Genomic DNA, 72,089 nt, shown 5'->3' with positions numbered 1-72,089 from the left:
AGTAGGAAGCATTATCACAACAAACCACTCTATAGTAGGGAGCATTATCACAACAAACCACACTCTATAGTAGGAGCATTATCACAACAAAACCACACTCTATAGTAGGGAGCATTATCACAACAAACCACACTCTATAGTAGGGAGCATTATCACAACAAACCACACTATAGTAGGGAGCATTATCACAACAAACCACACTCTATAGTAGGGAGCATTATCACAACAAACCACACTCTATAGTAGGAGCATTATCACAACAAACCACACTCTATAGTAGGAGCATTATCATAACAAACCACACTCTATAGTTTGAGCATTATCACAACAAACCACACTCTATAGTAGGAGCATTATCACAACAAACCACACTCTATAGTAGGAGCATTATCACAACAAACCACACTCTATAGTAGGGAGCATTATCACAACAAACCACACTCTATAGTAGGAGCATTATCACAACAAACCACACTCTATAGTAGGAGCATTATCACAACAAAACCACACTCTATAGTAGGGGGCATTATCACAGCAAACCACACTCTATAGTAGGGAGCATTATCACAACAAACCACACTCTATAGTAGGGAGCATTATCACAACAAACCACACTCTATAGTAGGGAGCATTATCACAACAAACCACTCTATAGTAGGGAGCATTATCACAACAAACCACACTCTATAGTAGGAGCATTATCACAACAAACCACACTCTATAGTAGGGAGCATTATCACAACAAACCACTCTATAGTAGGGAGCATTATCACAACAAACCACACTCTATAGTAGGGAGCATTATCACAACAAACCACACTATAGTAGGGAGCATTATCACAACAAACCACTCTATATTAGGGAGCATTATCACAACAAACCACACTCTATAGTCGGAGCATTATCACAGCAAACCACACTCTATAGTAGGGAGCATTATCACAACAGACCACACTCTATAGTAGGATCATTATCACAACAAACCACTCTATAGTAGGGAGCATTATCACAACAAACCACACTCTAAAGTAGGAGCATTATCACAACAAACCACACTCTATAGTAGGATCATTATCACAACAAACCACACTCTATAGTAGGAGCATTATCACAACAAACCACACTCTATAGTTTGAGCATTATCACAACAAACCACACTCTATAGTAGGGGGCATTATCACAACAAACCACACTCTATAGTAGGGAGCATTATCACAACAAAACCACACTCTATAGTAGGAGCATTATCACAACAAACCACTCTATAGTAAGGAGCATTATCACAACAAACCACACTCTATAGTAGGGAGCATTATCACAACAAACCACTCTATAGTAGGGAGCATTATCACAACAAACCACACTCTATAGTAGGAGCATTATCACAACAAAACCACACTCTATAGTAGGGAGCATTATCACAACAAACCACACTCTATAGTAGGGAGCATTATCACAACAAACCACACTATAGTAGGGAGCATTATCACAACAAACCACACTCTATAGTAGGGAGCATTATCACAACAAACCACACTCTATAGTAGGAGCATTATCACAACAAACCACACTCTATAGTAGGGAGCATTATCACAACAAACCACACTCTATAGTTTGAGCATTATCACAACAAACCACACTCTATAGTAGGGAGCATTATCACAACAAACCACACTCTATAGTAGGAGCATTATCACAACAAACCACTCTATACTAGTAGGGAGCATTATCACAACAAACCACACTCTATAGTAGGGAGCATTATCACAACAAACCACACTCTATAGTAGGATCATTATCACAACAATACACTCTATAGTAGGAGCATTATCACAGCAAACCACACTCTATAGTAGGGAGCATTATCACAACAAACCACACTCTATAGTAGGAGCATTATCACAACAAACCACACTCTATAGTAGGATCATTATCACAACAATACACTCTATAGTAGGGAGCATTATCACAACAAACCACACTCTATAGTAGGAGCATTATCACAACAAACCACACTCTATAGTACGGAGCATTATCACAACAAACCACACTCTATAGTAGGAGCATTATCACAGCAAACCACACTCTATAGTAGGGAGCATTATCACAACAAACCACACTCTATAGTAGGGATCATTATCACAACAAACCACACTCTATATTAGGAGCATTATCACAACAAACCACACACTATAGTACGATCATTATCACAACAAACCACTCTATAGTAGGGAGCATTATCACAACAAACCACACTCTATAGTAGGAGCATTATCACAACAAACCACACACTATAGTAGGAGCATTATCACAACAAACCACACTCTATAGTAGGGAGCATTATCACAACAAACCACACTCTATAGTAGGGAGCATTATCACAACAAACCACACTCTATAGTAGGAGCATTATCACAACAAACCACACTCTATAGTAGGAGCATTATCACAACAAACCACACTCTAAAGTAGGAGCATAATCACAACAAACCACACTCTATAGTAGGAGCATTATCACAACAAACCACTCTATAGTAGGAGCATTATCACAACAAACCACACTCTATAGTAGGAGCATTATCACAACAAACCACACTCTATAGTAGGAGCATTATCACAACAAACCACACTCTATAGTAGGATCATTATCACAACAAACCACACTCTAAAGTAGGAGCATTATCACAACAAACCACACTCTATAGTAGGAGCATTATCACAACAAACCACACTCTATAGTAGGAGCATTATCACAACAAAACCACACTCTATAGTAGGGGGCATTATCACAACAAACCACACTCTATAGTAGGGAGCATTATCACAACAAACCACGCTCTATAGTAGGAGCATTATCACAACAAACCACTCTATAGTAGGGAGCATTATCACAACAAACCACACTCTATAGTAGGGAGCATTATCACAACAAACCACACTCTATAGTAGTGAGCATTATCACAACAAACCACTCTATATTAGGGAGCATTATCACAACAAACCACACTCTATAGTACGGAGCATTATCACAACAAACCACACTCTATAGTAGGAGCATTATCACAACAAACCACACTCTATAGTAGGAGCATTATCACAGCAAACCACACTCTATAGTAGGGAGCATTATCACAACAAACCACACTCTATAGTAGGGAGCATTATCACAACAAACCACACTCTATAGTAGGATCATTATCACAACAAACCACACTCTATAGTAGGGAGCATTATCACAACAAACCACTCTATATTAGGGAGCATTATCACAACAAACCACACTCTATAGTAGGAGCATTATCACAACAAACCACACTCTATAGTAGGAGCATTATCACAACAAACCACACTCTATAGTAGGAGCATTATCACAACAAAACCACACTCTATAGTAGGGAGCATTATCACAACAAACCACACTCTATAGTAGGAGCATTATCACAACAAAACCACACTCTATAGTAGGAGCATTATCACAACAAACCACTCTATAGTTTGAGCATTATCACAACAAACCACACTCTATAGTAGGGAGCATTATCACAACAAACCACACTCTATAGTAGGAGCATTATCACAACAAACCACTCTATAGTAGGAGCATTATCACAACAAACCACACTCTATAGTAGGGAGCATTATCACAACAAACCACACTCTATAGTAGGGAGCATTATCACAACAAACCACACTCTATAGTAGGAGCATTATCACAGCAAACCACACTCTATAGTAGGAGCATTATCACAGCAAACCACACTCTATAGTAGGGAGCATTATCACAACAAACCACACTCTATAGTAGGGAGCATTATCACAACAAACCACACTCTATATTAGGGAGCATTATCACAACAAACCACACTCTATAGTAGGGAGCATTATCACAACAAACCACACTCTATAGTAGGAGCATTATCACAACAAACCACACTCTATAGTAGGAGCATTATCACAACAAAACCACACTCTATAGTAGGGAGCATTATCACAACAAACCACACTCTATAGTAGGAGCATTATCACAACAAACCACACTCTATAGTAGGAGCATTATCACAACAAAACCACACTCTATAGTAGGGAGCATTATCACAACAAACCACACTCTATAGTAGTGAGCATTATCACAACAAACCACTCTATATTAGGGAGCATTATCACAACAAACCACACTTTATAGTAGGAGCATTATCACAACAAACCACACTCTATAGTAGGAGCATTATCACAACAAACCACACTCTATAGTAGGAGCATTATCACAACAAAACCACACTCTATAGTAGGGAGCATTATCACAACAAACCACACTCTATAGTAGGAGCATTATCACAACAAACCACACTCTATAGTAGGAGCATTATCACAACAAAACCACACTCTATAGTAGGGAGCATTATCACAACAAACCACACTCTATAGTAGTGAGCATTATCACAACAAACCACTCTATATTAGGGAGCATTATCACAACAAACCACACTTTATAGTAGGAGCATTATCACAACAAACCACACTCTATAGTAGGAGCATTATCACAATAAACCACACTCTATATTAGGAGCATTATCACAACAAACCACACTCTATAGTAGGGAGCATTATCACAACAAACCACACTCTATAGTTTGAGCATTATCACAACAAACCACTCTCTATATTAGGAGCATTATCACAACAAACCACACTCTATAGTAGGATCATTATCACAACAAACCACACTCTATAGTAGGGAGCATTATCACAACAAACCACACTCTATAGTAGGAGCATTATCACAACAAACCACACTATAGTAGGAGCATTATCACAACAAACCACACTCTATAGTAGGAGCATTATCACAACAAACCACACTCTATAGTAGGAGCATTATCACAACAAACCACACTCTATAGTAGGGAGCATTATCACAACAAACCACACTCTATAGTACGGAGCATTATCACAACAAACCACACTCTATAGTAGGAGCATTATCACAACAAACCACACTATAGTAGGAGCATTATCACAGCAAACCACACTCTATAGTAGGGAGCATTATCACAACAAACCACACTCTATAGTAGGGAGCATTATCACAACAAACCACACTCTATAGTAGGAGCATTATCACAACAAAACCACACTCTATAGTAGGGAGCATTATCACAACAAACCACACTCTATAGTAGGGAGCATTATCACAACAAACCACACTCTATAGTAGGAGCATTATCACAACAAACCACACTCTATAGTAGGAGCATTATCACAACAAAACCACACTCTATAGTAGGAGCATTATCACAACAAATTGTGACACTCTATAGTAGGAGCATTATCACAACAAAACCACACTCTATAGTAGGGAGCATTATCACAACAAACCACACTCTATAGTAGAAGCATTATCACAACAAACCACACTCTATAGTAGGAGCATTATCACAACAAACCACACTCTATAGTACGGAGCATTATCACAACAAACAACACTCCATAGTAGGAGCATTATCACAACAAACCACACTCTATAGTAGGAGCATTATCACAACAAACCACACTCTATAGTAGGAGCATTATCACAATAAACCACACTCTATATTAGGAGCATTATCACAACAAACCACTCTATAGTAGGAGCATTATCACAACAAACCACACTCTATAGTAGGGAGCATTATCACAACAAACCACACTCTATAGTAGGAGCATTATCACAACAAACCACACTCTATAGTTTGAGCATTATCACAACAAACCACTCTATAGTAGGGAGCATTATCACAACAAACCACACTCTATAGTAGGAGCATTATCACAACAAACCACACTCTATAGTACGGAGCATTATCACAACAAACCACACTCTATAGTAGGAGCATTATCACAACAAACCACACACTATAGTAGGAGCATTATCACAGCAAACCACACTCTATAGTAGGGAGCATTATCACAACAAACCACACTCTATAGTAGGGAGCATTATCACAACAAACCACACTCTATAGTAGGAGCATTATCACAACAAACCACTCTATAGTAGGGAGCATTATCACAACAAACCACACTCTATATTAGGAGCATTATCACAACAAACCACACTCTATAGTAGGAGCATTATCACAACAAACCACACTCTATAGTAGTGAGCATTATCACAACAAACCACTCTATATTAGGGAGCATTATCACAACAAACCACACTCTATAGTACGGAGCATTATCACAACAAACCACACTCTATAGTAGGAGCATTATCACAACAAACCACACTCTATAGTAGGAGCATTATCACAGCAAACCACACTCTATAGTAGGGAGCATTATCACAACAAACCACACTCTATAGTAGGGAGCATTATCACAACAAACCACACTCTATAGTAGGATCATTATCACAACAAACCACACTCTATAGTAGGGAGCATTATCACAACAAACCACTCTATATTAGGGAGCATTATCACAACAAACCACACTCTATAGTAGGAGCATTATCACAACAAACCACACTCTATAGTAGGAGCATTATCACAACAAACCACACTCTATAGTAGGAGCATTATCACAACAAAACCACACTCTATAGTAGGGAGCATTATCACAACAAACCACACTCTATAGTAGGAGCATTATCACAACAAAACCACACTCTATAGTAGGAGCATTATCACAACAAACCACTCTATAGTTTGAGCATTATCACAACAAACCACACTCTATAGTAGGGAGCATTATCACAACAAACCACACTCTATAGTAGGAGCATTATCACAACAAACCACTCTATAGTAGGAGCATTATCACAACAAACCACACTCTATAGTAGGGAGCATTATCACAACAAACCACACTCTATAGTAGGGAGCATTATCACAACAAACCACACTCTATAGTAGGAGCATTATCACAGCAAACCACACTCTATAGTAGGAGCATTATCACAGCAAACCACACTCTATAGTAGGGAGCATTATCACAACAAACCACACTCTATAGTAGGGAGCATTATCACAACAAACCACACTCTATATTAGGGAGCATTATCACAACAAACCACACTCTATAGTAGGGAGCATTATCACAACAAACCACACTCTATAGTAGGAGCATTATCACAACAAACCACACTCTATAGTAGGAGCATTATCACAACAAAACCACACTCTATAGTAGGGAGCATTATCACAACAAACCACACTCTATAGTAGGAGCATTATCACAACAAACCACACTCTATAGTAGGAGCATTATCACAACAAAACCACACTCTATAGTAGGGAGCATTATCACAACAAACCACACTCTATAGTAGTGAGCATTATCACAACAAACCACTCTATATTAGGGAGCATTATCACAACAAACCACACTTTATAGTAGGAGCATTATCACAACAAACCACACTCTATAGTAGGAGCATTATCACAACAAACCACACTCTATAGTAGGAGCATTATCACAACAAAACCACACTCTATAGTAGGGAGCATTATCACAACAAACCACACTCTATAGTAGGAGCATTATCACAACAAACCACACTCTATAGTAGGAGCATTATCACAACAAAACCACACTCTATAGTAGGGAGCATTATCACAACAAACCACACTCTATAGTAGTGAGCATTATCACAACAAACCACTCTATATTAGGGAGCATTATCACAACAAACCACACTTTATAGTAGGAGCATTATCACAACAAACCACACTCTATAGTAGGAGCATTATCACAATAAACCACACTCTATATTAGGAGCATTATCACAACAAACCACACTCTATAGTAGGGAGCATTATCACAACAAACCACACTCTATAGTTTGAGCATTATCACAACAAACCACTCTCTATATTAGGAGCATTATCACAACAAAACACACTCTATAGTAGGATCATTATCACAACAAACCACACTCTATAGTAGGGAGCATTATCACAACAAACCACACTCTATAGTAGGAGCATTATCACAACAAACCACACTCTATAGTAGGAGCATTATCACAACAAACCACACTCTATAGTAGGAGCATTATCACAACAAACCACACTCTATAGTAGGAGCATTATCACAACAAACCACACTCTATAGTAGGGAGCATTATCACAACAAACCACACTCTATAGTACGGAGCATTATCACAACAAACCACACTCTATAGTAGGAGCATTATCACAACAAACCACACTATAGTAGGAGCATTATCACAGCAAACCACACTCTATAGTAGGGAGCATTATCACAACAAACCACACTCTATAGTAGGGAGCATTATCACAACAAACCACACTCTATAGTAGGAGCATTATCACAACAAAACCACACTCTATAGTAGGGAGCATTATCACAACAAACCACACTCTATAGTAGGGAGCATTATCACAACAAACCACACTCTATAGTAGGAGCATTATCACAACAAACCACACTCTATAGTAGGAGCATTATCACAACAAAACCACACTCTATAGTAGGAGCATTATCACAACAAATTGTGACACTCTATAGTAGGAGCATTATCACAACAAAACCACACTCTATAGTAGGGAGCATTATCACAACAAACCACACTCTATAGTAGAAGCATTATCACAACAAACCACACTCTATAGTAGGAGCATTATCACAACAAACCACACTCTATAGTACGGAGCATTATCACAACAAACAACACTCCATAGTAGGAGCATTATCACAACAAACCACACTCTATAGTAGGAGCATTATCACAACAAACCACACTCTATAGTAGGAGCATTATCACAATAAACCACACTCTATATTAGGAGCATTATCACAACAAACCACTCTATAGTAGGAGCATTATCACAACAAACCACACTCTATAGTAGGGAGCATTATCACAACAAACCACACTCTATAGTAGGAGCATTATCACAACAAACCACACTCTATAGTTTGAGCATTATCACAACAAACCACTCTATAGTAGGGAGCATTATCACAACAAACCACACTCTATAGTAGGAGCATTATCACAACAAACCACACTCTATAGTACGGAGCATTATCACAACAAACCACACTCTATAGTAGGAGCATTATCACAACAAACCACACACTATAGTAGGAGCATTATCACAGCAAACCACACTCTATAGTAGGGAGCATTATCACAACAAACCACACTCTATAGTAGGGAGCATTATCACAACAAACCACACTCTATAGTAGGAGCATTATCACAACAAACCACTCTATAGTAGGGAGCATTATCACAACAAACCACACTCTATATTAGGAGCATTATCACAACAAACCACTCTATAGTAGGAGCATTATCACAACAAACCACACTCTATAGTTTGAGCATTATCACAACAAACCACTCTATAGTAGGGAGCATTATCACAACAAACCACACTCTATAGTAGGAGCATTGTCACAACAAACCACTCTATAGTAGGGAGCATTATCACAACAAACCACACTCTATAGTAGGGAGCATTATCACAACAAACCACACTCTATAGTAGTGAGCATTATCACAACAAACCACTCTATATTAGGGAGCATTATCACAACAAACCACTCTCTATAGTACGGAGCATTATCACAACAAACCACACTCTATAGTAGGAGCATTATCACAACAAACCACACTCTATAGTAGGAGCATTATCACAGCAAACCACACTCTATAGTAGGGAGCATTATCACAACAAACCACACTCTATAGTAGGGAGCATTATCACAACAAACCACACTCTATAGTAGGATCATTATCACAACAAACCACTCTATAGTAGGAGCATTATCACAACAAACCACACTCTATAGTAGGAGCATTATCACAACAAACCACACTCTATAGTAGGAGCATTATCACAACAAACCACACTCTATAGTAGGAGCATTATCAAGATAAACCACACTCTATAGTAGGAGCATTATCACAACAAACCACTCTATAGTTTGAGCATTATCACAACAAACCACTCTATAGTAGGGAGCATTATCACAACAAACCACACTCTATAACCACACTCTATAGTAGGGAGCATTATCACAACAAACCACACTATAGTAGGGAGCATTATCACAACAAACCACTCTATATTAGGGAGCATTATCACAACAAATTGTGACACTCTATAGTAGGGAGCATTATCACAACAAACCACACTCTATAGTAGGATCATTATCACAACAAACCACTCTATTGTAGGGAGCATTATCACAACAAACCACACTCTATAGTAGGGAGCATTATCACAACAAACCACACTCTATAGTAGGGAGCATTATCACAACAAACCACTCTATATTAGGGAGCATTATCACAACAAACCACACTCTATAGTAGAGAGCATTATCACAACAAATTGTGACACTCTATAGTAGGAGCATTATCACAACAAATTGTGACACTCTATAGTAGGAGCATTATCACAACAAAACCACACTCTATAGTAGGGAGCATTATCACAACAAACCACACTCTATAGTAGGAGCATTATCACAACAAACCACACTCTATAGTAGGAGCATTATCACAACAAAACCACACTCTATAGTAGGGAGCATTATCACAACAAACCACACTCTATAGTAGGGAGCATTATCACAACAAACCACACTCTATAGTAGGAGCATTATCACAACAAACCACACTTTATAGTAGGAGCATTATCACAACAAACCACACTCTATAGTAGGAGCATTATCACAACAAACAACACTCCATAGTAGGAGCATTATCACAACAAACCACACTCTATAGTAGGAGCATTATCACAACAAACCACACTCTATAGTAGGAGCATTATCACAATAAACCACTCTATATTAGGAGCATTATCACAACAAACCACACTCTATAGTAGGGAGCATTATCACAACAAACCACACTCTATAGTTTGAGCATTATCACAACAAACCACTCTATAGTAGGGAGCATTATCACAACAAACCACACTCTATAGTAGGAGCATTATCACAACAAACCACTCTATAGTAGGGAGCATTATCACAACAAACCACACTCTATAGTAGGGAGCATTATCACAACAAACCACACTCTATAGTAGGGAGCATTATCACAACAAACCACACTCTATAGTAGGAGCATTATCACAACAAACCACACTCTATAGTAGGAGCATTATCACAACAAAACCACACTCTATAGTAGGGAGCATTATCACAACAAACCACACTCTATAGTAGGAGCATTATCACAACAAAACCACACTCTATAGTAGGGAGCATTATCACAACAAACCACACTCTATAGTAGGAGCATTATCACAACAAACCACACTATATAGTAGGAGCATTATCACAACAAAACCACACTCTATAGTAGGGGGCATTATCACAACAAACCACACTCTATAGTAGGGAGCATTATCACAACAAAACCACACTCTATAGTAGGAGCATTATCACAACAAACCACTCTATAGTAGGGAGCATTATCACAACAAACAACACTCCATAGTAGGAGCATTATCACAACAAACCACACTCTATAGTAGGAGCATTATCACAACAAACCACACTCTATAGTAGGAGCATTATCACAATAAACCACTCTATATTAGGAGCATTATCACAACAAACCACACTCTATAGTAGGAGCATTATCACAACAAACCACACTCTAAAGTAGGAGCATTATCACAACAAACCACACTCTATAGTAGGAGCATTATCACAACAAACCACTCTATAGTAGGAGCATTATCACAACAAACCACACTCTATAGTAGGAGCATTATCACAACAAACCACACTCTATAGTTTGAGCATTATCACAACAAACCACTCTATAGTAGGGAGCATTATCACAACAAACCACTCTATAGTAGGAGCATTATCACAACAAACCACACTCTATAGTACGGAGCATTATCACAACAAACCACACTCTATAGTAAGAGCATTATCACAACAAACCACACTCTATAGTAGGAGCATTATCACAACAAACCACACTCTATAGTAGGGAGCATTATCACAACAAACCACACTCTATAGTAGGGAGCATTATCACAGCAAACCACACTCTATAGTAGGGAGCATTATCACAACAAACCACACTCTATAGTAGGGAGCATTATCACAACAAACCACACTCTATAGTAGGATCATTATCACAACAAACCACTCTATAGTAGGGAGCATTATCACAACAAACCACACTCTATAGTAGGAGCATTATCACAACAAACCACTCTATAGTAGGAGCATTATCACAACAAACCACACTCTATAGTTTGAGCATTATCACAACAAACCACTCTATAGTAGGGAGCATTATCACAAAAAACCACACTCTATAGTAGGAGCATTATCACAACAAACCACTCTATAGTAGGGAGCATTATCACAACAAACCACACTCTATAGTAGGGAGCATTATCACAACAAACCACACTATAGTAGGGAGCATTATCACAACAAACCACACTCTATAGTACGGAGCATTATCACAACAAACCACACTCTATAGTAGGAGCATTATCACAACAAATCGTGACACTCTATAGTAGGAGCATTATCACAGCAAACCACACTCTATAGTAGGGAGCATTATCACAACAAACCACACTCTATAGTAGGGAGCATTATCACAACAAACCACACTCTATAGTAGGATCATTATCACAACAAACCACTCTATATTAGGGAGCATTATCACAACAAACCACACTCTATAGTACGGAGCATTATCACAACAAACCACACTCTATAGTAGGAGCATTATCACAACAAATCGTGACACTCTATAGTAGGAGCATTATCACAGCAAACCACACTCTATAGTAGGGAGCATTATCACAACAAACCACACTCTATAGTAGGGAGCATTATCACAACAAACCACACTCTATAGTAGGATCATTATCACAACAAACCACTCTATAGTAGGGAGCATTATCACAACAAACCACACTCTATAGTAGGAGCATTATCACAACAAACCACACTCTAAAGTAGGAGCATTATCACAACAAACCACACTCTATAGTTTGAGCATTATCACAACAAACCACTCTATAGTAGGGAGCATTATCACAACAAACCACACTCTATAGTAGGAGCATTATCACAACAAACCACTCTATAGTAGGGAGCATTATCACAACAAACCACACTCTATAGTAGGGAGCATTATCACAACAAACCACACTCTATAGTAGGGAGCATTATCACAACAAACCACTCTATATTAGGGAGCATTATCACAACAAACCACACTCTATAGTAGGGAGCATTATCACAACAAACCACACTCTATAGTAGGAGCATTATCAAAACAAACCACACTCTATAGTAGGAGCATTATCACAACAAACCACACTCTATAGTAGGATCATTATCACAACAAACCACACTCTATAGTAGGGAGCATTATCACAACAAAACCACACTCTATAGTAGGAGCATTATCACAACAAAACCACACTCTATGGTAGAAGCATTATCACAACAAAACCACACTCTATAGTAGGGAGCAGTATCACAACAAAACCACACTATAGTATGAGCATTATCACAACAAACCACACTCTATAGTATGGAGCATTATCACAACAAATTATCACAACAAAACCACACTATAGTAGGGAGCATTACCACAACAAAACCACACTCTATAGTAGGGAGCATTATCACAACAAAACCACACTCTATAGTAGGGAGCATTATCACAACAAAACATTATCACAACAAAACCACACTATAGTAGGGAGCATTACCACAACAAAACCACACTCTATAGTAGGAGCATTATCACAACAAACCACACTCTATAGTAGGAGCATTATCACAACAAACCACACTCTATAGTAGGAGCATTATCACAGCAAACCACACTCTATAGTAGGGAGCATTATCACAACAAACCACACTCTATAGTAGGGAGCATTATCACAACAAACCACACTCTATAGTAGGGAGCATTATCACAACAAAACCACACTATAGTAGGGAGCATTATCACAACAAACCACACTCTATAGTAGGATCATTATCACAACAAACCACACTCTATAGTAGGAGCTTTATCACAGCAAACCACACTCTATAGTAGGGAGCATTATCACAACAAACCACACTCTATAGTAGGGAGCATTATCACAACAAACCACACTCTATAGTAGGATCATTATCACAACAAACCACTCTATAGTAGGGAGCATTATCACAACAAACCACAATCTATAGTAGGAGCATTATCACAACAAACCACACTCTAAAGTAGGAGCATTATCACAACAAACCACTCTATAGTAATAATAATAATAATAATAAAACTTTATTTGTATAGCACCTTTCATGACATGAAATGCAGCTCAAAGTGCTTTACAGAGAAATGGAGGATAAAAGAAAAGCAAGGCAACAGCATTAAAAACAAGCAGTAATGCAATACAGTGAGGACATGAATAACAAAAATAAAAAAATAAAAGATCAATTAAAAGCAATGTTGTAGAAGTGGGTCTTGAGCTGAGCTTTAAAAATGTCTACAGAGGCTGCCTGACGAAGGTACAGTGGGAGCTTGTTCCATGCCGACGGCCCGTAGAAGCAAAAAGCTGCTTCCCCGTGTTTTTTAGTTGCCATTTTTTTTGGCAAAGCGAGCAGGCCGGCAGTGGAAGACCTTAGGGGGCGGTTTGGGACATATTTAGGCAGGCAGTCATGTAGGTAGGAAGGTGCGAGACCATTGAGAGCTTTATAGACAAGTAAAAGAATTTTAAAATCAATCCTAAAAACAACCGGAAGCCAGTGCAGTGATGCCAAAACTGGAGTAATATGTTCTCTCATCTTAGTTCTAGTTAAAACTCTGGCTGCTGCATTTTGGACAAGTTGTAGTCTGTCAGTTGTTTTCTTAGGCAGTCCTGAAAAAAGTGCATTGCAGTAGTCAAGCCGAGAAAAAACAAAGGCGTGGATTAGCGTTTTTGCATCGTCCAAGGACAAATAGGCTCTGATTCGTGCAATATTTCTAAGGTGAAAAAAGGCAATCTTGGTAACATGATTAATGTGTGAATTGAAATTCAATTCAGAATCAATAATAACCCCCAGGTTCTTTACTTTACTGTTACTTTCTACAGTCAGGTTACCAAGTCTGCTTATTATTGATTATTTCTGCTCACTAGAACCGATATTCCTAGAAGACAATAATTCTGCTGCTCTGACTAAACTCAGTCTAATCACTAATCAGCACAACTGATGACATTTATAATGCGATTAATCCGTCCTCAAATATTCAATTAACAGCTAGGTCTGACTCCTCTGTGTACCACCAGAAGGTGCTCAAGTACCACCAGTGGTGCCTCTGGCCTACAGGGGAGAGCAGAGGAGAGGAGAGGAGAGGCCCCAGAGACTCCTCCTGTGACAGCTTGCTTGACATGACTCATGTCATGTTAACTACATATAGCTTCCTTACAACAAATAAAATAACACAATGTGGAGGACCACAATCTCTACATTCACACTGTTAAGCTGCTGAATTGGGCTGCATGTCAATTTCTTACTCATTGGAGATGAGAAGCTGGCATAATATTTGTAGGAAAGGGAAGGCAAAAGTAAGTATTAATTAAGTAACCCTAACCCCCCCCCCCCGACATCTCGCACAGGGCTTCGCATTTCTCCCAGACGCCTAAGCAGGGGGCCACTAGTTCCACACTCACTCCAGAGGGCCACTATAGTTCCACACTCACTCATTCACTCACTCCAGAGGGCCACTATAGTTCCACACTCACTCCAGAGGGCCACTATAGTTCCACACTCATTCACTCACTCCAGAGGGCCACTATAGTTCCACACTCACTCCAGAGGGCCACTATAGTTCCACACTCACTCCAGAGGGCCACTAGAGTTCCACACTCACTCCAGAGGGCCACTATAGTTCCACACTCACACCAGAGGGCCACTGTAGTTCCACACTCACTCCAGAGGGCCACTATAGTTCCACACTCACTCCAGAGGGCCACTGTAGTTCCACACTCACTCCAGAGGGCCACTATAGTTCCACACTCACTCCAGAGGGCCACGTTGCATATTACTGTCGTAGCAAAAATAGCCGATCTACAAGCTTTTAGTAGATCTCCACCAGGCCGAAGGCGTGGGGAGAGAGTATGTTTTGCACTCCGTCCGTCCGTCCGTCCGTCCGTCCGTCTGTGAACAGCTAATCTCCTGTTCATTTTCCTCATAGACATTTCAAAAAGTATTTATTTAAAGACGTTTATATTTATACGCTGCGGACAAAGACAACTCGACTTGTGACAAATCAAGACAATAAACACAATGTTTTGGGCCGAACAAATAGTTAGAAATGATTTAAAAAACGGCAGGTTACAACACTTCTTTTTTTTTTTTTTTTTGTAATCATTTGTTTGGTCCAAAATATTGTGTTTATTGTCATGATTTGTCACGACTCGAGTTGGCTTCGTACGACGCTTAAAGGTCGTTAAATAAATACTTTTTGAAATGTAAACATGCATTGGGAATCATTTCCTGGGCCTGGCGTCGTCATGAAAGGGGGCGGGACTGGCGTCAGTCGACTACCCTTTTTTCACTGACAAAAACTATGTACATAAAAACTAAATTAAAACTAAGCCATGATGACTAAAACTAAGACTAAATATACTGACAATTTCGTCAACAAATGAAAACTAGACTGTGGACAAGAGATCCAGTATAAGTCATTTTACACTTGGTTGCATGCTGAAGATAGCAGATCTACAAGCTGACAAAGTGTCACGCTGCGACATGTTGTGCATGAGCTTGTAGATCAGCTATTTTCAGCCTCTTTTTTACCCTTGATTTAGTCGACTGAAATGTATTTCGGCGGGTCTTGATGCCGTCGGAATGACTGTTTTTTTTCTTTCACCCCGCTGAAAATAGCCGATCTACAAGCTCATGCACAACATATCGCAGCGGTTAGGGTTAGGGGTTGTAGATCGGCTATTTTCATTTTTTTAATACATTTGTAAACTTTAAATGGGACATTCTGCATAATGAGTACCTTTATTTTTCCATTCCTAGAAGACAATAATTCTGCTGCTCTGACTAAACTCAGTCTAATCACTAATCAGCACAACTGATGACATTTATAATGCGATTAATCCGTCCTCAAATATTCAATTAACAGCTAGGTGTGACTCCTCTGTGTACCACCAGAAGGTGCTCAAGTACCACCAGTGGTGCCTCTGGCCTACAGGGGAGAGCAGAGGAGAGGAGAGGGTGTCAGCCCCAGAGACTCCTCCTGTGACAGCTTGCTTGACATGACTCATGTCATGTTAACTACATATAGCTTCCTTACAACAAATAAAATAACACAATGTGGAGGACCACAATCTCTACATTCACACTGTTAAGCTGCTGAATTGGGCTGCATGTCAATTTCTTACTCATTGGAGATGAGAAGCTGGCATAATATTTGTAGGAAAGGGAAGGCAAAAGTAAGTATTAATTAAGTATTATTCCCCCCCCCCCCCCCCCCCCCCCCCCCGACATCTCGCACAGGGCTTCGCATTTCTCCCAGACGCCTAAGCAGGGGGCCACTATAGTTCCACACTCACTCCAGAGGGCCACTATAGTTCCACACTCATTCACTCACTCCAGAGGGCCACTATAGTTCCACACTCACTCCAGAGGGCCACTATAGTTCCACACTCATTCACTCACTCCAGAGGGCCACTATAGTTCCACACTCACTCCAGAGGGCCACTATAGTTCCACACTCACTCCAGAGGGCCACTAGAGTTCCACACTCACTCCAGAGGGCCACTATAGTTCCACACTCACACCAGAGGGCCACTGTAGTTCCACACTCACTCCAGAGGGCCACTATAGTTCCACACTCACTCCAGAGGGCCACTGTAGTTCCACACTCACTCCAGAGGGCCACTATAGTTCCACACTCACTCCAGAGGGCCACGTTGCATATTACTGTCGTAGCAAAAATAGCCGATCTACAAGCTTTTAGTAGATCTCCACCAGGCCGAAGGCGTGGGGAGAGAGTATGTTTTGCACTCCGTCCGTCCGTCCGTCCGTCCGTCTGTGAACAGCTAATCTCCGGCACCGTTAACCCGGTCGATGCCAAATTTTCCCTGGATGCCAACGATGAACCTCTGCCCCAAAATCTCCAGAACGGCCTGTTATAGCGCCACCAGGAGGCCGCTTTGTGCAAAACACGTTTTTGGACAGTACACCTACAGATTTTGTCCAAACATCATGCAAATTGGTACAGTCCCTCTAGAGCCATTCAACGAAACAGGTCTTTCAGATTTCTCAGACTACATCCTGATTGGCTAAGATTGTCTTCCAAAGTCCAAAGTGCTCAGTTTCAAACAAAATGCTGCAAATCATGAACACATCGTGTGATTCCCGTGAATTTTTTACGCAAATCGGTACACATGCTCTCCATAGTCATGTGATCAATATGGGTTTGTTTGATTTCTCATAATCCACCCTCATTGGCTACGATTGGCTTCTAAACTTTTCAGGAGTAGCCCGCTTTGTACCCGTTTTGTACAAATCGCGAAAACTACTCAACGCAGCGTCCGATTGCGGTTAAACTGTGCATGCATATTCCCACTAGGCTGAGGAAGAAATGCCACTTGTCCCAGATATTATTATTATTATTATAGGAGATCCCCCCCCAGAGCAGTGTTGTCCATTGGTGAGCAAGTTGTAGCTGGTGACCAGCTACAAATACTTAGGCACTGCATTTAAAAGCAAGCTGAAATTCGATGTAAACTGTGATTTGCTGTTTAAGAAAGGCCAACAACGCCTCTTTTGTTTGAGGAGGCTCGCCAAATTTCAGGTTGACAAATCTCTAATGAAACTGTTCTACAGTGCATTTATTGAGTCAATTATCTCCTTCTCCATCATTAGCTGGTACGGAAACCTGAACATAAAGGGAAAATAACACCCAACAGATTGTGAGAACGGCCTCAAAAATAGCTGGAGTAAATTTTAGTAGCCTGGATCATGTCTTACCTCAAGGGACTTCCAGACGAGATGGCAGGTTGTAAGTAGGGGCCGCCTGGACAACCAGGGGACTTCCAGACGAGATGGCAGGTGTAAAAGGGCCGCGTGGAAACCAGACAGTGAAGTCCGATCATCACACGCACGGAAGAGAACCTTCCGGGCGTGCCTGAGGGAGTTGTAGGGTCAGCCTAACTAACCCATCTCCCACAGGCAGGGTCACCCTACACACCTGATCACATCTGAACCTCTCCCACCCTGTACCGCTGTCGTTCCAGGATACCAGCCATTATTTTCCTTTAAAAGAAAAAAAAATAAATACAAAAAGGATTAAACTCTAGACGGGCCAGTTTACTGATACCTGTTCATTTAAACTCTAGATGGGCCAGTTTACTGATACCTGTTCATTTAAACTCTAGACGGGCCAGTTTACTGATACCTGTTCATTTAAACTCTAGATGGGCCAGTTTACTGATACCTGTCCATTTAAACTCTAGACGGGCCTGTTGACTGATACCTGTCCATTTAAACTCTAGACGTGCCTGTTGACTGATACCTGCCCATTTAAACTCTAGACAGGCCTGTTGACTGATACCTGTCCATTTAAACTCTAGACGTGTGCCTGTTGACTGATACCTGTCCATTTAAACTCTAGACGGGCCTGTTGACTGATACCTGTCCATTTAAACTCTAGACGTGCCCGCCCCAAAGTTATTTGTGCAGCCGTGCCCCAGCCACCACCCTTAGATCTCCATATATGGAGCTCACCTGTTCAGGAGTCTCCCGTCAACGAGGTGGATGCGTGCACGTGATCTCGCCCCCAGGCGTCTTATTGGTGGGTGGGTGTGTGTGTGTGTGTGTGGGAGGCGGACAGGCGTCTTATTGGTGGGTGGGTGTGTGTGTGTGCGAGGCGGGCCCAGTGGAGATGGGACAGTGGGTGGGTGTGTGTGTGTGTGCGAGGCGGGCCCAGTGGAGATGGGACAGTGGGTGGGTGTGTGTGTGTGTGCGAGGCGGGCCCAGTGGAGATGGGACAGTGGGTGGGTGTGTGTGTGTGTGCGAGGCGGGCCCAGGGGAGGAGAGCTGGCTGCCTCTACCTGCAAGAGAGGACACATCATTGATTGATTGATTTATTAACAGTTTGCAGAATTACAGTACATTTCAAGTACAACTCAATACAAAAACTGTTAACTGGACGACACCAGTTGGTGTCGTCCAGTTAACAGTACATACAGATATACTGTATACAGACCTAACCCTAACCCTAACCCTAGCAGACCTACAAGCTCGTAGCGCGCCACTCGAGCTTGTAGATCTGCTATTTTTCAATAGCTAAAGCATAACATAATGCTAACCTCGTAGCATGGCACAGAGTGCTACGCTACGAATCTTTGAATATATATTATTTCAGAGCCAAAGTTTTTAACTCAAATTGATATGATATGATTCATTGATATGATATGAGGATGATATTATTAGTATCACTAATACTAATATCACAGGCTAGATATGACAAATAACATCAATATATAACATATAAGAAATTACTGACATATTTAATAAGTGTACACAACAAAACTATAGCTGCTTATATAGCTTACAAACTAACAAGCGATTATGACGATGCTGTAAAACTTGATCCGATCCTTGTGTCCGATTCTAGTCTGTGATTGACAGGCTGATCTATGGCAGGTGAAAGACCCAGTGTCTGATTCTAGAGTCTGATTGACAGGCCCATCTATATTTATATTGATTATACAACTTGAGTAAAAGTAAATAGGTATTGGCATCAAAATGACCAACAGTATAGGCTATGCAGAATACAAGCTCACAGTGTGTCGCATTGTATTGTGTGCGATTGTGTGCTTGTAGATCAGCCATTTTCAAATGTATGGCTGTAGTGGTGAATGAACAATGTAGGCTAGCATGTTTTGTAATAATAATCCAAATCTGCAAAAGTATAGCTAGTAGTTAAGTTTGAAAATAAATAGTGGAGTAGGCCTATATTTCCCACACTATAAGTCAGTATTAAAATTTAATTATTTACTTTCCACCACTGTTTGGAACACCGTTGGCTTCTCAAGGTCAAACATTCCTCACATTGTCCAATAAACAGTCCTATTAAAACACTAACGTTTAACCCATTTTGGGGCAGGAACCCCTTTGTGTTTTAAACATTTTGTTATAATTTAGCTATGGAAAAATACAGGAACCCTGGAACAACATGCTTTCAGATGGGGTTCGTCGGCCAATTACATGATATATTTCTGGGTGTCCTCGACATGAATCTGTTTGGGATGGAACCAGGGGGGCAGTCAGACAGATATTTTGTGAAGCCACTAAGGAAATGAAAGTTCATATAATGGCCTGTTGTGGCGCTGTCATTGGGCTCAAAAAAACCCATAGCCCCATAGAAGTCCATGTATTTGGGCCCAACTTCACCTAGACTGTATTACCTTAATAAACATGGTCATGAATACTTTTTGCTTCCAGTCACTAGTTTAAAGTCTCATTTCTAATGTCATAATATTCTTTTTGGAAAATTATGGTCCCATTTATTAAAAAAATGACCATAAAGTCGCGCATGTTCTGAGGGGCGTGGCTACCGTTACAGTCTATGAACGGGATCCCCCACCCACTCGAGTCAAAATAAAAACCAACGAAGAAGAAGGGGGGAAGTCCCGCCTCGTTGTCTGGGCCAGCCAATGGCCAGCTGGGCCCAAACGGATCTAGAAAGATGGCGACTTCCATTGCAAGGACTGACAGGCTTCATTTTACGTTCATGTTAGACCCGCGGAACGCTTTGTCCATATTTTTTACAGTCTATGGATGGAACCACTGACATGATTGAACATGGAGGGTTTTCAGAAAACTGTCATGATTCAGAATCATCCTCGGGGCTAAATGGGTTAAACAATAGCAGTGTTAGTGGTGGATAAAATAAAACCGTGTGTTTTATCAAACAAACTTAAAAAAAAAATTAACCGAGACTGCCATCGTGCAAAATTACAGCTTTTTTTAACTGGCTTGAATGGTAATTAAAGCAATAGAAACTTAAAGTTAGTTAGTTAGCTTTAGATAGTTTAACTACCTAACTTTAAAACTATAGTTTAGTTAGTAGTTTTAGAATATATATTTTATAATATGGTCACGCCTCACGCCACCATAGATCACGCCACGGACCTCATCTAACCCTGGATAGCCATACATGGAGAAGACTGATCATTACCTAGATCTGCACATATGGAGCCGGCCAGACAACTCTCGTCTGACCTCATCAAACCCTGTACACTCAAGACACGCTCCATATATGGCCAGAACAGTTGATCTGCCGTCACCCAGGCGGATGCGTGCACGCTCCCACGCCCTAAAGCGCTTCTCACCCTCAGGGCGTCTTACTGGTAAATAAGATGTTGAGGGTAAAATGGCCCGAGACATTAGGGGCTCCATTTTCGTCACCGCTAAAACCCCTTATCCCTAAACTTAACCCTTAACCCTAACCCTAACCCTAACCCTATGTCATAGATCTACAAAGCTTGTAGGTCTGCTATTTTTTGAAAAATCGTGAAAATGTGGCCCAAATGTTTCGGGGACAAACACATAAATTAACCTGAACCTGAACCTAATCACAATTATTATTTTTTTGTCAAATATGTTTTTATTGAACAGATTATGAATTATTACAAACATTATGATATGAAATCAGAGGAGGAGGCTGCTCTTCTATCTCTGGGACCCCCAATTTATGTTGTAAAATCAAAGTTAATTTAACTCAGAGTGTACAAATGTACATTTGTACACCCCCTGGAACTCCCTCAAGGACCCCTGGGGGTCCCCGGACCCCACTTTGGGAACCACTGTACTAAAATTGTTTGTTTATTTTTGCTACGACAGTAATATGCAATGCGGCCCTCTGGAGTGAGTGTGGAAATATAGTGGCCCTCTCCATCGTCACAGTTGCCCAACCCTGTACTAGAGCATGGCTGAAATAAGTGTCAGAGCTGAAATCGACATGTAAATATGAAAAAAATGCCCAAACATGGTGGTGTAATGTTAGATATGTAAATATGAAATAAATGCTTAGACATGTAGCTAGGTGTAATGTTAGAGTCCACAGAAGACATGTAAATATGCCATATCTCCAAAACTGGTGGGTCAAACTGAACAACCAATATGTCCATTTGAAGCTATGATTCCCTCAAATCAATTCAGTCAAATTTAGTCACAAATGCTTGGCAGATTTAAAAAGGATAATTCAAGCTTCCCCTACAGCTGCAGTGTTGGTGAGTTTAATGTCATTTAAATCACAACTTAAAACATTTTTATATTCACAAGCCTTTGCATCCCCGGCATGATCTTGCACCTTTCCATTCTATTCAGATTACTTTGTCCTATTGTATTGTACTGTACTATATTCTGCCTTGTGAAGAACTTTGGTAGAATGAGAATTGTTTTTAAATGTGCTATTTAACCCATTTTGACCTGAGATCAGATTCTAACAGTTTTCTGAAAAAGCTGTTTCTATGTCAGTCGTTCTTCAATTTTTCAAAAATAGCAGACCTACAAGCTCGTAGCGCGCCACTCGGTGCCGTGCTATGAGCTTGTAGATCTGCTATTTTTCAATAGCTAAAGCATAACATAATGCTAACAAAATGGGCTAAATAAATGTATGATTTGATTTGATGTTATGCTTAGCTGTGATTGGTCACTCACCCGCTCCGGGTGACCAGCTTCCTGAAGATGTCCTCCAGGGTCTCCATGGGGGTGTGGTCTGTGAGGTTCAGGATGCGACGCAGCTTCAGGGGCTGAGGGTCCGAGGCGGGCAGCGCCGGCCCGTCCTCCGTAAAATACACCACGGAGCTGCTGACCACGCCCTCCTGCTTCTGACGGGCGTTCTCTGCAGAGGAGAACTGTATCAGGTGGGTTTGGGACCAAACAGGGTTTTTTTTAACCCCTTTTGGTGTTTTAAAGCTTTAGCTGTTCTACAAAGCTTGTAGGTTGCATTTTGGATGCTTATAGGATGTCAGTGGAGGGTGTTGCAACTCTAGATTCATCCCATTATTAACCCATTCTGACCTGAGATCAGATTTAAAAAAGTCAGTCGTTCTTTTTTTTTCAAAAATAGCAGACATACAAGCTCGTAGCTTGTAGATCTGCTATTTTTCAATAGCTAAAGCATAACATGATGCCGACACCAAAATGGGTTCCAGTTCAAAATGGGTTAAAACAATAACCTAGTGTTGCACATTGCAGGCTAGTTAGCAAAGACAAACAGATCTATAAGCTCACAGTGCATCACTTTGTACTGCACTGAGAGCTTGTACATCTGCTATTTTATGTTCGTTTTTTTTCGCACAGTGTATCACAATACAGTACAAATCATAATAGATAATAATTCATATGTCTTTCATACCTATCTGATACACCCAAGGCGAAAAGGAGCAGGAAGAGGAATACATTCTTATAAATACCTGCCCCCTTTTATAGAAGTGGTTCCCAAACTTTTTCATGTCACCCCCAAAATAGACCCCCATAAGAGCAGATTTATTTTATTCTCTTTAAACATTTCTTCAACATTGTTGTTTACTTTAGACCACGTGGTTCCCAAACTGGGGTCCAGGGACCCCCAGGGGTCCTTGAGGGAGTTCCAGGGGGTCCCCAACAGCTGAATGGACCCTTATGGGTCTGTAACTCTGAGAGTGTAACACATGGAACCAAATGGACCCTTACGGGTCTGTGACTGAGAGTACATGGAACCAAATGGACCCTTACGGGTCTGTAAATCTGAGAGTGTAACACATGGAACCAAATGGACCCTTACAGGTCTGTGACTGAGTACATGGAACCAAATGGGCCCTTTCGGGTCTGTAACTCTGAGTGTAACACATGGAACCAAATGGACCCGTTCGTACACTCTCAAGAGTTAAATTAACATTGATTTTCCCAGATATAAATGTCACTAAATGGGGGTCCGTATGACTAATGCATGTCAAACGGGTCAGTTAAGTGGTGGAAGGTTCCTATAACGACAGTGGGTGCCCACCTTAGAGTAGCCTATATATTTTAAGGTGCCCACCCGCCCCGCAACTTATTATGGGGTATCCGTGGGTATGCACAGCTTGGGCCCGGGTTGAGAATCACTGCTAGCCCCCTCTTATGGGGGGTCCCTGGCATATCTTTTCAAAAGGGGGTCCGCGGAGCTAATAAAGCATCAATTTGGACCGCTGGCTATTTGGGGGTCTTTGACGTAAAAAGTTTTGTGAACCAGTGGTTTACAAACCTTTTCTAAACTTCAGAGACGCACGGCCCGCTAGCATTAGCATTAGCAGCTTTGTTTACCTGAACGACGTTAAGTCAGTCTGCTCCTGGCTTGAATTCTTCTGCTTTTTACCGCATTTTACTTCATTCTGCCATAAAAACGCATTCAGCTCTGCTTCCTTTTCATTAGAAGAAAATAACTTAAGCACAACTTCAGGAAAACACCAAAATAAATCTGCCGTGACTTGCCGCATTGTGGCTCAAACAAACACAAACAACGAGGCGCTGCGGTAACAATTACTGAACAGCTGGAATCAATCAAACTGACAGTTGCTGCCTGGGTGTGTGCAGGGGGGGTGTAATCCAGTGTGTAATCCAGGGTTCCCAGTCTTTTTCATGTCAAGGACCCCCAAAATGACACTAATTAGTCTGTGGACAATGTCAAGGACCCCCTGTTTGACATGCATGCCATTTTTTAATGGCATTTCTATCTCTGGGACCCCCGATTTATATTGTAAAATCAATGCTAATTTAACTCTGAGAGTGTACAAATGCATTTGTACACTCTCAGAGTTACAGAACCATTTGGTTACAAACTATCATTTAGCTGGGGACCCCCTGGAACTCCCTCAAGGACCCCTGGGTGTCCCCGGACCCCACTTGATTGACTGAAGTAATTATTATTAACAGTTTGCAGAATTACATTTCAAGCACAACTCAACACAAAGACTGTTAACTGTGAGTGGACGACACCATAAAGCATTACACTGGTTTACAAGAGGGTCCACCATGTTCAATTCATCTGAGGGTTTTTTTTCTTTTCTCCTGTATACCATTTAAAAAGGCCTGAGACAAAATGCTGCTATTAGTCCCAAAGTGACTACAAATAAATGCTACTATTTGCCCCAAAGTGACTACAAAGAAATACTGCAATTTATTTTGTTTCGTAAAAAAAAAAAAAAAAGCTGTATTCCCTGTTAGAACACTGTATATACTTTACACATTTTCAACTGTTTTTATTGTATTTTGACGTACAAAATGTACAGTAAACCTATGTTTTCTCATTGCCAATAAAGCTCATTTGAATTTGAGTGTGTCCCGGAAAAGAATATGAAATTTAAAATGACCACTACTTTTGCTTATAATCCACTACATTTCAGAGGTACCAAATGGACCCTTACAGGTCTGTAACTCTGAGTGTACAAATGGAACCAAATGGACCCTAACAGGTCTGTAACTCTGAGTGTACAAATGGAACCAAATGGACCCTTATGGGTCTGTAACTCTGAGAGTGTACAATTGGAACAAAATGGACCCAAATGGCTGCGGGATTTTTGAATTCAGGACATTTACTTGTATATATGCATATTTTCTATATTCTATTATATTATTCTATATAATATAGGACATAGAATATAGGCCATACATTACAAGTGAAATAGAATAATAATATTATTCTATTTTCTATTCTCAAAACAGACAATGCATTTATTGCATTACAATCATTTTGCTACTTTTGTTTCTTGCTTATGAACGAGACATAATTTAATGTGGAACAGTGAGCAGTGTTGTTTTTGGCAGCAAATTTCTATTTTAGTTTTAGTCATAGTCTTTTCTATTTTAGTTTTAGTCACATTTTAGTGACCTGGAATGTCTTAGTGTTAGTCTAGTTTTAGTCGACTGAATGTCATAAGATTTTAGTCGACTAAATCTACAGTTGACTAAAATGTGTTTTGGCGGGCCTTGATGCCGTCGTAATGACTGATTTTACACTTGCTGAAAGTAGCCGACTAGAAGCTCACAACGTGTCACAATGAGCTGATCTACAAGCTCACAACACTCACAAAATGACTCATACTGGATCTATTGAAGGCCTGTCTTGTTTCCTCCTCGTCATGTTCTCCTCGCCTCGCCTCGCCTCGCCTCGCCTCGCCTCGCCTCGCCTCGCCTCTCCTCTCCTCTCCTCTCCTCTCCTCTCCTCTCCTCCATCCACAGCAACTGTTCTCCATCGAGTGGCCAGCTTTCTGACGTGTTGACCTTGGACGGCTCACAGCCCTGGATGAAAGGAGAATAAGAACGGGTGTGGGTGGTGGGAAGATAAGTGTTGTTAGGCCCAAAGTCCCGAAACAAATCTCACCAAAAGAAAAGTCCCCGAGCTGTGTTTGGGACTTTACTCTTGTTTACTAAACCAGAGGTTCCCAAACTTTTTCAAGTCAAGGACCCCCAAAAGTGACACTAATTAGCCTGAGGACCCCCATTTGAGGAGGACCATTATGGTTTATTATGGAAGCCAAGGCTTAATCCATTCTGGACAGGAACCCCTTTTGGTGTTTTAAACCTCTAAGACCCAGCGTTGCTTTTTAGCAACAATTCTATTTTAATTAATTACTAAATCTTTTTTTTATGTTCTTTTTTCACCTAAACGTCATCAGTGATGTTCATTGCATTGCCATTTCAATGCCATTGGTCATGATATTTGCATATAAATACCCCCCACAGAGGCTGAAATTCACACAAATAAAAAATGTCTGGACTGTCTGGATTTTGAATTTATTTTAACCTAAGACTTTTGACCTTTACCCTAATAAAAGTAGGTACAATAATTGTAATACATGTTTTTTGTGATCATTAGAATGTCTAGAACATGTTTTATTCATTATTGTGAAAGATATCCCCCAAATGTAAATTATTAATTTATATAAATAACTTCAGGGTTATTTATGCCTGCTTATATAGCCTCAATTTGCAACACTAGATTGTTTTAATAATGTGATTAATCTAGAGTTGCAATACCCTCCATTGACTCCCCATTCATTCAGTGACTTACTTACGCGCTTCCAAACTCCAACATTTGGAAAAAGAAACACCTGCACAGAATGTCTTGACAGAAAGTAGCTCATAACAACATGTCTACGGTGGATTTTTATGAAACAAATGTGACAAGATTTAACGTCTCAGTTAAATCTGGTGACATTTGTTTCATAAAAATCCACCGTTTGCCATCGTGCAAATTACAGCTTTTCACCAGAGGAGAAAAACGTTTTTTCATGTTTTCCCCAAAATGAGTTAATATCACAGGCAGACTCTTCACATACTAGAGCATGTCTGAATTAAAGTGTCAGAGCTGAAATGTAAATATGTAAATATGAAATAAATGCCCAAACATGTAGCTAGGTGTAATGTTAGACACCACAGAAGACATTTAAATATGAAATAAATGCCTAAACAAAAACATGTAACGCTAGGTGCAATGTTAGAGACCACAGAAGACATGTAAATATGAAATAAATGCCTAAACATGTAGCTAGGTGTAATGTTAGAGACCACAGAAGACATGTAAATATGAAATAAATGCCCAAACATGTAGCTAGGTGTAATGTTAGAGACCACAGAAGACATGTACGTACATATGAAATAAATGCCTAAACATGTAGCTAGGTGTAATGTTAGAGACCACAGAAGACATTTAAATATGAAATAAATGCCTAAACAAAAACATGTAGCTAGTAGGCATGTGGAAAATAATCGATACGTATCGATACATCGATTATGACGTGCGCGATGCGAGTGAATCGGTTCATTCACTGTGTATCGGTAAAATTGACGGGTGAAATCTCAAAGCATCGTTCGCGGAGTGCTTGCATCGGTAAAATGGTAAATTTCACCCTATCCTGTGTTTCCGAGGCGCATTCAACGTACCATCAGAAAAGGAAGAAAAGAAAAGGTCTCTCGCAGGCACACACAGGGCGCGTTCGAAAATAGCGCACTGAGCCCACTGTGTAATGCAAACTAATAGGAGTGTGCGGGCAAAGCCGCGGCGCAAATCTTTTAAGCGTTTATCGGTACTAAACCCACTTTTGGGGGGGGGGGCGTGTCATGGGGGACAGTATATACTACACTGTACTGTACTAGCCCTCCTCCCGGCCTGTGTGTCTGTGTGTTAGGCTGTGCAACAGTGACACTTGGTGGTGAACAAATGCTATAACGCTATGTTTCGTGCTCGGACACAGCCAGGGACAGACCCAGTGACAGCCAGGGACAGACCCAGTGACACAGGGACAGCCAGGGACAGACCCAGTGACACAGCCAGGGACACATCCAGGGCCAGACCCAGTGACACAGGGACAGCCAGGGACAGACCCAGTGACACAGGGACAGCCAGGGACAGACCCAGTGACACAGGGACACAGCCAGGGACAGACCCGGTGACACAGGGACACAGCCAGGGACAGACCCAGTGACACAGGGACAGCCAGGGACAGACCCAGTGACACAGGGACAGCCAGGGACAGACCCAGTGACACAGGGACACAGCCAGGGACAGACCCAGTGACACAGGGACAGCCAGGGACAGACCCAGTGACACAGGGACAGCCAGGGACAGACCCAGTGACACAGGGACACAGCCAGGGACAGACCCAGTGACACAGGGACACAGCCAGGGACAGACCTAGTGACACAGGGACAGCCAGGGACAGACCTAGTGACACAGTGACACAGCCAGGGACAGACCCAGTGACACAGTGACACAGCCAGGGACAGACCCAGTGACACAGGGACACAGCCAGGAACAGACCCAGTGACACAGGAACACCGCCAGGGACACAGGGACCCAGCCAGGGACAGACCCAGTGACACAGGGACACAGCCAGGGACAGACCCAGTGACACAGGGACACAGCCAGGGACAGACCTAGTGACACAGGGACAGCCAGGGACAGACCTAGTGACACAGTGACACAGCCAGGGACAGACCCAGTGACACAGGGACACAGCCAGGGACAGACCTAGTGACACAGGGACAGCCAGGAACAGACCCAGTGACACAGGGACACAGCCAGGAACAGACCCAGTGACACAGGAACACCGCCAGGGACACAGGGACCCAGCCAGGGACAGACCCAGTGACACAGGCACACAGCCAGGAACAGACCCAGTGACACAGGAACACCGCCAGGGACACAGGGACCCAGCCAGGGACAGACACAGGGACACAGCCACACACACATACTGTAGCTGTCTATAGTGTGGTTGAGTGGCTGCACCACTACACCACTACACTGTACTGTACTGTACTAGCCCTCCTCCCGGCCTGTGTGTCTGTGTGTTAGGCTGTGCAACAGTGACACTTGGTGGTGAACAAATGCTATAACGCTATGTTTCGTGCTCGGACACAGCCAGGGACCCAGGGACACAGCCAGGGACAGACCCAGTGACACAGGGACAGCCAGGGACAGACCCAGTGACACAGGGACACAGCCAGGGACACATCCAGGGACAGACCCAGTGACACAGGGACAGCCAGGGACAGACCCAGTGACACAGGGACAGCCAGGGACAGACCCAGTGACACAGGGACACAGCCAGGGACACAGCCAGGGACAGACCCAGTGACGCAGGGACAGCCAGGGACAGACCCAGTGACACAGGGACAGCCAGGGACAGACCCAGTGACACAGCCAGGGACACATCCAGGGACAGACATAGTGACACAGGGACAGCCAGGGACAGACCCAGTGACACAGGGACAGCCAGGGACAGACCCAGTGACACAGGGACACAGCCAGGGACACAGCCAGGGACAGCCAGGGACAGACCCAGTGACACAGTGACACAGCCAGGGACAGACCCAGTGACAAAGGGACAGCGAGGGACAGACCCAGTGACACAGGGACAGCCAGGGACAGACCCAGTGACACAGGGACACAGCCAGGGACACAGCCAGGGACAGACCCAGTGACACAGGGACACAGCCAGGGACACAGCCAGGGACAGCCAGGGACAGACCCAGTGACACAGGGACAGCCAGGGACAGACCTAGTGACACAAGGACAGCCAGGGACAGACCTAGTGACACAGGGACAGCCAGGGACAGACCCAATGACACAGTGACACAGCCAGGGACAGACCCAGTGACACAGGCACACAGCCAGGAACAGACCCAGTGACACAGGGACACCGCCAGGGACACAGGGACCCAGCGAGGGACAGACACAGGGACACAGCCACACACACATACTGTAGCTGTCTATAGTGTGGTTGAGTGGCTGCACCACTCAAAAATGACAGATGATTATTTACTAAATCAGTACAAATCTAGTCAGTATTGAGCAAGATGTTAACATTCATGTCCTGATAGTCATAGAACAATTAATTTACTCCAACAGGAGCACTAGCCCCTCGAGGAGCACTAGCCCCTCCTATATTCAGTAGATTTGTGTCCTAAATGCCATTGACAATGAATGAATTGTCATATATCGGCTATTTTTGTCCTACACAATCCTACACATTCATTGTCACAAAAATGACAATGAATGGATGATGTATGATGATAAGGGTCACTTCACACAGGTGTGATTTAAAGAAAGAAACTGGTCCAGCACTCACACTCCCATCTCAAAATCCCTTACAGTTACACTCTTCACATCATGTAAAATAGAAAATTATATTCACTGGCAAAATAATGAATTATAATACAAATAAAATGTTTTGGGATGGTTTAGTCAACAGGGTCAGTTTACTTCATTATTTTAGCCTTAGTCAATTTAAGACATGTAGAGTAACATCCTCTCCTTATTCAACAGTTGAGCTGCATGTTTTCGTTTTTAATATATCCATTTAGTATAAGCCCTGGCGGGGGGGGGGGGATGTAGGACTACCAGTTGTATGTATCAAGCGTTTTATTTATTTACTCACACACACACACACACACACACACACACACACACAAATTCCAAATTCCTGCCGAGTCCACACAAACAGGTTTTTTTTCCGCGGAGCGACCAGCGGCGGCGCACATCATGCCGCCCAGATGCAAGCAGAAATATCGCTCAGAATCATTAGTGACTCACGAGAGTAGTCCGTCAGATAATTCTCCGGGCAGCGAGCTCGGGCTCCACCCCCACCCACAGACCCCCTCACCCCCCCCAAACATTTTTTTTAACGGATTTGCATGAATCACACAGGTCCTATATTTGGGATAAAAACGGCGATTTTCGCCGAAAAGCTACACTTTTGCATGTCTGACATTGAGACAACAAACAGACTCAGACTATAAAGAGCACCCGCGACTAACAGAAGTGAGCCCCACGCATTAAACGAGAAGCACCACCTTTACTCTTTAGCTTTATAAAATAGCTGTCCGAGTAGCTTTGTCCGTCGATCAGATGACTTTTCACTGTAGCGCTGCGTGTTGGACTGCTGGTAATGATCCACACTCCAAAGCTGTGCTTGCTGATTTTCCGACGCAAATCTGCGTCGCGATCATTATCAATTTGTAATTAAAGAAAGCTTCTGCAGTCTGCACACACGTGTACAACAACAACAACGCCACAGCAGGGTGTCTACTTTTAGGAGGAATAGTTCAACTAGCCAATCTACATTGACACGTTGTGAGCTTGTAGAACTGGCCATTTTAGCTGAGCAGCTAAAATTAATTCCGTGCGTGCGTGCGTGCGTGCGTTGGCTCACCTGTTGGTTTGGACACCATCGTGTTGAACAGTTTGAAGGCCTTTCTTTCCTCCTCGTGTTCAGCTGCGTTTCTTCCTTCTGCAGATGGACAGCGTCTCCTCTCCTAAAAAAATTAAATCAAATCAATTCAAAGTCAAATTCAGTCACAAATGCTTGGCAGATTTAAAGAGGATAATTCAAGCTTTCCCTACAGCTGCAGTGTTGAGTTTAATGTCGTTTAATACAAGCAGGTCGGAAATGCATTTTGGATGTTTAAGATGTCAGTGGAGGGTATTGCAACTCTAGGGTATTGCAACTCTAGATTCATCCCGTTAGATGAATCCCATTTGTATTGTCTTGTTTATGTCAAGTTAGTAGTATTATGTCAAGTTAGTAGTATTATTAAATGCATTTGAAATAAAGTACAATGTGACTTTTCAGGATTCAAAATGAGCACAATCAGAATTCCAATTAAAAAATAACAGATCTACAAGCTCAAGACATTCTATTTTTGCTACAGTATATGCAATGCAGCTCTAGAGTGAGTGGAAATATAGTGGCAAAATATGCCCACACCAATGTAGTAGAGTAGACAGTAAATATTGTAACTGCCAGTGACAGTTGGTTCTGCAATCATTTCTTTAGTTGGTTCTGCAATAATTTATTTAGTTTGAAGTCTGTTTATTCTTTATTTATTGTCTTATAAAATGTTGTTGTTTGTTTGGATACTTCCTGTAATTTGGCATACTTTTACTTTGACACCTCCAGTTACCTATCCATATATAGCTGAAGCCTGTTAGCTTCACTCACCTCAGACCAATAGACTCATTTCACACAGCCAGACTCCAGAGTGAGCAGAGGGAGAGAGCACCAGTGTGTGTGTGGGTGTGTGTGTGTGTGTGTGTGTGTGTGTGTGTGTGTGTGTGTGTGTCACTCACGGTCACAGGGGACAGACACACAGATCTGATCCTGGCGGTGGGACCCCGGGCAGGGCAGGCCTGGAGCAGCCGAGTTGGGACAGAAGCGGTACCGAGACCGGAGACCCGTTCCGCACGACACCGAACACTGACCCCAAGGAGTCCACAGTGACCACTGTCCCTCCACTGGTGTTGGGGGGAGGGGTTGAAGAACAGAGATAGAGTATTAATAATATATCACTGTCAGTTAGTGAGATACACCTTGTAGAACATTGTGACAGGGATAGCAGTAGCATTGTGACAGTTGTTGATGCATCCGTTTCTCTTACCGTTACAGTTGAGTTGAGTACAGTTGGTCAGCTTGCCTCCTTCACAGGTACTGTAAATAATAATGACAGGGGCTACTGTAAACATCATCACGTTTACCGTTTACACAAGCACACATGCATGCAATGCACAAGAGCTTTGGGCTAGAGAAAATAATGATAAATAAATAGGCTTAGCTTATACATTTCTCCTGCATAATATGATCATGATCTGTGAGGACAGAAAAGTGAAGACGCAAATTGTGATAGGCCGGAATGACATTGTTGATGATTTTATTGGCTGAGCACGGAATGTGATGTATATGATGATGTGATTTTTTTCTTCTGTTTTTCTAACCCTAACCCTCTTTATACAGCTAAATAAAAACTAATAAAAAACTCATGTGCTTATAATCCAGATTAGCCTACACACCGAAGCCTGCAAAAAAAAGATGTACTGGTGGGATTAAAAGTAGCAGTGGGTAAGTACAGCAGTACAGTATTAATTAATTTGTTTTAATTACCAGTTGTTGCAGTCTATGGTGACTGTGGATCCAGGCTGATACTGCTGCCCATCCACGTGGCACAGACACTCCGATTCCAATACACACACACCATGCTGCGCACATGAAAGACATGAAAGGTTAGTGCGTGAGCACGCGCGTGCGCGCGTGTGTGTGCAAACTGTGCATGTGTGATTGTAGATCGAATCAAGCTCAGCAGGTGAACAGTGGCCCCTTGTGGTTGAATCATTGTATTTCCACAGTGGGGTCTCCAGCAAAATGATTGATTAACACGCCTATAGTAATTCATTTTCAAGTAGACCTGCGTTTTCTTTTCCCCCTGTACGCACGGAGAATTGAGGGTCGACCACGCAAGCGTCTTTACATGGGCGCATGCAGTCGCGTGACATTATCGCGCGCGTGTTTGTTTCTACGAACACGCAGTGATATCAGTCTGACCATGCATGCCATGCCAGGACCATGGCTTAATTAAAACGCATACCAAACTGAGGGCCCTTGAAATGAAAAAAGGTTTGAGAAGCAGTGCTCTGCATGTCTGTCCACCAACCTGCAGGACGCTCCCATGTGGACACTGGCAGCCTGGGGTGCAGTTCCTGCCGAGGTCCATGGAGATGTCAGAGCAGGACACGGGTCCCTTCACACACTGTGTCCACTGCTGCCCTGGGGGACACCTCCTGGAGTCACCTAGAGGAGCACACACAACACAGACAGACAGACAGACAGACAGACAGACAGACAGACAGACAGACAGACAGACAGACAGACAGACAGACAGACAGACAGACAGACAGACAGACAGACAGACAGACAGACAGACATTACTCAGTGTGGTCCATTATTTAGAACTCACATCAGAGTCTTTAAGAAATAATCAAGGTAGAGAGTGGACTGAAACAATGTCACTTTATTACAAAGACTGGTCTGTACCGAGCCCAGGGAGGAAGCACGAATGCAAGCCTCCCGAGCTCTTTACATCTCTCTCTCTTATACACAATGACAGATCAGAGAATACATTGGAGGTGTGGTCAGTGGACATGGGTCTTATGTAAGAATAGGTCATCTGACAGACAACCAACAGGTGGAAGCCTTGCTTCCTATGTTTCCAAGGCAGTGTAGTATTCTCATCTTCAAAATCCTATTACATCAGTCATAATCCACCAACTATACGTGAACGCAGGCATTCCCATATGCTGGGGAAAAAGATTCTGCTAAAAATAGCAGATGTGAGCGCTCACGAGTCACACATCCCAACATGACACGCTGTGAGCATGTAGATCTGCTATTTCGTCTGGGGAAAAAAAGAAGGGGGGCTAGAAAGGACTCCTCGTCGAGAGTCCAGTAAATAAAGTAAATATGTGTTTCAAAGTTAAACGTTAAAACCAGTGCCCACCCATTCTATGCTGGAGTACATAGCTCTTAGCTACGGTAGCTAGAATCCTGTAACATAAATACATGTAAAATCACTCAGCGGTACAGTAGACATCTTTAGTAACTCCTACCACATGGCTTTAGGTTACAGGCGCTGAATTTCTGAGGGTGCCGTGGATTCGGAGCGGCCCGCGGGTTCGATTCCTATAACCTCCTCCACACGTCACAGAGCACGCTGACCACGAACCCCATGGCTCCTTCACACCTATACAAAGACACATCACAACTCAATTAGCTGACTTGCAGTACAGTATACTTACAGGTTATATTTTGTATTTAATCTACAAGAGGTTTGTGTTACAGTGGTCTAAAAAGATTTCTGATGGGACTGGAATGATATGCACACAGTGCAGTGATCCAAGAGTTCCTGCAATTCTTTCAATGAAAGATTTGACCAAACTTTGACCAAAATCCCTTTCTTAACCCATTTTGGGTGGGAACCCCTTTTGGTGTTAGCATTATGTTATGCTTTAGCTATTGAAAAATAGCAGACCTAGAAGCTCGTAGCGCACCACTCGGTGGCTATGAAAAATCGAAGAACGATTGACACAGAAACATAGCTTTTTCAGAAAACTGTCAGGATGTAGAAGACATTTTTAGAATCTGATCTCAGGTCAAAATGGTGATACAAACAACATTTTAGCCACATGATGGGTCACTACACTCAGGTCACAACACCACTGTGGCACAATGTTCCTTTATTGACCTGAGTTGCATCTACAAGGCAACACTCACACATGCTTGCCTCCAAGTGTCTCTAAAGGGTTCCACTCCCAAATGACATCTGTCAGTTTACAGATGTAAACAAAACCTGACAAAATTATTTAAATTATTACTTCACAATCATGATATAGTTGTTGGGGAAAGCTCTGTGAAAGCACATTTTATTTTTTATTATTTGTCAGGATATATATATATTTGTATCGATACCTTTAATGTTATTCACTGAATGCAGTAGTGTGCTTGATGTGATTAGAACAGTGGTTGTCAACCAGTGGTCCGCGGACCACCAGTGGTTCTTGAGGGGGTTCCAGGTGGTCCCCAGCTAAATGGAGAGTTGGTAACCAAATGGATCCTTATATATGTTTAACTTGTGAGATAAAGAAGTAACCATTGAGAGAGTAACATTTTTGTTAAGCATCTGTATTATTGGTTAAACGCTTTTGGGTCCGAGAGGCTAAATCTCAACGGTGGTCTGTGGCTTAAATGCCAAACAAATAATGAACCATGATATGAAAAGGTTCTGAAAACCACTGTATTGGAAGGTTTCACACGTCCTCTCACCATAGCAGGGCTCCAGGTGTCGATGCCCACTCGCTCTCCCTTACAGGGTCGACCCCCGAACGCTACGGGGGGATTGGTTCCAGAACGATACCTCCTCCTCACGCCCACGTCACATGATCGACTGCACGCGCTCCAATGGGTCCAACTGCTCCAACCGCAATCCAGTGGGAAATATGCATGTAAATTCACAAAGAAAAACACACACACACACACACACACACACACGAGAAAGTAAGACAGATAGAATGTGAGGCGCAGCAATTCCATTATTCCATTACAGTGTTCCAAACAAATACCAAATGAATAATGGTCAATGTGGGATGCATTCACGCAGCTACTAACCCGCACAAGGAGCACTTCCACACTCCATTTCTCACACAACACAGGTGCTGTAAACACAAGGAATGTATACGTTATTTTTTATTTGATGGCTTTTTTTCTCATTTGGCTCACTTGATAATAAAGCTATACAGGAATGTGTTGTAAGTGTACTTTAGTGGATGCATTAAGGCTATGCCTATTGCCTATATTAGTTTAGTATCAACTCATTCACTGGCATGTTTTTGTTTTTGTAACGTTACATGGCACTCTTCGCTAACATATATGAGTCACCATTTAACCCTCAGCCATATACTATGGGAACAGGAGATCACGTGGTCGCAAAAAAAACAGCTCCCGTACAAATCCCATTTTACTGCACTTTCAAGAAATGCCTTTATCTCGGCTTCTGTGTCGCTCCTCTTCCGTGTCGGCCTAGCAATGGTATTATTTAACGGACCCTAAACGGTTGAACGGTCCGTGAGGTACAAGCGCTCAGACGTATCGGCAGGACCAGTTGTTGCACGCGTCGGCGGGCAGCGTGGCCCCGGCCGGGTGCGTCTCTCCGTGGTGGTAGCACGGGCACTGTGCCAGGGACACGCAGCTGCTGTTGAGCAGATAGGAGCCCACGTCACAGTAGCAGCCGTCGAAGCACTTGGTGGCACACTGCACCTACGTAGACGTCATGTCCAGACACATGCAGGGGCACGCGCCCCCGTGGGCCTGGCACTCATGAACTGTGTGCATCGACCGAGCGCTCTCACTATGTTCCCATTAATCCATTGTGGACAGGGTAGCAGAAAATTAAGCATGCTCTGCCAAAGGCCACTCTGGTTCATACTGATACCATTCAGTTAAAGGTGCTTCTAAACTTGTATTCTATTGCTAGTTTGATCACTTCAAATTAGAGATGCTCCAATAATCGGCCACTGATCAGCCAATATTCAGCATTTACCCTATCTGGAGAAACCTTTTATACAGATTATTAAAAAACAAATGTGCATGCGTGTTCATATATTCAAACAGGTATAAGGACTAGTCATTATAATTATCATACATACCACTCCAATATGACAGAAGCACTGACGACTGAGGGTTGATACTCAGAGCTTTCTTGAAGTGAATTTCTGCGAAGTTGAACTTCTCCTGCTTGTAGATCATCCCTAATCCATACCTATAGCGCACGCACACCCATACACGCACGGACGCACAGAGAGAGAGAGACACACACACACACACACACACACACACACACACACACACACACACACATTTTAAATGTTTATTTATGTCCACATAATGAAAAGTACAGGAATACCTTGTTACTGTACAAAGGACATAAACACTGCCAGTGCAGTTTGACAGTGTGTCTGTAATATAATGAAATGTACCCATTCTACATACTGTGAAATACAATTAAATGTACCCATTCTATACTGTGAAATACAATGAAATGTACCCATTCTACATACTGTGAAATATAATGAAATGTACCCATTCTACATACTGTGAAATATAATGAAATGTACCCATTCTACATACTGTGAAATATAATTAAATGTACCCATTCTACATACTGTGAAATATGATGAAATGTATCCATTCTACATACTGTGAAATATAATGAAATGTACCCATTCTACATACTGTGAAATATAATTAAATGTACCCATTCTACATACTGTGAAATATGATGAAATGTATCCATTCTACATACTGTGAAATACAATGAAATGTACCCATTCTACAAACTGTGGAATATAATGAAATGTACCCAATCTACATACTGTGAAATATAATGAAATGTAACCATTCTACATACTGTGAAATATAATGAAATGTATCCATTCTACATACTGTGAAATATAATTAAATGTATCCATTCTACATACTGTGAAATATAATGAAATTTACCATTTTCAATCAATCAATCACACCTCCATATCACGTGTAAATGTGTCTTGTTCCACACAGTTGAAGCACAATCATTTGACTGTCAACTGGCTGCTCTTCCGTTTCCTCCTGGTTCACTGAAACGGGTCTGGGTGAGTCTGGACAGTCCATCTGGTTCATTGAAACGGGTCTGGATGAGTCTGGACAGATCATCTGCAGTCTGGACTCCACAGAGTCTAGAAAGAAACAATTAAAATACCAAAGTTCGGGAATAATTATAAAGACTCTGAGGGAGACACTAAGGGCCGATTCATACTCCTATTTTACCGCGGTTTCGGCACGGTTTTGTCAGAAATTTTCAGTAGCACCGAAGAGCCGACTTTAGGACGGTACCCGCCCCCCCGAACCTCAAATGACGTCACATTGTAGGCTCTACAGCGCCGAACCGACTTCTATTCGGCTCTAAAATAGGAGTATGAATCGGCCCTTACAGTGACTAAGGAAGGAGTAACTGATTGTGGTAATGACCTTAGAGTATTATACTCTAAGGTAATGACTTGTCAATTGGGCGACATATCTTTTCACAGAGCACTTCCTGAATATGCAATTATAGTTAACCCATTTAGACCTGAAAAAAGATTCTACAAATGTCTCCTAAATCCTGACTGTATTCTGAAAAACCCATGTTTATATATCAGTGGTGATCAAACATTTTAATGTCAAGGACATATCTGTAATTGGCCGCCGACCCCCGTCTGAAAATATGTAGTTCCAGGGACCTCTCAGAAGCAAAGATTGGAGTTAATAACGTTCTGAAAGAATATATATATATTCAAAGATTTGCACCACATTTTCAGTTAAAAAAAAATAGCAGATCTACAAGCTCAGAGCGCGACACCGAGTGCCGCACCATGAGCTTGTAGATCTGCTATTTTTCAACAGCTAAAGCATAACATAATGCTTAACCCATTCTGAACGGGAACCCGTTTTGGTGTTGGCATCATGTCATGGTTTAGCTATTGAAAAATAGCAGATCTACAAGCTCATAGCGCGCCACCGAGTGGCGCGCTACGAGCTTGTAGGTATGCTATTTTTGAAAAAATCAAAGAACGACTGACATTTTTTAGAATCTGATCTCAGGTCAGAATGGGTTCATCAGACCAGTGTCCACTGTCCAGTGGAAACCTCAGGTCAGAATGGGTCAAAACACCAAAAAGGGGTTCCCTCCGAAAATGGGTTAATACAACGTAAGGCCCTTTTTCACCTCAATATCTTTTGCAGTCTTCAATATGGTGTGGAAAATCTTAATGTAATTCTCTCTCTGATAGAAGATTTGCTCTCTTTAAAAAATTATTTTGGTCATAAAATGTATTAATTTGACCATTATGTTTTTATAATGGGATGAATCTAGAGTTGCAATACCCTCCATTTATCCAAATTGCGTTTGTGATCTGCTTGTAATAAACGACGTTAAACTCACCAATATCGCAGCTGTAGGGAAAGCTCAACTTATCCTCTTTCAATCTGCAAAGCGTTTATTTCATAATCCACCCTAGAAATGTTATGAGATACTTTCTGTCAAGAAATCCTGTGCATGTGATTATTTTTCTAAGTGCTGGAGTTTGGAGGCACTCATTTTTATTAACGGGTCGTGCTGCTGCCTCCTGCATTATGTGGACATTCAGGTGGTACGCAGGGCCATTCAGTGACTTCGACGAGTGCTTCCAAACTCAAACACTTTGAAAAAGAATCACCTGCACAGAATGTCTTGACAGAAAGTAGCTCATAACATGTCTACAGTGGATTTTTATGAAACAAACGCTTTGCCGATTGAAAAAGTATCATTCAAGGTTGCCCTACAGCTGCAATGTTGGCGAGTTCAACACACAACGCAATTTGGATAAATGGGGAGTCAATGGAGGGTATTGCAACTCTAGATTCATCCCATTATAAAAACATCTAGAGTTGCAAATCGCAGCGAGGCTGATTCAAGCCAGTGGCTTATTTAGCTTGTTATCATTTTCACATAAAAAGCAAACTCAATGTCGTTGAAGTGGGACTCATAAAATGTCCCTGGGACTCATTTCTAAAAGACCATCCCTGAATCCCGGGACTCATTACATTGAAAACCTATTTACATCTCTGTTAATGTGATCCTTTTGCCTCCAATTGCATTTTGAGACAATGTTATTAGGTTGTGGAAATGATATGCTGTGTGCCTTCATTAGATCTCTGGACCAGAGATGGCTGCCTACTAGCTCTCATCCATAGCTCTAATGAATGGATCAGAGATGGCTGCCTACTACTTCTACTAATAATGAAAACATTGTTTTCTTTTGTCAGGTTCACTAATAATACTGGAATGCCTCATTTTCTTTCAGGACAATATATAAACAAAGCATGACACACTGTTACATTCTTAATGTATTGGTTGGTTGATTGATTGAAACAGTTTGCAGAATTCTAGTACATTTCAAGCACAACTCAATACAAAGACTGTTAACTGTGAGTGGACGACCCAATTAAGCATTACACTTGTTTACCACAGGGTCCACCTTGTTCAATTCATCAAACATTTAGAGACGTACTAGACACTTCTATATAGACAAAGAACAGAACAGGAATTCATCATAAAGGAGGGGAAAAGGGGAAAGAAACAGTGGAAAAACTACCTTCTACTGGTAGAAAACACACATTCTTAGTGTATATATTCTTATTGTATATATTATATATTAGTTATTGTATATAGTATAAACATAAACATACCGTCTTGTTCTGGTAGAAACGCCTCCTGCAACGTGTGTACTTGAAGCTAGCTCAGCGTTAGCTTAGCTTACTAAACAAACAAACTCCGTATGAAATAAATAAATTCCTCCCGTTTTCACAACGAGATAATCTGTCCGTTATTCTCTTTAGTCACACAGACACAGGCTCGTTCATACCGTTTAAAGATTATGAAGAAAGGTTTTCTCCATGGAGGATAAGCTGTTTATTCTAATAACTTTCTAGAGACTTTCTGTGAATCTCATCCACTTTGCCTTGTTTGTTTACTGTTTCCACCCGGACAGACAGGTACGGTGAGGAACTATGTCCGTCTCTCTCTCTCGTCCGGGTGGAAGCACACACACTCTTCTGAGTTCCTGTCGGCAGGAACACCGTATTAAAATATTTTTTGTTTAAAGATTTAGAATCTATAGTATAGATCATAAACATGCACAGTCTAAACGGTACCTTTTAGTATAACTGTTTATTTAAATGTTGGATCAGATTGACCTAAACCATATAACACACATTGACTGTAAAAACAAGAAAGAATACATAAAAACTCAAAAAGAATGAATAATGTACCATGGATTTCCGTGTATAAAATAACGTGTTTTTTAAAGAGGTTTTTAAAGAGGTTTTTTGAAGAGTAATTATACATGAAAGGGTTCAACATAAATGTGAAGTTACATTTTATACTCCATAAAGCATTACACTTGTTTACAAGAGGGCACACCTTGTTCAATTCAAAGGTGTTTTATAAAGAGATGAAACAGACAGTAGATAGATAGATAGATAGATAGATAAACGTTTTGTTTTCTTTGCATTCTAAGTGACAACCTACGGTGCCAACTGTCAGTGAGCTGGCGTGTTGCTGCCCCCCACTGTTGGTCTGGGGTACTGTCCATTGTTTAATGTAGCCTACTGTGTGACCTTCCAGACCTGCAACAGATCATCCTATAAACAAATTAAACATTTAAATGATTATGAAAAAATGATTGTAAATCATTAAGTTGATTAATTAACCTGTTATTAATCAATATCTATTTTGGAAATGTCATGTATGTTCCAAATATGATTATTATCAGAATGTTCTGGGAAACTGGGAAATAGTTCAATAAGTTAAGTCTTAAGTTAAGAGTCTTTTATTGATAGGATATGTAGTCTAATTATGTATTATTATATCAGGATATGTATTTATGAATGTATTGCATATGAACTGATGTCCCAAAGACATGCAGTGGAGACAGAGATTATTAATAAGATGGATTCATGCATCCTGTAATCCTGTTTAAATACTGTACCTCCAACTGTAAATACTTAGTGTAAGCGCCATTTGAGTCACCTAACTGTGGCCAATGATGTCCACTGAGGGGTGTGGTCAATGTGAAGGTTGGAAGGGTATTTAATCTGATCTCAATCAAGCAGCAGGTGTTGCTGACAAGAGGCAAACAGTTTTCAGACTGTGTTTAGGAGGCTGTTTGTATCATTTACGTTTATTGCATTTATTTATATGTATGCTGTAGTGACTAGGCCTGCAGAAACAGATAATAAATCCTCATTATACCAACTCTACGCACATGTTTGGACATCACTTCCTGGAGCACACGTCTTAACTACAACCCCACTGTCGGCAACCAGTAGTGCCACAAATTTAGGATTTGGGCGCTACATTAGGTCTGAAAACTGCCTTAGTTCTACACTTGTTTATAGGAAGCAAGTCAAACGAGCTGGTTTGTTTTGAGGACATTGGACACGCACGGACAAGGCGTGCGTGACTGTGTGTTGGCGTGGAGCGGACTGATCGTCCACTGCTCTACAAACAAGTTCTGCTGACTGCTGCTGTTACCTGAAGCAAGCGATTGATTGCCACCCGGAGCTACAGGGGTGCCACCGGGGACGTCATCACTTCAGCAGGCCAGCCGAGATCGGGTCGGTACTGGACCGAGCCGCAAAGACACAGAACAAGGAACATATTTTGCGCTGACCACCGTCAGCGCCGTGGTCAGTGTTTATCCAGTGGGGCACACAGTACACACAGACAGGGCGTGTGTGTGTGCGTTTGGTGAGAACCGGACGGATCTGCAGAGATGGCAGCAGCTGCGAGCGATCGTCTCTACAAGTTCCTGTGAGGTGGTGGTGATCGATTGCAACTCGGAGCTATAGGGGTGCACCGGGGACATCGGCAGCACTGTCGCCACACGGCCACAGCAGCAGATCTTCAGGGCCGGACGGAACCGCTTGCCAGTCGGAGATCATCCTCACCGACCAACAAAGTGGGTGTGTTTCAGCGGCGCACGGCCGCCAATACAGAGGAAACCCAGTATTGGTAACAACGAGCACATTTAACTGACTCTTTGTTAATTTGAACATGGATTACTGGTTGGATGATGAACCTCCAGTAGTCACTTTGAAAACAATTCATGACTATCTCATGCACAAGTATTTTCCAAACAATCGGTGTCAAAAGTGCCATGATGGTGAATGATGTCACATATGATATTGAGTATTCCGATGACTGTGATGTCATATTTCGTATTATTGGGGTCTCTGTTGGTGCTCATGAGTGTGACAATGGTGATGAGGCTCTGCAGGGAACACAGGAAATGCAGGCAGGTCTACAAGATGATATGATCAGCAGCTCAGCTGAAGAATCAGCTGTTGGTGAGAGGCCCAAGCTGAGCAGAGTGGTGGAAGAGCCACTCATACAAAAGCCTCCATCCTTCTCTCCAGCCCCGGCCATGAAGGCAGCAGCTCCACGACCAAAGAAGACCAGCCCCAGCATCGCTGAGCAGGTCGTCGAGGCCATGTCCGCCCCTAAGGAACGGAGCAACAACATGTCCCTGACTGTGACCATGAAGATGGCAGCTAAAAGCTCAAAGGAGAGAAAGAAGGGAAAATGGCAGAGCCAAAGAAAGAGAAAGAAAAGATGGCAAAGCTCAAGAAAGAGAAAGAAAAGAAGATGGGAGAGCTCAAGAACAAAAAGGAACAAAGCAGAAGACATAACCCGAGTTGTTTAAGCAAGTCTCTGACATTCACCCTCTAAGTAGGCCAGTTTATGTTTGCAATCTTGAATATAGCCTGTGTTATGAATGCTTAAAAGGTTTTGAATTTTGGTTTTGTTATTTAATGGCTCTTTGTATTTTTATGTTTTTTGAATTGCTCTGTTTTCACACCAGTAGCAATTAGGGGTGGGTGTGTAAGCGCCATTTGAGTCACCTAACTGTGGCCAATGATGTCCATTGAGGGGATACACAATGCTGTACCTCCAACTGTAAATACTTAGTTTACACAATGCTGTACCTCCAACTGTAAATACTTAGTTTACACAATGCTGTACCTCCAACTGTAAATACTTAGTTTACACAATGCTGTACCTCCAACTGTAAATACTTTGTTTACACAATGCTGTACCTCCAACTGTATATACTTTATGTTTACACAATGCTGTACCTCCAACTGTACATACTTTATGTTTACACAATGCTGTACCTCCAACTGTATATACTTTATGTTTACACAATACTGTACCTCCAACTGTATATACTTTGTTTACACAATGCTGTACCTCCCGACTGTAAATACTTTCCCCATTTTCAATGGTTTTTATAATATTTTGACACTTGCTTTGGCAATGTAAACGTATATTGTCTGAGAAAACTCAAAGGAGCTGTTGTCACCACAAGGTGCGTGCGTGAGTGAGTGAGTGAGTGAGTGAGTGTGTGTGTGTGTGTGTGTGTGTGTGTGTGTGTGTGTGTGTGTGTGCATGCGTGCACACAGAAAGATGAATGCCAAAAAGTAGATCCAAAATCTTTTCTCTCTCTTATTTTTTCTATTACCAGTATTGTATTAATTATTGTATCTTTAGCACAATGTAAACCGGCGTCCCTCCCAACTATGGGACACCGTCCGGCGTCCCTCCCAACTATGGGACGTCATCGGCGTCCCTCCCAACTATGGGACGTCATCGGCGTCCCTACCAACTATGGGAGGCCGGATGGCGTCCCTCCCAACTATGGGACGTCATCGGCGTCCCTCCCAACTATGGGACGTCATCGGCGTCCCTCCCAACTATGGGACGCCATCCGGCGTCCCTCCCAACTATGGGACGCATCCGGCGTCCCTCCCAACTATGGGACGTATCCGGCGTCCCTCCCAACTATGGGACGCATCCGGCGTCCCTCCCAACTATGGGACGTCATCGGCGTCCCTCCCAACTATGGGACACCATCCGGCGTCCCTCCCAACTATGGGACGTCATCGGCGTCCCTCCCAACTATGGGACGCCGTCCGGCGTCCCTCCCAACTATGGGAGACCGTCCGGCGTCCCTCCCAACTATGGGACGTCATCGGCGTCCCTCCCAACTATGGGACGCCGGACGGCGTCCTTCCCAACTTTGGGACGTCATCCGGCGTCCCTCCCAACTATGGGACGTCATCGGCGTCCCTCCCAACCCTAACCCTCTAGAGCCATTCAACGAAACGGGTCTTTCAGATTTCTCAGACTCCATCCTGATTGGCTAAGATTGGCTTCCAAAGTTCGCAGGAGTGCTCAGTTTCAAACAAAAAGCTGTAACATCTTGTGATTGCTGTGAAATTGTGCACACAATGCAAAACTTATATTATTGTTATTAATGTTATATACAATTATATAAAATAAATAATTATGTTTTAGAACGTATTTAAATCCAAACATTTACTATCGTTACTGTAACCCTAGGCTATAGGTACATACTAGTAACTAGACCCTGTTGTAAACAAGTGTAATGCTTCATGGTGTCGTCCACTCACAGTCAACAGTCTTTGTATTGAGTTTGTGCTTAAAATGTACTGTAATTCTGCAAACTGTTAATAAATATTTCAATCAATCAATCAAAAATACGGACCACAAACTTATATTATTGTTAGTGTTATACAATTATATAAACCCTAACCCTAAATAATATTATATCATTTAGTAATAAAATGTTGAAATGTATTATAGTTGTATTAAATAATGTTATATTCTTTAATTAAACAATAAAATATTTATTTTTATTAATAAGAATGTGCCAGGTAGCAAATAAAAGCCGGACCACGCAACCCGGACCAGTATTTAACCCATTTTGGGCGGGAACCCCTTTGGTGTTTTAAGCATTATGTTATGCTTTAGCCGTTGAAAAATAGCAGATCTACAAGCTCATAGCACAGCACCGAGTGCAGCGCTACGAGCTTGTAGGTCTGCTATTTTTGAAATATCGTGAAAATGTGGTGCAAATCTTTGAATATATATTCTTTCAGAGGGAACATTTTTAACTCATACATTTGCTTCTGGGGAGGTCTCTGGAACAACATATTTTCAGATGGGGGTCGGCGGCAAAATACACATCATTCTGGGGGTCCTCGACATGAAATATTGAGCACCACTGATAGAGAAACATGAGGTATTTCAGACATTCTTTTAACTTCGACGTCAGGCCTAAATGGGTTAACTGAAAAGAAAGAAAAAGAAAACCTGACTATTATTCATAATAACTCACCACACCAGATTACTTAAAGTGCAAAGACATATTATGTTTATTGGTGGAGCTTTGAGCTGTGTGGTTTCCATGCCACAATGTAACTACACATATTCGTGTCTGTTGTCCAATAGTTGCTCCATAGATTAAAAAGAATATATATGTATGACGTAAGATAGTCTCCCTGTTGAGTTTCACTGTAAAGCAGGGCTCAAAGGCACACTTTTGGCACACATACTAAAGTGAACTAAAGGAGATTCTTGGGGAGACGTGAATTTAAAAATAAATCCACAGAGCAACTATATTTGGAGGTATGAATCTCACCAACACTTGGAGTTATCATGATGTTAACACAGCCCAAACCTCAAAAAATACGGGGAAGCAGCTTTTTGCTTCTACGGGTTGACGGCATGGAACAAGCTCCCACTGTGCCTTCTTCAGGAAGCCTCTGTAGACATTTTTAAAGCACAGCTCAAGACCCACTTCTACAACATTGCTTTTAATTGATCTTTTATTTTTTGTTATTCATGTCCTCACTGTATTGCATTACTGCTCATTGCAGATGCAGTGTGAAAGGTCGGGGGAAAATATTTGACTGGCTGTGACTGCAGTCTAAATGGGGCATTACTACATATCTGTAGTCTTGTTTCTCTTGTTGTCTCCTTGATTTGATAAGCAAGAAACACCAACACACACTCACAAAGTCACCCAAGTGAAAAAACAATAAATATACTTTATATAAAAAAAATAAAAGTGACCAAAGTGTTCTTGTGCCTCAATGTCAGAAATGTGAGAGTTCACCGGAGGTGGGAGGAGCATTAAATGCCAACCTGGCTGAAAACACAATCTCCTCCCCTCAGTGGTGTTGGTGATGGCTCACGGACACAGACGGCGGCTGCAGTTTCTCAGACGAACGGTCTTTGCTCTCCGGGTCCAAAGCAGAGTCGATGTCCTGCGTCTGCTGTTTCATCCACATGTCAGTAACTGTGATAGAGAAACAAACAGAAAGCTATTGACCGACCGATAACATTGGTAATGATAAATATGGACTCATGTCGCAGTTTCACCGTTTGTACTTAGACATGCATGGCTTAATCTTTGAGACAAGAATATGCTACTAACCAACCAACCAACCAGGTAGCTCACAACGTGTCACGTTGAGAGCTTGTAGATTAGATATTTTCGGGGCGCAACCCAGCAATCTTTAGCTAGTGGAGATGCGGTGTAACGACATGGATTTCTAAACAAATTTGTTCAACGCAAAATGCTGTGTTTAAGTTCAGGAGACGTAAGTTCACGAGACTGCGGCCTTCTGGAATGGCATGGAAAGGAGAGGAGGGCATTTTGCATTTCTTCCACCATGTAGCAAACGCTGCATTCGTGGTCTGGAGAGGGCAGTTGTTTTACAGAAGGGTAAAAGGGCAGGGGCTGAAGCCCCCTTTGATGTCTGTGTGTCTGTGTGTGAATGAATAGAACACAACGTGTAGATCTATACATCCACTAACCTGCACCATGGAATGAATAGAACACAACGTGTAGATCTATACATCCACTAACCTGCACCATGGAATGAATAGAACACAACGTGTAGATCTATACATCCACTAACCTGGCGACATGCGCTGCGTACTTCTTCTGTAGCTTGCATATGGGGGCAGATTTATGGAGGAACTGCACGGCGATATCTGGAAGAGCAGCAAACAGACGTGATGATGAGACACATTAATCTCATTGAGAGCAGAGAGCAGATTCTACAACATGTCTTCTAAATCAGGGGTGGGCAACTTTGGATATGGACAGGGCCACACTCACTCCAGAGGGCCACACTGCATATACTGTTGTAGTAGCCAAGATAGAAGATCTACAAGCTCAAAACGTGTCGCAGTGTGACATGTTTTGAGCTTGTAGATCTTCTATTTTTGCTGTATTTGGATTGAAATATATTTTTATATTGAAAACTACTAGTAACTGGTGTACTGACCATGGTATTACTGTGCTTAACTGACCAGCCAACTGGCCTGACCAGAACCCCACAGAGATTCTAGGTTGTATTGTCAAGAGGAAGGTGTGAGACATGAGACTGAACAATACAAATTAACTTACGGCTGTTATCAAAGCAAACCTGGGCTTCCATAACACCTCAACAGTGCCACAGGCTGGTCACCTCCATGCCACGCCCCATTGATGAAATGGTTTGTTCAAAAGTAGCCCAGATCAAGTATTGACTGCATACATTAATATACTTTTTTAGTGGTCTCGTAAATATTCTAATATTTTGAAATAGGATTTTTAGATTTTCATGAGCTGTACGCCATACTCATCAAGATTAAAACAAAAGTCAGATACAAGGCCTGGTTACAAAATTAATTTGGAAGGGGGAACGACCAAGGCTGAAAAATACAATTATTTACCAAAGTAAACAACAAGGTGGATTTGAATTGCCCAATTTAGAATTATATCACATCTCCTTTGCCATCCGCTCACTTGAGAAATGGTTTTCCCAAGAAGAGAATATCCCATGGCTTCTGATGGAACGCAGTATAGTCACACCCTACAAATTGAATGAAGTTCTGTTCAGTGGCACATTGAGTAAATACTGCCAACAAAAATGTGGTCCTCTCATATCTCATTCCATTCATATATGGCAACAAGCCGAAGAAATTGGAAAATGGAATGTTAAATGGCACATACTGTACATACACCAATTTTTAAAAACACGTCATTGTGCTTAGAACGCAAACCCTTGGTCTTTCCATCCTGGTCCAGTTGTGGCATCCATACTTTATTTCATCTAGATTCATCCCATTATAAAAAAATCTAGAGTTGCAAATTGCTGCTAGTCTATCAACTAGGCTTGATAGATAGCCTGATATAGTCTGGGCTTTAAATGAACTGTACTGTACTTTGTTTGAATGTGTGAAAGGTGGTATATAAATAAAATGGCCTACTTGCTCAGACTGAGGTAACGCATATATATATATATATATATATATATATATATATATATATATATATATATAGTCTGTATAATCATTAATAGGCTACTACTCATTGTTGGTATTTTGAGGTAAACCCACCTTTTCAGACTCCATCATGGCCCATAGCACTTACCCTACCCCCTTAGATAGCATTTGATACAGACTTATAGCATGTTATGAAGACAGCACTATAATTGCACTGTATGTAGTCATAGCACGTCATAGTACATATGTATAGCATAGTATAGTATATATGTATAGTTTATATGTATAGTTTAATTATATAGATATTCCACTGTTACTTTCTTAGGTTACGCATGTTTCATGATAAATGTTTTTATGTGATGTATTCCCATGCTTTTTTGTTCTTGCTTAATGTAAGTCGCTCTGGATTAAGAGCGTCTGCTAAATGCCTAAATTGTAAACTGACCTGAATGGAATGGTCTCTCTCTCTCTCTCTGTGTGAATATCTCTCTCTCTCTCTCTGTGTGTGAATGAGGTGTAAACTGACCTTAATGGAACGGTCTCTCTCTGGGTGTGTGTGTGTGTGTGTGTGTGTGTGTGTGTGTGTGTGTGTGTGTGTGTGTGTGTGCGTGTGTGTGTGTGTGTGTGTGTGTGTGTGTGTGTGTGTGTGTGCGTGCGTGTGTGTGTGTGTGCGCGTGTGTGTGTGTGTGAGCTACATAGAAGTGTCTATTTGTATGTCTCTAAATGTTTTGATGAATTGAACAATGTGGACCCTGTTGTAAACAAGTGTAATGCTTAACTGGGTCGACCACTCACAGTTAACAGTCTTTGTATTGAGTTGTACTTGAAATGTACTGTAATTCTGCAAACTGTTAATAAATACTTAAATTAATCAATCAATCAGTGTGAGTGTGTGTGTAAATCTTTTTGATTGATTCAGCAATAGTATTTATTAACTGTTTGCAGAATTCCAGTACATTTAAAGTACAACTCAATACAAATACTGTTAACTGTGAGTGGACGACACCACCAGTAAGACGCGCAAACGCGGGAAGCGAACGCAGCTGAGACCCTGCAGATCATGTCTGTCTGTCTGTCTGTCTGTCTGTCTGTCTGTCTGTCTGTCTGTTACTGTATATGTGGACCTGGCCCCTTTTGTGCCCATATATGGAGCTGAGTGGACCTGGCCCCTTTTGTGCCCATATATGGAGCTGAGTGATTGCTGATGCAACACACTCCATATTTGGATAGCGGGACAGACAGACACACAGACAGACATGATCTGCTAGGTCTCATAGTAAGTGCTCACTGCGTTCGCAATAAAGCATTACACTTGTTAGCCCCTCTCTGGACCCCCTGGGTCAGCTCATTACTGTATTGTATACCCTTTAACAAACAAGTATTACACCAAGGTTTAACTGCTTTAAATGTACACTTTGAACAGTTTCAAGACCTCAAAGAAAGAGAAAAGAATAAAAGTAGGCCAGGGTCCAGCTAATGTTGAAGGTCCAAAGGCTAGATTGTCCCAAAAGGCGACAGCTCCCTCCTCTGGCCAGGATGAGTAACTGTAGGGCCACTTATGGAAAACAACACTTCACACTCAAGATAGCTCTTAAATGGTTATTTACACTTACTGATAGCCAGGGTGAGGTCTTACTGATAGCCAATAGGGGGAGGTCTTACTGATAGCCAATAGGGGGAGGTCTTACTGATAGCCAGGGTGAGGTCTCTGCGCTGCACGAATCCGATGAGCCTCTCAGACTCGCGGGACACGACGACCGGGAAGCCGTTGTAGTCGGTGTCCTTGATGAGGGTCTCCACGTCCTCCACCGTGGTGCTGTCCTAGAGGAGACAGGGTGTTACCACACCCTCTAGGTGGCGCTGTCCTACATAGGATGGCAATTATAAATGCGGCAGGTGCGCACAATGCAACTTCACCACTAAGAGCCACACTTTTACACACCCACTCACGGGTAAAAACTTTGACATCAAGGGCACCATAACATGCACGACCAAAAATGTGATATACTTGCTCAAATGCCCATGTTGGACTAGGATATGTTGGCAAGACCAACAGGGCGCTAAAGACGCACATGTTCGAGCATAGAAGCAGCATCCAGCAACCAAGATCCTAAAAAGCCCCTTTGGTTGCAATGCAGTTTCTGTCCTCTAAACACACAGTGGCCACTCTGAGATATCAGGGGGTTGAACCAGGGGGGCAGTCAGACAGATATTTTGTGAAGCCACTGAGGAAATCGGGATTTCCTGAAAGTTCATATAATGGGCCTGTTGTGGCACTGTCACTGGACCCAAAAGAACCCATAGCCCCATAGAAGTCCATGTATTTGGGCCCAACTTCACCTAGACTGTATTACCTTAATAAACATGGTCATGAATACTTTCTGCTTCCAGTCAATAGTTTAAAGTCTAATTTCTAATGTCATAATATTCTTTTTGGAAAATGATGGTCCCATTTATACCAGTAAGACGCGCAAACGCGGGAAGCAAACGCAGCTGAGACCCTGCAGATCATGTCTGTCTGTCTGTCTGTCTGTCTGTGTGTCTGTCCCGCTGTTACTGTATATGTGGACCTGGCCCCTTTTGTGCCCATATATGGAGCTGAGTGGACCTGGCCCCTTTTGTGCCCATATATGGAGCAGAGTGATTGCTGATGCAACACACTCCATATTTGGATAGCGGGACAGACACACACACACACACACACACACACACACACAGACAGATAGACAGACAGACATGATCTGCTAGGTCTCATAGTAAGTGCTCACTGCGTTCGCAAAAATAAATTACCATAAAGTCGCGTATGTTCTGAGGGGCGTGGCTACCGTTTACAGTCTATGATCGGGAGTCCCCTCCCACTCGAGTCAAAATAAAAACCAACGGAGAAGAAGGGGGGGGAAGTCCCGCCTCGTTGTCTGGGCCAGCCAATGGGCCAGCTGGGCCCAAACGGATCTAGAAAGATGGCGACTTACAGTGCAAGGAATTACTGGCTTCATTTTACGTCCATGTTAGACCCGGGGAACGCTTTGTCCATATCTTTTACAGTCTATGGGTTGAACATGTGAAATGCCCCATGCAGGCGAGGAGGGGATCTGAATAGATTGTTGCTACAACGTGAATCCTTTTGGATTTACACTTTAAATACAATGTCCCCAAAGGGAATGTACGAGGACTTCCCCATCAGCCATTTTTTTAAATAATTTCTTTATCGTATGCTGTATATATTTGAATTGTTGCCTAAGTAATAATACCTGATTATGTGAATCACGGTCTTAGATTCTATAATAATCATGATGTCTGTCACATTTTACAATTTACAATTTAGGCATTTAGCAGACGCTCTTAGGGCCGATTCATACTCCTATTTTAGAGACGAATATAATTCGGTTCGGCGCTGTAGAGCCTACAATGTGATGTCATTTGAGGTTCGGGGGGGGCGGGTACCGTCCTAAAGTCGGCTATTCGGTGCTACTGAAACATTTCTGACGAGCCGAAATAATTTCGGCACTACAAGCGTGCACTTGGCCTTGAGCCAATAGGTGGGCTGGGTAGTATGTCTGGTCGATGACGAGGCCGAGGAGGCGTGTTCTCCTCGGCTGTGTTCTGCCTCCTCCCCACTGGCTGTCTGGGCCATGACGCTCACCTGGCGGCTGGTTGCCTAGCGACACCCCACAATATGTTATAGTGTATATTGTATAGTGTTATAGTGTATATTGTATAGTGTTACAGTGTTATAGTGCAGTTGTATATATTTATAGGAGGGTTGACATACTGTGAATCAGGAGGTCCAGGTTCGTTACTGAAGTAAGGAGGATTTCCTGGTTTAGACCAGTCACTCTTCACAGACAGAAGGCTGGGAGTTGGAGACTCTGCTCTGTGGTGGACACTTCTGGAATCATACAGACAGAAATAACAATACATAAACAACAGAGACAGTGAATAATACTACTATTACTTTTGTGCATGTAATTAGCATAACAGTAGCTTGTATTCCATGTAGTACAAACGGTGCAATGGAATGATTTGCCCAAGGAGATAAAGACAAGTGCCTCTCTATACACTTAAAACTTAGGTCAGGATTGAGAAGGCGTTTTTAGAATCCTGAATGGGTCTGTTGAATTGAGCAATTGTAGAGGGTCCTCCTCAGGAGAGCTTTGATGCTTCGGTGTCCGTGAAGAGATGGATGGGAGAGGGACTGAGAGTCAGGAGACCACATTTTAAATCCTGGCCCCAGGACAATGCATGAGTTAAAAATCACACCCGATGGGCTCGGTATGGTTTTTCCTCTTACAGTACTGCCATGAAAGGCAATGTGTTATTGAACTTTGAACAATTGAAAAATATGTGTATGTGCATAGATAACAAGGACTTTTTTAGATACCTCCAAATACGAGAGTACTTCATGGGGGAGGTGAAAGCATCCGAGCCGGTGGCCTCAAACCATCTCATACAGGTTTTTATTCAGGCATATAAGCAGGAGTCCAAAAGAGTAGTGTCCAGTATATATAATGCCCTGGTTTCAGCTAGGTCTAACTCCACAGAGTACATTAAAACTAATTGGGAAAAAGAGTTGGAGATTACCATCACATCAGAAGAATGGGCAAACATGTGCAAAACACAAATTACATCCACCAACTCAAGAATGTGGAGAGAATTCTGTTGGAAGAACTTAATGAGATTTTTTATTACTCCAAAAATTAAATCAAGACAACTGAAAACAGAACAGCCTTGCTGGAGACAATGTGGCCACAAGGAAGCGGGCCACGCTCATATTTTCTGGTCTTGTCCTAAAATTCAGAAATACTGGCAGGATATTCACTCCACTTTGGAGACCATTCTGTGTTTTGAGATACCTCTGTCTGTTTCTTTTCTACTATTGGGAAATATCCCTGAAGAGTTTCTAACACATGATAAATATTTAATCAAGATCCTCTTAGCATCAAGTAAAAAAGCAATCACACGACGCTGGTACCAACAGGACCCACCAACGAAAGGTCAATGGATGGACATTATTGAGGAACTGCATTCTATGGAAAAACTAACATTCATACTTAGACTACAAGAGGATAAATTCTATAAAAAATGGGAAAAGTGGAATCTCTTCTCTCAGCCTAGCGATATTGCAATAGAATTTCATTGAATGTTTATTGTAATATGAAAAATGCAGCCTTTTTTTCTTTTACTTTTTGTCTTTTTCTTCTTGTTAGTTGAGTTTTTGTCTGTCTGTTCTTCCTTCAATAAAAATTAAGTGGGAAGTGAGGTGCTCCTATAATTATATATCATCATACGTCATATTTGGTGGACATTTGATCTAATTTCTTTCATTCTCAATAGCAAATATTGAGACCTGTGGGGACAAGCTGTATAGCAAAAAAGGGAAGGGAAAATGTTCATGGTGGACTGAATACATTTCTCCATGGTCTGAATAAATAAGTTTCATATTTTATTGTTAAACCTTAACCCGGCATGTGATGAACTCTGCAGTGCTCAGTGCTCAGAAATGCAATGTCTTAATGCCACAGTTAGGTATGCACGTGACTAATGCACTGACATGGAGATGTTTACAAGTGTTAATTGGTATACTGCGTTATACTCTTTTATTAATACAATGTATTGCGTTATATATATTGTCTGTGCTCCTTACTTTTTGGGTAGGTGCTCCTAATTTTTTTCTAGTGCTACTAACTTTTTAATTTGGGAGCACTGGTGCTACCAAGAAAAGTTAATTTCGAGCCCTGGGTTCACAGACATGCCGGTCTGACAGACAGACAGCAATCACTAGGGCTAATTAGCCCTATAAAAAGTCCACATTATGGCATCAGTGCAATTCGGCCAGTCTATAGTTTTAAGCCAGATCACCTTAATTAATTATAATATGGGCAACTGTAGCTGTGTAGGCTGTAGGCTACTACATTGATCTCATCATGAGATCAATCATGTTTGGTGACAAATGTCCCGCAAATCATTTTAATATGACGACATCATGCAATGAACCTGCACAAAGAGGATATAGGCTACCCGCCGTATATGGTTGAACATTTAAATAGCTATATGCCTACCTACGTGTCCATGATCAGAACAAATCCATTCTCCACATGGCATTTAGACAGATGACAGTGAGATGATATTAATCTATTCCCTGCATGAATCAATGCAGCTCTGATATCTATTTTACTTCTGCAGGCGAGTGTGCAATTGTTCTTTCATATTTTTATAACCCTGCAGTGCAGTCATCAGTAAGGGCTTTTATCATTGCCGAGTTGTAATATAGCATTTGGTCGTGTGGTGAACAGTACAAATTAACTTCTTTCTCATTATGTGAAAGTAACTGTAACATCAGTTAACTTATTAATGTTCTGACATTTAACAAGGAGTGAAGCAATGCGTGCCAAGTTGGCAAGTTTAGTTTATAATTATATACAACTTGCGCTGTTTACTTGAAGATCTGTCCGTGCAGAGACCCTCCTGTCAAAATGAACTGCTCATCGCGGCTGTTGTATAAAATTTAAAGTTTGGGAATCCTCTGTGCAGGCTATGATGACGTATTTCGATATTTCCTGTTGCCTTATATTGTGTTGAATGGGCATGGATGTTCCAACTAACCAGGCGACACCAGGCGAATCGCTTGGGAAAAATGCGGAAAGGATACACTCAGCGATTCGCAATTGAAGTGATTACACCATGCAGGTTCCCTGAATATCACAGGAGCGAATCGCAGCTTGATCGGACGGATAAATACGATATCATATTACGCATCTATTTACGCATCAGTTACACTCTGGCGTATTTCTCCTTTGTGAATGAGGAGAGGACCATAGTGTGTATATTGTATAGTGTTATAGTCAGGGCTGCACATAAGCGGTGCGCCAGTGTGCATGCGCCGTCAAAATTCATAATGCGCCGGGAAGCGCTTCTGCACCAACAGCTTACAGCTGGGGCCACACAGAGAGCATTTCGCACTGACTGCCACTCAAAGTACCGTAGCTACTACTGGCTAATCACAGCACGTCTTGCACAAGTGCACTGGCCATTGTGGCTAATCACAGCGTGTCCTTAGTCAAACGAGGGAGGATTCCATGCTGCTCACTGCTTGTTTTCCAGATGCTGGAGCAAGTGTGCGATGCCGTTTCTCACGGACTGGCACTGCTGCTGCACAATATGAAGCTTATCAACATGACAACAGCGTTCCCCGACATACTGTCCCTTATTATCGTAAAGTCGGGTAGTGTACACTGTTTATTTTGCACCGAGGAGCAATGTGTGTCTGTCTGACTCTGTGTTGACTGTGTACATTGCCTCAGTCAGGGAAGCCTGACGTATGCTTCGCCGTACGACGTGTCATATGTTAAACAAATAGCCGATCTGCAAGCTCACAACGTGTCGCCTCCGCAACACGTTGTGAGCTATTAAATAATTTAAAAAAAGAAAGTATCTAAATATTGCTTTGATGCTCATATTATCCTTAGGAAGTATTAAGAAGTTTGTATTAGAATATGCATGATATAGGGCTGGAATACACATGGACCTATAGCTGCAATTTGCAACTCTAGATTTTTTTAAATAATGGGATGAATCTAGAGTTTAGTTGCAATACTCTCCATTGACTCCCCAGTCCCCACTTATCCAATAAATATCGCTTTGCTATAAGGTATTCATGCATCCCTCTTTTATCCATCCGGCGAGACGGGTCGCCGCATTTTAAGAGCACCAGTAACTCCTCCAGGTGCTCCTCTGAGTAGGCTACTAGACCAAAAAAGTTGTGTGCAGCCCTGGTTAGTGGTTATAGTGTGTATATTGTACAGTAGGATTCACATACTGTGTGTGTGGAGGTCCAGGTTCATTACTGAAGTCAGGAGAAAGTCCTTTAGACGCGTCTCTTCATAAACATGTAGCTGGGTGTTGGAGACTCTGCTCTGTGGTACAGACTTCTGGAATCATAACATTGTTTGTGTTAATGACATTGTCAATTCTTTTTTTTATTTGTATTATTGTTACATTTCATTTTATTTATACAAGGGTAACATCTTTTAGTTTCCTCTGACAACATTGCAGCAAAAAGAAAACTAAAATTGCAAAAAACATTATATAAATTGTTTTGTTGTAGTTTTACTATGCATGTAAAATACTGTAGTTACATGGCCTGGCCAAGAGGGGGCACAAGTACACCAGATTAGGACTAGGCAGTCAGTAGGAGGCAGAGCCATATAGATTGATCTTAAATCCCTTTATTTTAGTTTTATAGTAATAGACAATAGTACAACATAAACATTACAGAGACTTTAGTTGTCACTGTACAATACTTACTAAATATACAATACAATAACCGGGGATAGTTTAAACATGGCTTGTTGCATATACTGTACACAATCACATACTGTACATATTACTGTTCACATACTATACATGCACACAAGCAGCCAGCCTGTCTACTGAACACCACACTGATTTGTACCACTTCATTCACAAACTGCACACACAGTAACTTACAATCTGTAGATTAACTTTGAACAGGATTCATACAACATTATTAGATGTTATGTCTTGTTTTTGTCATTCATGTAACTTAGCATGAGATCACAAAGTTGTATTATAGTGTTGTGTATATCAGTGGTTCCCAAAGTGGGGTCCGGGGACCTCCAGGGGTACTTGAGGGAGTTCCAGGGGGGACCCAGCTAGATGATAGTTATGAACCATTTGGACCCTTATGGGACTGTAACTCAGAGACCCGTTAGGGTCCATTTGGTTCCATTTGTACACTCTCAGAGTTAAATTAGCATTGATTTTACAATATAAATTGGGGGTCCCAGAGATAGAAATGCCATTAAATGGGGATATGTAGACTAATGCATGTGAAACTGGGGGTCCTTGAAATTAAACGGGTTGAGAATCACCGCTAGAGCCGTACAAATCTTCTCTTATGGGGGTCCCTGGCATATATTTTTTGGGGGTCCTTGACGTGAAAAAGTTTGGGAACCGCTGGTGTATATAATGCTGCTGCATTGTCTGAAGGAAGCCAAGTTTCACTCTTATGTACATGTAGTGTACACAAGATGGAAGAATAAAGTACAACATTGAACCTTGAATTGTATAGGAGGATTCACATACGTTGTATCTGGAGGTCCAGGTTCATTACTGAAGTCAGGAGGTTCATGACTCTTCATAGACACAGATGGAGGCTCTGCTCTGTGGATGTGATGTTTGTCAGCTCCCTCCTCCTCTCTCTCCTCACACTGACTCATCTTTGGTCTTCAGGAAACCTGTCAAGATTACAGTCACAATACACCAGGAAACAGTCAATGCTGGCCTAGTCCAGGCACATGCCACATAATGCCACATAATAGGCTCTTATTGTCGCGTCAGCTCGTCGCTTGTAACTATCAACAAAGGCACAAAAGCCAAAAAACGAATCTTAAAAAAATGAGAGGAAATGTTTGCTGTATACATAATGCGCGTGTGCACACACGCACGCACGCGCACGCACACGCGCGCACACACACACACACACACACACACACACACACACACACACACACACACACACACACACACACACACACAGACGTGCAGAGAATGTTAGAGGGGCTAACATTTCTAAAATCTCGCTCTCAGCGGTTCTTGTATTTTTTTACTGAGGTTAATGTTAGGCATGATTTTGATTGACAGGAAACCGAGGAACATCATTTATATTAGCAGTATGATTCCAAACATGTGTCATAGGCTTGTGATTGTAACATAATAACTGCACCCATAATGTTTATGTCCTATGCATTTTTCCTTTTTTTTGTGGACCAAATAAAATAATTCAAATGTGTGTGTGTGTGAGGTCAGTATCTCTTGTCCTCAGGGGGCGTGGCCACCAGGACTTCCTGGTTGCTGAAGTCCAAGGCTGCAGTGAGGTGGAACGCCATGTTGGATCCAACGACCAAGTATTCTAGGAGCGCAAAGACGGTGTAGACTGTCACACACACACGCACACACACACACGCACGCACGCACGCACGCACGCACGCACGCACACACACACACGTGTAAGAAAGAAACAGACAGACAGAAATTATTATAAAGAGGTGTCCAATATTAAAGTTTCTTTTTCCCCCTGCTGTCATTTTAACATCTGACTTCTGTGTTTCACCCCAGATGGTTTTTAAGTTGCTTGATTCAATATTTAGATATTTGATATTAACTTTACCTTCCTATATAAACCAATTGTAACTTCACACACGTCTCTGCTTCTGGTGACTGATATTGTCCTTCTAATGAACGTTAGACTGGTTGAAAAAATGAAAACACACGTCTCTGCTTCTGGTGAAAAACGACGGTGCCATACAAAGTTAATACACCATTGCACATAAAAACAACTCCAGGGTGTCTAATGAAGTACTGTCACCTCATAGACACATGGAAAACTGGAAAAATACAAAAATTGTGGCACTCCATCTTTAAGTAAAAAAACGGTTAACCACTAAATCCCTACTTTATACTTAGACGTACAATGGTGTCTTGCTAACACAAGCTCACAAGACATCACATCACAACATGTTGTGAGCTTATAAATCTCATATTTTTGGCATTTCTGAAAGTCTAAGAAGTATAAGAAGTTTGAACAATTATGAAAATGTGCCCTCACCCACTGCCTGTTCGCTTCTTCTCGCCCTAAAACGATTCATAGTGCACCTGTATACCTACCTATACATTTCCCGGTGAGTTTGAGCAGGGCTTTGCTGAGCGATCCGGGATAGTTCAGGGACAGGTAGTCGACAGAGACTGCGTCTGCGGCCAGCGGGGCGTAAGTGACCGTCACCTGCAGCGACGCACCGGGAGCCACCTCCCCGTTGGTGACGTCACAGCTGAACTCTGACCCGAGCAGTGGTGAAGCACCAGGCAGCCGAGAGAGGGAGAAGGAGGTCATCACCTGGAGGAGAGGGAGGGAGGGAAGGAGAGTGGAGAGAGAGTAGTTAGGGAAAGTAAGCCAAATGTGTGACCAACCTGCAAAATAAATGCTTATACCAATAGCTTTCTTCACAAAATATGTTCATAAAAGGTGTCTACTATCACCTCTCAATTTGTTCCAACCCAACTCCCTTGGGAAACTTTGCGACAGGTGCTGAAAGTTCTAGTTCCAAGTACCATTAACAACCTGAACCTATATGCAAATTTACTAATTTCCATTTTGCTTTAAGTAGCATGTGACGTGTCAAACTATAGGGGTTTTTCATGATTCTGTTTTGCACAAATACATTTTAGCCGGCCCAGGCGGTGGCGTAACCGTTTGGGCACCCGACTAGTAATCCAGTCGCAGTGTGCCGCGGGTTCGACTCCCGAGCCCGACACGGCCTTTACTGCATGTCATCCCCCCATCTCTCTCCCGTTTCCTGTCAGCCTACTGTCTGTCCCTTCAAAAACCAATAAAAGGCGTAAGCCGCAAAAAATATCTTAAAAAAACAAAACGTTTTAGCCCAAGGAGAAAACCCCTAGTTTGACCCGTCACATGCTACTTAAACTAAAGCAGATTAAAAATGAGAACATTTTGCCTGCATATAGGTTGTTAATGGTACCCCAACTTTCAGCAGCTGTCACAAGGTTCGGTTGGAACAAATTGAGAGGTGATATTTGTGAAGAAAGCTATTAGTCATATTTTGCAGATTGGTAACTTTCGCTGACTAGAGAGAGAGAGAGAGGTACAAGGAGGATGCGTATACTGTGCATGTCTTCATTTTCTACTCACAGGGGAAGGATTGGTAACATCAAAGTGTTTCTGCACACTGACACCCACAGGTACATAGCCTAAGTGGAGCGCTGCGCTGTCCACTTCCTGCTTCCTGTCTGAGCTCTTCAGCTGCAGATATGGGTACTTTGCTACAAAAGGTATATTAAGAAAATAACGGGGAAGAAAAAAAAGAAAGGAGTGCAGACGGAAAACCCAGGGCAAAAATAGGGGAAACATGGAGGCAGATTCAGATAAACTCATCCACACACGATCACCCTTGTTTCAGCTTTAGACGCTGTTGTTCTACTCCAGTGTTTCCAAAACTGGTGTTCAGGCCTGCCAAAGATCGTGAGGCCTTGTATGTTTAAGTAAGGTAATCCAACCCATGAGAAGCAATAAAGAACCATTGCCGTTGTGTGAAATATATTAATCTAAAACTCTTTCAATTAAATAACATTGACATTTGACAACAATACACGTGAAAACATCATGTTCAAAGTACGTTTTAAATACGATTACAATATAAGTGCAGCCATTCCTATAACTAAAACAATATTGTGTTCCCAATAACTGTCAGTAAAAAAAAGGAAAGGAGGAAAATAATAATAATCTATAAATAGATTTCTGGCTCATGTCATCCAATATCGAATGATATGCAATAAAAACTATCCAACTACTCAAATACCCTACAATTAAATATTCTCTCTTTGTCCCTCGGTCAACATGAATAGGCCTAATAAATGTTATGAAAGTCATATACCGGTATATTTTATAAATAATGATGACATTGTAATTTCACAACACTTGAATCCTGCTATATTAGGAGACATTTTTGTTGTTGTTGTTCCATCAGAGGTGGGAAATAGTTTCAAGTATATTGTAACAAGATTTGCAAGCACTAGTAACAATGAAACAAAGACATTTTGGAAAGGTTCTTGAAATAATTAAATAATGTTATTATTACAGCCCATATGATCCTGTTAACAGCAAAACAGTGACTAAGAAGAAGTGGTCTTGCCCATGCAGTCTAGTAGGCTACAACCTATGATCAAATAAATAGAATATTGTACGGATATTCTATAAGGTTCTTGTGTTGTTCTTCTTGCTTACTGTAAATCGCTCTGGATTAAAAGCGTCTGCTAAATGCCTAAATTGTAAATTGCAAATGTGTTCAATCCAGATGAAAAGGACAGAGCAAATATCTTTTACAGGAACATTCCATTCTTAGCAAGAGAGACAGTCTCATTTCTTTACACAATTGGTATGGTCACTGAACTGAGATGTATTTACTATTTTCCATGTTCTGAAGTGTGATTTCTATTTCATGACGTGCTGGTATGTGCACCCCAACGTCAATAGGCAATCTGCAAGCACACAACGTGGCAGTGGCGTTTCCGGACGTCTTTGACTGTGTAAACTAAAGCCTGTATCCTGTTTAAAGTTTAATTTAAAAGGTAAATAAACCTATCACAACACAACAGAGTGGCATCATACAAATATATACATTTGTATGATGCTTGTATGACTTTAAAATCATAACTTGCATTTACCACCCGTCTGCCTGTATGTTATCAATGTGAATCAATATGACAATTTCCAAACCAACATAAAGTGGAGATATACAACCTTAGCTTACATCACATGTCAACACGCTATTTTTGATATTTGTCGCATGAGAAGTTATGGGCTCAAGTCAAGTGGTTAACATGTCTGCACATAATGTGCATGCCGTGCACCGATCTGTGGGAGATCTCATTTAGTCAGTCTAAGCGACCATACTGCTTATTTTTGGCCACAAGCGAAAATCCCTGCCTCAAAGTAACTCTTATCTTGTACAAATGCAAAATCTAAGCTGCTTTCCCGGTTGCCCCACTTGTCCGGTTTGTGTGCGGCAAGCAATAACACCCCGCAGGTCCGTAGTTTTCAATAAAAAAGGTGTTTTGATCCACTCTGTCTCGGAATCTAAATATTGGGCTAAGTCTGAGGAAGGAGCAACAGCCTGAAGCGTCACCTGGACTACATGACCATGCCATATTTGGTTGAGAAACTACTGTATTGCCTCTCAGGGCAACATTACCTTTTGTTTTATTTGAATAGAGCACCGAAGTCCTGACGTAACTCGCTCATCCCTTCGATTCCCCTGGTTCGCGGAAGTAATTTCTCTATGGAAAATAACATGGGGTGATCTTAATATCGTCTACTATAAGCGTTGTGGTCCAAAAATAAACAAGCTGTCTCTGCGTTATTGTCGGGGAGGTGTCTCTGTATCGTTTGCAACAGTCAGTCACTCATATATGATACAGTCTGCTTCTAGCGAAAATCTAACTAATTCAGCAGCAGTAACATTAGCGTTTTCTCTCAGTCAGTTGATTCTTCATATCCATATGAGTGAAGCGGCCGGGGTGACATGTTTATTTTTCAAACAGTTGTTATATGAGGCGATCTAAAATCGCCTCAATGGGGATTTCAATGCAACTAAACAAATACATGAACCTGGGGACTGACGCCCTCTACTGAAAGTGACGTCAGACTTCGGCGCTCTATGGTCTCAGATTGCATCAATTTCCTAAAGGTTCAGGTTCAAGGTAACAACTCTCGCCTTGCGGTTATCAGTGTCATGTGTTACTAACCAAGTCCTTCAAGAAGAACAGTGCAGAGGTTCTCAAGCTCCTCCCCTTCCTCTCCAAACTTGCAGCGGGCCTCTTGCTGATGCAGCAGCGCCTCTTGTGGTCGGAAGACCACTGCGACTTGACACTGCTCACCAGGCTTCAGCAGGCCTCGCTCTGGGCTGAGTTGGAATGGCGCCACACTCACCCACTGAAAACATGTCTGCAACTTACTGAGAGAGGGGTGAGTGGGTGAGGGCAGGCCAGAGAGAAGAGACATAAATGGTGATGGTAGAGGGAGGGAGGGAGGGTGGTTGAAAGACTCATTCCCCATGCCTTGCTTTCTTCACACTTCTTCACCCAATGTGCAGAAATCAGAAATGTCTAAAATAATGCGACACGTTGGTTTTTGAAAAGCTTTCATCAAAGTATTTCAAATGTATTAGAATCAATTTAGCACTTTTTGACAAAATATCAGTCAAAACATTGGTAATCAATCATCTAGTTCTAGTACTATCCAAACTTAGGATCACACAAACACACACACACACATACCTGGCATTTCTGAACAGGAAAGTGGTGTGTGTGCACGGCACAGAGCGGCAACAGCACCGATTCGGGGATCTCCACTGAGTGGCGTGGAGCGGCGGCACGAAGGGTGACCCGGAAGGTGCTATCTTTGCCCCAGAACTCAACATTGTCCTCATACTCGCACTGCGTTCAGGGGGACAGAAGCATACATACAAGAGAGGAACCAAGTCAGGAAGGCACAGAATGGATGAAATATCTGCCTTTATGTTTTATTTTTTCTCTCTTCTTTTTTTTTTTATGTTTTTTTTATTTAATAGTTTTTTATAGAGGGTAGTAGGCGGACAGGAAATGGGGAGAGAGATGCAGTAAAGGCCGTCGGGATCGGGAGTCGAGCCCACTCGAGGCACACTGCCAGGCTCTGGCTACCGGCCAAGGTGCCTGGACCACTGAGCCACGGCCCAGGCCCTCATAAAATAATTTACCCGGTGCCAATTGCCTAAGGCTGTGATGCTAGGCACCACTCTCCCTCTGCCAACCTGGGGAGAGCCCCGAACTGAGCTCATGTTTCCTTCAATTCAATGCATGAGGAGTGAACTGCGAACTAGCATGTGGAAGGAACACGTTATTCCAACCATTTCCTTTCCCCTCCATCAGGCGGACCAGGGGGAGGGAGTATAGACTAATTCAGAAACGGGTCTAATGGTCGCAGCAAACGCATTTCCTGTAGGCGGAGACGACATATCTGCGGTGTAAGCTTGCAGGTCTTCTACTACATTGAATGGTAGAGTGACTGATGTTAGTCTGCTCAAACTTTACTCTTTTACCTGCTTTTTACTAACACTAACTTTACAAAGATGCCCAGAACATCGGATGAACCTGTGTACTGTAGTTTATGGCTGGCAACAGTAGTGGCCACATTCAACTTGTCAAAAAATAGGCTGGCTGAGACCAGAGCCATAGAGTAATGGTTGAGACGAAGCAGTGAAAGGTTCTGAAAGATACATGACGTCAGTCTTACACAATACCCAATCATTCTGTTGTATGAACACAACGGCTGCTGTACTTTATACCTCATACTAAGCATTTAAAGTATGTTGTTTGCTGCGACCATGAGACCCGTTTCTGAATGTGTCTATCTATATAGAGACCTGGATTGGTGGATTGGTCCATGCTCAATTTTTTTGAAATACTTTTTACAAAATACTTTTTACAAAATACTTTTTACAAAATACTTTTTACAAAATACTTGACAAAATACTTTTTACAAAATACTTTTTACAAAATACTTTTTACAAAATACTTTTTACAAATTATTTTGGGGGGCAAATTATTTTGGGGGGCAAATTATTTTGGGGGCAAATTATTTTGTCAAATTTTTTGTCAAATTTTACAAAATACTTTTGACAAAATACTTTTGACAAAATACTTTTTACAAAATACTTTTTACAAAATACTTTTTACAAAATACTTTGTCATATTATTTTGTCAAATTATTTTGTCAAATTATTTTGTCAAATTATTTTGTCAAATTATTTTGTCAAATTATTTTGTCAAATTATTTTGGGGGGCAAATTTTTTTGTCAAATTTTTTTGTCAAATTTTTTTGAAATACTTTTTACAAAATACTTTTTACAAAATACTTTACAAAATACTTTACAAAATACTTTACAAAATACTTTTTACAAAATACTTTTTACAAAATACTTTTTACAAAATACTTTTTACAAAATACTTTTTACAAAATACTTTTTACAAAATATTTTGGCAAAATATTTTGGCAAATTATTTTGGGGGCAAATTATTTAGCAGGCAAATTATTTTGCAGGCAAATTATTTTTTTAGGCAAATTATTAGGGTTTTGGCAAATTATTTTGGCAAATTATTTTGCAGGCAAATTATTTTGCAGGCTTTGGCAAATTATTTTGCAGGCAAATTATTTAGCAGGCAAATTATTTAGCAGGCAAATTATTTTGCAGGCAAATTATTTTGCAGGCAAATTATTTTGCAGGCAAATTATCTTGGCAAATTATTTAGCAGGCAAATTATTTTGCAGGCAAATTATTTTGCAGGCAAATTATTTTGCAGGCAAATTATTTTGCAGGCAAATTATTTTGCAGGCAAATTATTTTGCAGGCAAATTATCTTGGCAAATTATTTTGCAGGCAAATTATTTTGCAGGCAAATTATTTTGCAGGCAAATTATCTTGGCAAATTATTTTGCAGGCAAATTATTTTGCAGGCAAATTATTTAGCAGGCTTTGGCAAATTATTTTGCAGGCAAATTATTTTGCAGGCAAATTATTTTGCAGGCAAATTATTTAGCAGGCAAATTATTTAGCAGGCAAATTATTTTGCAGGCAAATTATTTTGCAGGCAAATTATTTTGCAGGCAAATTATCTTGGCAAATTATTTTGCAGGCAAATTATTTTGCAGGCAAATTATTTTGCAGGCAAATTATTTTGCAGGCAAATTATTTTGCAGGCAAATTATTTTGCAGGCAAATTATTTTGCAGGCAAATTATTTTGCAGGCAAATTATCTTGGCAAATTATTTAGCAGGCAAATTATCTTGGCAAATTATTTAGCAGGCAAATTATTTAGCAGGCAAATTATTTTGCAGGCAAATTATTTTGCAGGCAAATTATCTTGGCAAATTATTTTGCAGGCAAATTATTTTGCAGGCAAATTATTTTGCAGGCAAATTATCTTGGCAAATTATTTTGCAGGCAAATTATTTTGCAGGCAAATTATTTTGCAGGCAAATTATTTTGCAGGCAAATTATTTTGCAGGCAAATTATTTTGGCAAATTATTTTGGCAAATTATTTTGGGGGGCAAATATTTTGGGGGGCAAATTATTTTGTCAAATTTTTTTGAAATACTTTTTACAAAATACTTTTTACAAAATACTTTTTACAAAATACTTTACAAAATACTTTACAAAATACTTTACAAAATACTTTTTACAAAATACTTTTTACAAAATACTTTTTACAAAATACTTTTTACAAAATATTTTGGCAAAATATTTTGGCAAATTATTTTGGGGGCAAATTATTTAGCAGGCAAATTATTTTGCAGGCAAATTATTTTGCAGGCAAATTATTTAGCAGGCAAATTATTTAGCAGGCAAATTATTTTGCAGGCAAATTATTTTGCAGGCAAATTATTTTGCAGGCAAATTATCTTGGCAAATTATTTAGCAGGCAAATTATCTTGGCAAATTATTTAGCAGGCAAATTATTTAGCAGGCAAATTATTTTGCAGGCAAATTATTTTGCAGGCAAATTATCTTGGCAAATTATTTTGCAGGCAAATTATTTTGCAGGCAAATTATTTTGCAGGCAAATTATCTTGGCAAATTATTTTGCAGGCAAATTATTTTGCAGGCAAATTATTTTGCAGGCAAATTATCTTGGCAAATTATTTTGCAGGCAAATTATTTAGCAGGCAAATTATTTAGCAGGCAAATTATTTTGCAGGCAAATTATTTTGCAGGCAAATTATTTTGCAGGCAAATTATTTTGCAGGCAAATTATCTTGGCAAATTATTTTGCAGGCAAATTATTTTGCAAAATACTTTTTACAAAATACTTTTTACAAAATACTTTTTACAAAATACTTTTTACAAAATACTTTTTACAAAATACTTTTTGGCAAATTATTTTGGCAAATTATTTAGCAGGCAAATTATTTTGCAGGCAAATTATTTTGCAGGCAAATTATTTTACAAAATACTTTTTACAAAATACTTTTTAAAAAATACTTATTTTTTGGCAAATTATTTTGCAGGCAAATTATTTAGCAGGCAAATTATTTTTTTAGGCAAATTATTAGGGTTTTGGCAAATTATTTTGCAGGCAAATTATTTTGCAGGCAAATTATTTTTTTAGGCAAATTATTAGGGTTTTGGCAAATTATTTTGCAGGCAAATTATTTTGCAGGCAAATTATTTTACAAAATACTTTTTACAAAATACTTTTTACAAAATACTTTTTACAAAATACTTTTTACAAAATACTTTTTACAAAATACTTTTTACAAAATACTTTTTGGCAAATTATTTTGGCAAATTATTTAGCAGGCAAATTATTTTGCAGGCAAATTATTTTGCAGGCAAATTATTTTACAAAATACTTTTTACAAAATACTTTTTAAAAAATACTTATTTTTTGGCAAATTATTTTGCAGGCAAATTATTTAGCAGGCAAATTATTTTTTTAGGCAAATTATTAGGGTTTTGGCAAATTATTTTGCAGGCAAATTATTTTGCAGGCAAATTATTTTGCAGGCAAATTATTTTGCAGGCAAATTATTTAGCAGGCAAAATATTTTGCAGGCAAATTATTTTGCAGGCAAATTATTTAGCAGGCAAATTATTTTGCAGGCAAATTATTAGGGTTTTGGCAAATTATTTTTTTAGGCAAATTATTAGGGTTTTGGCAAATTATTTTGCAGGCAAATTATTTTGCAGGCAAATTATTTTGCAGGCAAATTATTTAGCAGGCAAAATATTTTGCAGGCAAATTATTTTGCAGGCAAATTATTTAGCAGGCAAATTATCTTGGCAAATTATTTTGCAGGCAAATTATTTTGCAGGCAAATTATTTTACAAAATACTTTTTACAAAATACTTTTTACAAAATACTTTTTGCAAAATACTTTTTGGCAAATTATTTTGGCAAATTATTTTGGCAAATTATTTTGGCAAATTATTTTGCAGGCAAATTATTTTTTTAGGCAAATTATTAGGGTTTTGGCAAATTATTTTGCAGGCAAATTATTTTGCAGGCAAATTATTTTACAAAATACTTTTTACAAAATACTTTTTACAGAATACTTTTTACAAAATACTTTTTACAAAATACTTTTTGGCAAATTATTTTGGCAAATTATTTTTTGGCAAATTATTTTGCAGGCAAATTATTTAGCAGGCAAATTATTTAGCAGGCAAATTATTTTGGCAAATTATTTTGCAGGCAAATTATTTTGCAGGCAAATTATTTTGCAGGCAAATTATTTTACAAAATACTTTTTACAAAATACTTTTTACAAAATACTTTTTACAAAATACTTTTTACAAAATACTTTTTACAAAATACTTTTTACAAAATACTTTTTACAAAATACTTTTTGGCAAATTATTTTGGCAAATTATTTTGCAGGCAAATTATTTAGCAGGCAAATTATTTTGCAGGCAAATTATTTTGCAGGCAAATTATTTTGCAGGCAAATTATTTTGCAGGCAAATTATTTTGCAAAATACTTTTTACAAAATACTTTTTACAAAATACTTTTTACAAAATACTTTTTACAAAATACTTTTTACAAAATACTTTTTACAAAATACTTTTTACAAAATACTTTTTACAAAATACTTTTTACAAAATACTTTTTACAAAATATTTTGGCAAAATATTTTGGCAAAATATTTTGGGGGCAAATTATTTTGCAGGCAAATTATTTTGCAGGCAAATTATTTTGCAGGCAAATTATTTAGCAGGCAAATTATTTTGCAGGCAAATTATTTTGCAGGCAAATTATTTTGCAGGCAAATTATCTTGGCAAATTATTTAGCAGGCAAATTATCTTGGCAAATTATTTAGCAGGCAAATTATTTAGCAGGCAAATTATTTTGCAGGCAAATTATTTTGCAGGCAAATTATCTTGGCAAATTATTTTGCAGGCAAATTATTTTGCAGGCAAATTATTTTGCAGGCAAATTATCTTGGCAAATTTTTTTGCAGGCAAATTATTTTGCAGGCAAATTATTTAGCAGGCTTTGGCAAATTATTTTGCAGGCAAATTATTTTGCAGGCAAATTATTTTGCAGGCAAATTATTTAGCAGGCAAATTATTTAGCAGGCAAATTATTTTGCAGGCAAATTATTTTGCAGGCAAATTATTTTGCAGGCAAATTATTTTGCAGGCAAATTATTTTGCAGGCAAATTATCTTGGCAAATTATTTTGCAGGCAAATTATTTTGCAGGCAAATTATTTTGCAGGCAAATTATTTAGCAGGCAAATTATTTAGCAGGCAAATTATTTTGCAGGCAAATTATTTTGCAGGCAAATTATTTTGCAGGCAAATTATCTTGGCAAATTATTTAGCAGGCAAATTATTTTGCAGGCAAATTATTTTGCAGGCAAATTATTTTGCAGGCAAATTATTTAGCAGGCAAATTATTTTGCAGGCAAATTATTTTGCAGGCAAATTATTGAGCAGGCAAATTATTTAGCAGGCAAATTATTTTGCAGGCAAATTATTTTGCAGGCAAATTATTTTGCAGGCAAATTATCTTGGCAAATTATTTTGCAGGCAAATTATTTTGCAGGCAAATTATTTTGCAGGCAAATTATTTTGCAGGCAAATTATTTTGCAGGCAAATTATCTTGGCAAATTATTTTGCAGGCAAATTATTTTGCAGGCAAATTATTTTGCAGGCAAATTATTTTAAATACTTTTTACAAAATACTTTAAAAAAAATACTTTTAAAAAAATACTTTTTACAAAATACTTTTTACAAAATACTTTTTACAAAATACTTTTTGCAAAATACTTTTTGGCAAATTATTTTGGCAAATTATTTTGGCAAATTATTTTGGGGGGCAAATTATTTTGCAGGCAAATTTATTTTGCAGGCAAATTATTTTTTTAGGCAAATTATTAGGGTTTTGGCAAATTA

The 72,089-nt window shown here is 40.7% G+C and overlaps 1 protein-coding gene across 2 annotated transcripts; it reads right to left on the bottom strand.

The window, feature by feature from the left end:
• Positions 1-47,555: 47,555 nt before the first annotated feature.
• LOC308322667 (uncharacterized protein) lies at positions 47,556-61,298 on the bottom strand. 2 transcript variants are annotated; one of them, XM_080774063.1, is made up of 6 exons: positions 61,246-61,298; positions 60,423-60,514; positions 59,665-59,816; positions 52,248-52,380; positions 49,206-49,281; positions 47,556-48,580 (listed from the first exon to the last, which is right to left on the bottom strand). In XM_080774063.1, exons 3-6 carry the CDS (start codon positions 59,796-59,798, stop codon positions 48,453-48,455), a joined length of 471 nt encoding a protein of 156 aa, XP_080630189.1. In that variant the 5' UTR covers positions 59,799-59,816; positions 60,423-60,514; positions 61,246-61,298; the 3' UTR covers positions 47,556-48,452. The 2 variants fall into 2 exon arrangements, with proteins under 2 accessions (XP_080630189.1, XP_080630188.1); XM_080774062.1 differs by lacking the exons at positions 60,423-60,514; positions 61,246-61,298 and having other exon boundaries at positions 59,665-59,987.
• Positions 61,299-72,089: the final 10,791 nt, after the last annotated feature.

This window comes from Protomyctophum bolini (assembly GCF_963924005.1).
Source record: "Protomyctophum bolini genome assembly, chromosome: 10".
NCBI classification, from domain to species: Eukaryota; Metazoa; Chordata; class Actinopteri; order Myctophiformes; family Myctophidae; genus Protomyctophum; species Protomyctophum bolini.
The sequence above is the reverse complement of the archived record's forward strand: the minus strand, read 5'-3'. Positions and strand labels throughout refer to the sequence as shown.

Bases quoted from the DNA above. Each gene is read 5' to 3' on its own strand.
- LOC308322667 (XM_080774063.1), bottom strand. From the start codon at position 59,798: ATGAGTCAGTGTGAGGAGAGAGAGGAGGAGGGAGCTGACAAACATCAC. The intron at 52,381-59,664 runs GTATGTGAATCC...TGTCTCCTCTAG, and splicing joins CCTGGACCTCCAGATACAAC to GACAGCACCACGGTGGAGGA. The intron at 48,581-49,205 runs GTTAGTGGATGT...TCTCTATCACAG, and splicing joins TACGCAGCGCATGTCGCCAG to TTACTGACATGTGGATGAAA.